The sequence below is a fragment of the Aegilops tauschii genome, chromosome 7 (genome assembly GCF_002575655.3).
Source record: "Aegilops tauschii subsp. strangulata cultivar AL8/78 chromosome 7, Aet v6.0, whole genome shotgun sequence".
Classification (NCBI taxonomy): Eukaryota; Viridiplantae; Streptophyta; class Magnoliopsida; order Poales; family Poaceae; genus Aegilops; species Aegilops tauschii.
Genome location: NC_053041.3, coordinates 552,258,288 through 552,330,376, shown reverse-complemented (window position 1 = coordinate 552,330,376; position 72,089 = coordinate 552,258,288).

Genomic DNA, 72,089 nt, shown 5'->3' with positions numbered 1-72,089 from the left:
AAATTACTTTACTTTATTGCTAAACGCGTTAGCCATAGAAGTAGAAGTAATCGTTGGCGTGACAACTTCATGAAGACACAATGATGGAGATCATGATGATGGAGATCATGGTGTCATGCCGGTGACGAAGATGATCATGGCGCCCCGAAGATGGAGATCAAAGGAGCAAAATGATAATGGCCATATCATGTCACTATTTGATTGCATGTGATGTTTATCATGTTTTGCATCTTATTTGCTTAGAACGACGGTAGTAAGTAAGATGATCCCTTATAATAATTTCAATAAAGTGTTCCCCCTAACTGTGCACCGTTGCGAAGGTTCGTTGTTTTGAAGCACCACGTGATGATCGGGTGTGATAGATTCTAACGTTCGCATACAACGGGTGTTGACGAGCCTAGCATGTACAGACATGGCCTCGGAACACGCGCAATACACTTAGGTTGACTTGACGAGCCTAGCATGTACAGACATGGCCTCGGAACACGGAAGACCAAAAGGTCGAGCATGAGTCGTATAGAAGATACGATCAACATGGAGATGTTCACCGATCTTGACTAGTCCGTCTCACGTGATGATCGGACACGGCCTAGTTAACTCGGATCATGTTTCACTTAGATGACTAGAGGGATGTCTATCTGAGTGGGAGTTCATTGAATAATTTGATTAGATGAACTTAATTATCATGAACTTAGTCTAAAATCTTTACAATATGTCTTGTAGATCAAATGGCCCACGTTGCCCTCAACTTCAACGCGTTCCTAGAGAAAACCAAACTGAAAGATGATGGCAGCAACTATACGGACTGGGTCCGGAACCTAAGGATCATCCTCATAGCTGCCAAGAAAGATTATGTCCTAGAAGCACCGCTAGGTGAAGCACCCATCCTAGAGAACCAAGACGTTATGAACGCTTGGCAATCACGTGCTGATGATTACTCCCTCGTTCAGTGCGGCATGCTTTACAGCTTAGAACCGGGGCTCCAAAAGCGTTTGAGAAACATGGAGCATATGAGATGTTCGAAGAGCTGAAAATGGTTTTCCAAGCTCATGCCCGGGTCGAGAGATATGAAGTCTCCGACAAGTTCTTCAGCTGTAAAATGGAGGAAAATAGTTCTGTTAGTGAGCACATACTCAGAATGTCTGGGTTACACAACCGCTTGTCTCAGCTGGGAGTTAATCTCCTGGATGACGCGGTCATTGATAGAATCCTTCAGTCGCTTCCACCGAGCTACAAGAGCTTTGTGATGAACTTCAATATGCAGGGGATGGAAAAGACCATTCCTGAGGTATATTCAATGCTGAAATCAGCGGAGGTGGAGATCAAAAAGGAACATCAAGTGTTGATGGTGAATAAAACCACTAAGTTCAAGAAAGGCAAGGGTAAGAAGAACTTCAAGAAGGACGGCAAGGGAGTTGCCGCGCCCGGTAAGCCAGTTGCCGGGAAGAAGCCAAGGAATGGACCCAAGCCTGAGACTGAGTGCTTTTATTGCAAGGGAAGTGGTCACTGGAAGCGGAACTGCCCCAAATACTTAGCGGACAAGAAGGCCGGCAACACCAAAGGTATATGTGATATACATGTAATTGATGTGTACCTTACCAGTACTCGTAGTAGCTCCTGGGTATTTGATACCGGTGCGGTTGCTCATATCTGTAACTCAAAACAGGAGCTGCGGAATAAGCGGAGACTGGCGAAGGACGAGGTGACGATGCGCGTCGGGAATGGTTCCAAGGTCGATGTGATCGCCGTCGGCACGCTACCTCTGCATTTACCTACGGGATTAGTTTTAAACCTCAATAATTGTTATTTAGTGCCAGCTTTGAGCATGAACATTGTATCTGGATCTCGTTAAATTCGAGATGGCTACTCATTTAAATCCGAGAATAATGGTTGTTCTATTTATATGAGAGATATGTTTTATGGTCATGCCCCGCTGGTCAATGGTTTATTCTTGATGAATATCAAACGTGATGCTACACATATTCATAGTGTGAATACCAAAAGATGTAAAGTTGATAACAATAGTCCCACATACTTGTGGCACTGCCGCCTTGGTCACATTGGTGTCAAACGCATGAAGAAGCTCCATGCAGATGGACTTTTGGAGTCTCTTGATTACGAATCATTTGACACGTGCGAACCATGCCTCATGGGTAAGATGACCAAGACACCGTTCTCCGGAACAATGGAGCGAGCAACCAACTTATTGGAAATCATACATACCGATGTGTGCGGTCCAATGAGTGTTGAGGCTCGCGGAGGATATCGTTATGTTCTCACTCTCACTGATGACTTAAGTAGATATGGGTATGTCTACCTAATGAAACACAAGTCTGAAACCTTTGAAAAGTTCAAGGAATTTCAGAGTGAGGTTGAGAATCAACGTGACGGGAAAATAAAGTTCTTACGATCAGATCGTGGTGGAGAATATTTAAGTCAGGAATTTGGTACGCACTTAAGGAAATGTGGAATCATTTCACAACTCACGCCGCCTGGAACACCTCAGCGAAACGGTGTGTCCGAACATCGTAATCGCACTCTATTGGATATGGTGCGATCTATGATGTCTTACCGATCTACCGCTCTCATTTTGGGGCTATGCTTTAGACACTGCCGCATTCACTTTAAATAGGGCTCCGTCGAAATCCGTTGAGACGACACCGTATGAATTATGGTTTGGGAAGAAACCTAAGCTGTCGTTTCTAAAAGTTTGGGGATGCGATGCTTATGTCAAGAAACTTCAACCTGAAAAGCTCGAACCCAAGTCGGAAAAATGCGTCTTCATAGGATACCCTAAGGAAACCATTGGGTATACCTTCTACCTCAGATCCGAAGGCAAGATCTTTGTTGCCAAGAACGGGTCCTTTCTAGAGAAAGAGTTTCTCTCGAAAGAATTAAGTGGGAGGAAAGTGGAACTTGATGAGGTGATAGTCACCCCTTCCGAACCGGAAAGTAGCGCAGCGCGGGAAGATGTTCCTGTGGTGCCTACACCGACTGGGGAGGAAGTTAATGATGATGATCATGAAGCTTCGGATCAAGTTACTACTGAACTTCGTAGGTCCACAAGGACACGTTCCGCACCAGAGTGGTACGGCAACCCTGTCCTGGAAATCATGTTGTTAGACAACGGTGAACCTTCGAACTATGAAGAAGCGATGGCGGGCCCGGATTCCGACAAATGGCTAGAAGCCATGAAATCCAAGATAGGATCCATGTATGAAAACGAAGTATGGACTTTGACTGACTTGCCCGATGATCGGCGAGCCATAGAAAATAAATGGATCTTTAAGAAGAAGATAGACGCGGATGGTAATGTGACCATCTATAAGGCTCGACTTGTCGCTAAGGGTTATCGACAAGTTCAAGGGGTTGACTACGATGAGACTTTCTCACCCGTAGCGAAGCTGAAGTCCGTCCGAATCATGTTAGCAATTGCCGCATTCTATGATTATGAGATATGGCAAATGGACGTCAAAACGGCATTCCTTAACGGCTTTCTTAAGGAAGAATTGTATATGATGCAGCCAGAAGGTTTTGTCGATCCTAAGAATGCTAACAAGGTATGCAAGCTCCAGCGCTCCATCTATGGGCTGGTGCAAGCATCTCGGAGTTGGAACATTCATTTCGATGAGATGATCAAAGCGTTTGGGTTTACACAGACTTATGGAGAAGCCTGTGTTTACAAGAAAGTGAGTGGGAGCTCTGTAGCATTTCTCTTATTATATGTGGATGACATACTATTGATGGGAAATGATATAGAATTCTTGGAAAGTATAAAGGCCTATTTGAATAAGTGTTTTTCAATGAAGGACCTTGGAGAAGCTGCTTATATATTAGGCATCAAGATCTATAGAGATAGATCAAGACGCCTCATTGGTCTTTCACAGAGTACGTACCTTGACAAGATATTGAAGAAGTTCAATATGGATCAGTCCAAGAAAGGGTTCTTTCCTGTATTGCAAGGTGTGCAATTGAGCACGGCTCAATGCCCGACCACGGCAGAAGATAGAGAAAAGATGAGTGTCATCCCCTATGCCTCGGCCATAGGGTCTATTATGTATGCCATGCTGTGTACCAGACCTGATGTAAACCTTGCCATAAGTTTGGTAGGAAGGTACCAAAGTAATCCCGGCATGGAACACTGGACAGCGGTCAAGAATATCCTGAAGTACCTAAAGAGGACTAAGGATATGTTTCTCGTTTATGGAGGTGACGAAGAGCTCGTCGTAAAGGGTTACGTCGACGCTAGCTTCAACACAGATCTGGATGGCTCGAAGTCACAAACCGGATACGTGTATATTTTGAATGGAGGAGCAGTAAGCTGGTGCAGTTGCAAGCAAAGCGTCGTGGCAGGATCTACATGTGAAGCGGAGTACATGGCAGCCTCGGAGGCAGCACAGGAAGCAGTCTGGATGAAGGAGTTCATTACCGACCTAGGGGTGATTCCCAATGCGTCGGGCCCGATGACTCTCTTCTGTGACAACACTGGAGCTATTGCCCTTGCGAAGGAGCCCAGGTTTCACAGGAAGACCAGGCATATCAAGCGTCGCTTCAACTCCATTCGTGAAAGTGTTCAAAATGGAGACATAGATATTTGTAAAGTACATACGGACCTGAATGTAGCAGATCCGTTGACTAAACCTCTCCCTAGAGCAAAACGTGATCAACACCAGAATTCTATGGGTGTTCGATTCATCACAATGTAACTAGATTATTGACTCTAGTGCAAGTGGAAGACTGTTGGAAATATGCCCTAGAGGCAATAATAAAATGGTTATTATTATATTTCTTTGTTCATGATAATTGTCTATTGTTCATGCTATAATTGTGTTATCCGGAAATCGTAATACATGTGTGAATACATAGACCACAACGTGTCCCTAGTAAGCCTCTAGTTGACTAGCTCGTTGATCAACAGATAGTCATGGTTTCCTGACTATGGACATTGGATGTCATTGATAACAGGATCACATCATTAGGAGAATGATGTGATGGACAAGACCCAATCCTAAGCATAGCTCAAAGATCGTGTAGTTCGTTTGCTAGAGCTTTTCCAATGTCAAGTATCTTTTCCTTAGACCATGAGGTCGTGTAACTCCTGGATGCCGTAGGAGTGCTTTGGGTGTGCCAAACGTCACAACGTAACTGGGTGACTATAAAGGTACACTACAGGTATCTCTGAAAGTTTCTGTTGGGTTGACACGGATCGAGACTGGGATTTGTCACTCCGTATGACGGAGAGGTATCTCTGGGCCACTCGGTAATGCATCATCATAATGAGCTCAATGTGACTAAGGAGTTAGTCACGGGATCATGCATTACGGTACGAGTAAAGTGACTTGCCGGTAACGAGATTGAACAAGGTATTGGGATACCGACGATCGAATCTCGGGCAAGTAACGTACCGATTGACAAAGGGAATTGTATACGGGATTGATTGAATCCTTGACATCGTGGTTCATCCGATGAGATCATCGTGGAACATGTAGGAGCCAACATGGGTATCCAGATCCCGCTGTTGGTTATTGACCGGAGAGGCATCTCGGTCATGTCTGCATGTCTCCCGAACCCGTAGGGTCTACACACTTAAGGTTCGGTGACGCTAGGGTTGTAGAGATATTAGTATGCGGAAACCCGAAAGTTGTTCAGAGTCCCGGATGAGATCCTGGACGTCACGAGGAGTTCCGGAATGGTCCGGAGGTGAAGAATTATATATAGGAAGTGTTTTGGCCACCGGGAAAGTTTCGGGGGTTATCGATATTGTACCGGGACCACCGGAAGGGTCCTGGGGGTCCACCGGGTGGGGCCACCTATCCCGGAGGGTCCCATGGGCTGAAGTGGGAGGGGAACCAGCCCCTAGTGGGCTGGTGCGCCCCCCATGGGCCTCCCCCTGCGCCTAGGGATGGAAACCCTGGGGGTGGGGGGCGCCCCACCTGGCTTGGGGGGGAAGTTTCCCCCCCTTGGCCGCCGCCCCCCTGTAGATGGGATCCCAGGGGCCGGCGCCCTCCCAGGGGGCCTATATAAAGGGGGGGGAGGGAGGGCTGCAGTACCCTAGCCCCTGGCGCCTCCCTCTCCCTCCCGTGACACCTCTCTCTCCCGTTTGTGCTTGGCGAAGCCCTGCCGGGAACCACGCTACTTCCAGCATCACGCCGTCGTGCTGCTGGATCTCCATCAACCTCTCCTTCCCCCTTGCTGGATCAAGAAGGAGGAGACGTCGCTGCTCCGTACGTGTGTTGAACGCGGAGGTGCCGTCCGTTCGGGACTCGGTCATCGGTGATTTGGATCACGGCGAGTACGACTCCATCAACCCCGTTCACTTGAACGCTTCCGCTCGCGATCTACAAGGGTATGTAGATGCACTCCTTTCCCCTCGTTGCTAGTATACTCCATAGATAGATCTTGGTGATGCGTAGAAAATTTTAAAATTCTGCTACGATCTCCAACAAATCTCACTTTGATTCAAAACCAATTCAAATTCAATTTTAAAATAAAGTCAAATAAATTATTTCTCCAAACAGTAAAGCAAAAATGTTCGCTGGGTTGCAAATATTTACTAGCTAATTATCATGTGGCAACCAACATCATTTGGCTCTCCCTTTAATCCATAGGAAAAATATAAAGTGGCCCAACAACATATTAATTGACTTATTCAATTTTCCAAAGATTGCTTGAACAATTCCTTTGGCTCTAAAACTTTTTGTGCAACACCAACATGTTGTGCATGATTTATTTGCCAAGTTTCATACATAACAAAATTCGTTTGGTGGGCCAACTAAATACAAGCGGAGTAGAAATAAAAGACAGAAATAGAAAAAAAGGAGCAAGAAACTACTGTGCACTTGGGCTCTATGGCTACATGGAGGCTCAGCCCAACTCCCCCAGCTTATCTCCTCCCCCCTGTTCATCCATGGCGCCGTGGCCGTCGCCCGTGCGTCCATGGCCGGATCGGCCACGTGCGGGCCATCCCGACCCTCCCGGCGCCTACTTGAGGCCGCACCCCCCTCTTGGTCAAACCCTAGCGTCCCAGATCCCCTTTCCCCGCTCACCTTCTTCTTCCCCGTGCATGCCCGAGCAGCCGCTGCCATGGACGACCTCCTCTGCGTGGCCACCGAGCTCTTCCTTGCCTAAGATCACACTCGGGAGCTCCGTCGTCATCGGCCACGTCGTCTACGCATGCTGGATTGGACTGAGACGCCGCATCGGTGACGCTAGCGACGATCCCCTCCATCAGCCATCGCCTCTGCTCATCATCGATTCGCTCTCCATCGACCCCTTCCGGCTTCACCGAGCACTCTGCTGCGCTCGCTGTGAGCCCCCGCTCCCTTTTCTTCCTCTTCCCCGTCGAATTTGGCCCTTAGCGCGCCTCCCACTCGTACCCGTAGCTCCATCGCCGTTAGACGTGGTCCCGGTCATCGATCCCGTGCGTCCCTGCCAGCCAGCCCACGCATCGGGCTCCCCTTGCCCGCGCCACCCGCTGTCGCTCGTGGCCGCCTCGGGAGCCGCCTTTTCCATGCCCGCGCGCTGCTCGCTGCCGCTGCCTTCTGCTCGCCGGCTGCGCTGTAGCCGCGCCCGTCAAAGCTGCCTACTGTCTGCTGCTGTTTGCCGCTCTGCCAATGCTGCTGCTCACCCCGACCCTGCCCCAGCGTGCTCGCGTGGCCACTGGCTCGCCGCTCGCGCTTCCCCCTGTTGCTGCCGGCGAGCCCGCGTCCCACCACGCCATGGCCACGCCTTGCCCCCGTGGCCCTCCCGCTTGCGAGCTGCTGCTCGCCGCCTGCGACACCCGCGTCGTGCTGTGCTACCTCTTGAGCACTGCGTTGGTTTTCCCTTGAAGAGGAAAGGGTGATGCAGCAAAGTAGCGTAAGTATTTCTCTCAGTTTTTGAGAACCAAGGTATCAATCCAGTAGGAGGCCACGCATGAGTCCCTCGCACCTACACAAACAAATAAATCCTCGCAACCAACGCGATAAGGGGTTGTCAATCCCTACACGGTCACTTACGAGAGTGAGATCTGATAGATATGATAAGATAATATTTTTGGTATTTTTGTGATAAAGATGCAAAGTAAATAAAAGCAAAATAAAAGGCAACGAAAATAGCTAAGTGTTGGAAGATTAATATGATGGAAAATAGACCCGGGGCCATAGGTTTCACTAGTGGCTTCTCTCAAGAGCATAAGTATTTTACGGTGGGTGAACAAATTACTGTTGAGCAATTGACAGAATTGAGCATAGTTATGAGAATATCTAGGTATGATCATGTATATAGGCATCACATCCGAGACAAGTAGATCGACTCCTGCCTGCATCTACTACTGTTACTCCACACATCGACCGCTATCCAGCATGCATCTAGAGTATTAAGTTCATAAGAACAGAGTAACGCTTTAAGCAAGATGACATGATGTAGAGGGATAAACTCATGCAATATGATATAAACCCCATCTTGTTATCCTCGATGGCAACAATACTGTCACTGGGAAAGGACACCGCAAGATTGAACCCAAAGCCAAGCACTTCTCCCATTGCAAGAAAGATCAATCTAGTAGGCCAAACCAAACTGATAATTCGAAGAGACTTGCAAAGATAACCAATCATACATAAAAGAATTCAGAAGATTCAAATATTGTTCATAGATAAACTTGATCATAAACCCACAATTCATCGGTCTCAACAAACACACCGCAAAAGAAGATTACATTGAATAGATCTCCACGAGAGAGGGGGAGAACATTGTATTGAGATCCAAAAAGAGAGAAGAAGCCATCTAGCTAATAACTATGGACCCGAAGGTCTGAGGTAAACTACTCACACTTCATCGGAGAGGCTATGGTGTTGATGTAGAAGCCCTCCGTGATCGATGCCCCCTCCGGCGGAGCTCCGGAATAGGCCCCAAGATGGGATCTCACGGGTACAGAAGGTTGCGGCGGTGGAATTAGGTTTTTGGCTCCGTATCTGATCGTTCGGGGGTTCGTAGGTATATATAGAAGGAAGGAGTACGTCGGTGGAGCAACATGGGGCCCACGAGGGTGGAGGGCGCGCCTGGAGGGGGTAGGCGCGCCCCCTACCTCGCGGCTTCCTGGTAGCTTTCTTGACGTAGGGTCCAAGTCCTCTGGATCATGTTCGTTCCGAAAATCACGTTCCCGAAGGTGTCATTCCGTTTGGACTCCGTTTGATATTCTTTTTCTGCGAAACTCTGAAATAGGCAAAAAAACAGCAATTCTGGGCTGGGCCTCCGGTTAATAGGTTAGTCCCAAAAATAATATAAAAGTGTATAATAAAGCCCAATAATGTCCAAAACAGAATATAATATAGCATGGAGCAATCAAAAATTATAGATACGTTGGAGACGTATCATGCTGCCGCCGCCGCCGCGCTCCGTCCATGCCGCTGATGCGCGCTTCTGCTGCACCGCCGGCCGCCGCCTGGCTGCGCCCACCCGGGGCCACGCCCTGCCGTGCCCCACCGCCGCGGCTTCCTGGCCGTGGCCATGGCCGGCGGGTGCTAACGCACGGCTGCGCGTGTGGCCAATAAGGCCACTGCCACATGGGGCCAGGCCCTTGTCTAATTAGGGACATTAGATTAGTACTAACACCCACACCCTAACAGTCACAGATAGGCGGCCCCCACTTTTAAATTACCTCTTTTAGTTAAACTCTAGCCAATGACATGTGGGCCCCATTGACTCTGTTGACCAGTCAACTATTGACTGCTGACTGGGCAGTCAACAGGGCCCCACTGTCAGCCCCACAGTGCCCACTGCTAGGTATACTTCTGGGTGTGTCTAGCCTTTTTCATTCTATATTATTTGAATTAAATATATTCCAGAAAACCTTTTAATCTTTGGAAAATCATAGAATTTAAACCGTAGCTCGGATGAAAAAGTTTTATACATGAAAGTTGCTCAGAAAAACGAGACGAATCCGAATACGCTCTCCGTTCGTCCGCCAGACGTCCCTAGCATAGCAAACGTGCAACCTTCCCCCTCTGTTTCATCTCCCGAAAACTGCAAACTTCGGGAAAACATTCCCAGATGTTTCCCCCTTCGCCGGTATCGTGTAGCACTGCGTTAGAACACCCCTAGCACTGCTTATTGCTTGTCATGTATCTTTTTGCTCTATATTTACAGTTTCTTCCCCCTCTTCTCTCCGGCAGACCCCGAGACCGATGTCGATGCCCCTGTGATCGACTACGTCACCGACGACCCCTCCTTCTCGTCTGAGCAACCAGGCAAGCCCCCCTTTGATCATCCCGATATCGCCCATTTCCTTTCTCTCATGCTTGCATTAGATTTTGCTACTGTAATTGTTTGCTCCTATTCTGATGCATAGCCTGCTTTTGTAACCTGCTTATTGTTACCTACCTGCTTATCCTAAACTGCTTAGTATAGGTTGGTTAGTGATCCATCAGTGACCCCCACCTTGTCCTTGTTGCCCCTGCTTCATCATCAAAGACCCGATCAACGGGATCGAAGACCAGGCCCCGGCACCGCACATCACTTTCCCCTTAGTTGCTCGACACTACTGGGTTACTATCGAGTACCGAGGGTGAGACCTCATCAGCACTTCTGATGTTAACCCTGTAGTGTAGCTATTTGGTCGTGGTCATCAAGGGTGATTCCGCCTTAACCACTTCCGATACGACTCTGTCGTGCAACCCCTCAAGTGTGAACCTCGAGGGTGGATCCTCTTACGTTCACCTTGATGATTACATCGAGTGGAATCCGTCAAGGGTGATTCCTCAGGTTTTCCCCTTGGTGTTAGACACACGGTTACTATGGTTACTATGACTTTACACTGAACCCTGTTACTAAAGACGGGTCGGCCCTGAGGGGTACCCGCGCGAGCATATTTGCGAGTGATGAGGAGTCGGGTTGATCTGGAGGGTGCCCGCGAGATAATTACGAGGCGTGGCCGAGCATTCTTAGCCCTTGCCGCAAGTCCTCGAGACGGGGCGACGGGGTCACATCTTTCGTGAGTCTCTGCTTGTTACCGCGCGTTCCTAATCCACTACGATTTGGATATTTGATCAGAGGGGCCTCTGGCCTGATAGCACTAACCATCACGTGGGCATAGTATGGGCGTTCTGCGTCGTATGCATCAGTCGAAGCTTAATAGACGTCAACGACTGAGCGGCGCGCGCCGGGTTGGACTGGTAAGCACCTGCCTTTTTGTAGGAGGTAGCTAGGTCTGCTCACCGGTCGCGTTCGCAACGTGCAGGAGTTCTCGGGGCGATGGCCCATGACCCCTGGGGGCATAGGTTTAGTCCGGCGTGATGACCTCTGTATTAAGCCTAGGTCGGGTTGCGGCGTATTGTTCGGCCGAGGCCGGGCATGACCCAGGAAAGTGTATCCGGCCAGAGTTAATCGAGCGTGGTGGGTAAGTTGGTGCACCCCTACAGGGAAGAAAACATCTATCGATAGCCTGTCCTACGGTAACGGACACTTGGAGTTGTATCCCGATCGATACAACTAGAACTGGATACTTGTGATGAGAATTGGATTGTGATGAGAAATGGATAGTATGGCTCTGGGATTGCTTTCTCGCAGGGAGTCGAGAAAGGATCTCTGGCCGAGGTTGATAACACTACTACTACTTTACATTATGTTGATCTATACTCTTCTAAATGCTGCAAGATGATTGAAGATGCTGAAGATGCTACGATAGGACTAGGCCTTCTCTCTATTCTGGCATTTCTGCAGCCCATTCCACATATACATCCTTCCTTTGATAATGTTGCATATATAGTGTAGATCCTTGCTTGCGAGTACTTTGGATGAGTACTCACAGTTGCTTTGCTACCCCTTTTCCCCCTTTCTTCTTCTTTCCGGTTGATGCAACCAGATGTTGGAGCCCAGGAGCCAGATGCCACCGCCGATGCCTACTACTACGTGGAGACCGCCGACGACCAGGAGTAGTTAGGAGGCTCCCAGGCAGGATTGAAAGTGCAACTATCCCTGGGTGGTTTTGGTAATTCCTAACAACATATAGCTCATTGAGCTAATGCTATTTCAAGATAAACATTTCAGGAAAGCTCAATGATTGGCATGGCATGGATGAGAAAAGTGGACCTCTCAAAATGCTAAGGACAAAGGATTGGCTCAAGCTCAAAGCTCAGGACTCTACATTTTTCATTTTAAGTGATCCAAGATCACATTGAGTCCATAGGAAAAGCCAATACTATCAAGAGGGGGTGAGGTGTTGCTTAATGAGTTTCTTGCTCAAAGTGCTTAGTGATATGCTCCAAAAACCCTCAACTACTTCCTCACATCCACATATGTCCCAAACCAAAAGTCAAACTCGGCCCCACCGAAACTTTCTATCCGGCGCCACCGAGTTCAGTTGACATAGCCACTGCTAGAAACCCTAGTCTTTTCGGTCTCACCGATAGGGATCTCGGTCTCACCGAGATGGGGTTGTAATCTCTCTGTTTCCCTTCGTAACGCTTCGGTCAAACCGAGATGAGCGATCGGTCCCACCGATATTGCAATGCAAACTCTCTGTTTCCCTTTCATAACATTTCGGTCCAACCGAGATGAGCGAATCAGTCCCACCGAGTTTGCCTGACCAACTCTCTGTTTGTCTATTACCAAAATCGGTATCACCGAGTTTGTGTAATCGGTCTCACCGAGATTACGTTATGCCCTAACCCTAACTAAATCGGTCTCACCGAGTTGACGTGTCGGTCCCACCGAAATGCCTAACGGTCACATTATGAACTAAATCGGTCTGACTGAGCTTCACGATTCGGTCTCACCGAGTTTGGTAAATTGTGTGTAACGGTTAGACTTTGTGTGGAGGCTATATATACCCATCCACCCACTCTTCATTCGTGGAGAGAGCCATCAGAACATGCCTACACTTCCAACATACATTTTCTGAGAGAGAACCACCTACACTTGTGTTGAGGTCAAGATATTCCATTCCAACCACATAAATCTTGATCTCTAGCCTTCCCCAAGTTTCTTTCCACTCAAATCATATTTCCACCAAATCCAATCCTATGAGAGAGAGTTGAGTGTTGGGGAGACTATCATTTGAAGCACAAGAGCAAGGAGTTCATCATCAACACACCATTTGTTACCTCTTGGAGAGTGGTGTCTCCTAGATTGGCTAGGTGTCACTTGGGAGCCTCCATTAAGATTGTGGAGTTGAACCAAGGAGTTTGTAAGGGCAAGGAGATCGCCTACTTCGTGAAGATCTACCCGAGTGAGGCAAGTCCTTCGTGGGCGACGGCCATGGTGGGATAGACAAGGTTGCTTCTTCGTGGACCCTTCGTGGGTGGAGCCCTCCATGGACTCGCGCAACCGTTACCCTTCGTGGGTTGAAGTCTCCATCAACGTGGATGTACGATAGCACCACCTATCGGAACCACGGATAAAAATCTCCGTGTCAACATTGCGTTTGCTCCCTCAAACTCCTCCCTTTACCTTCATATGCAATTGTTTTACATTCCACTGCTACACTCTTAGAATTGCATGTGTAAGTTTCTTGCTTGACTTGTGCTAAGTTGCTAAAATCTGCTAAGAACTAAAATTCGGAAAAGGCTAGATATTTATTTGGTCAAGTAGTCTAATCACCCGCCCTCTAGACATATTTTCGATCCTACAAGTGGTATCAGAGCTTTGGTCTCCATTTGCTTTGATTTCCATAGCCTTTGGTGGTCATAGCCTTGGTTTCACAACCTAGGAGAGTATGGCGTCTAGCGAGGGAAATTACCACCGTAGAGATCCTTACTTTGATGGTACAGAATTTGCTAGTTGGAAGCATAAGATGAAAATGCATATTGTTAGACATAACCCGGCCGTTTGGGCTATTGTGTTTATTGGCTTGCAAGGTGAATTCTTTGATGGGAGAGAACCAAACCGTGAAGCTACCGCGGAAGAGTTGAAGATGCTGCAATACAATGCTCAAGCTTGTGATATTCTCTTCAACGAATTGTGCTGTAACACCCCAAAAAAAATTTATTTGGTTTTATTAATTTCCTTTTTAGGGGAAGGAGGTTATTTTTTTTAAAACCTCTCCTTCTCAAAAACCTTTAAGACAAGTATTTTATGTGTTCTTCCCAACATTTACTTTGGTCTTGAGGGCTTTTCATTTAGTGTTGACTCAACACAAATATTTTCTTTGGGAAAGTCTTTGAAATCCTTTCTTTTAAAAATAACCATATGACTTATGAATTGATTCTTCCTCATTCAATTTTTTTTTCTTGCCATGACCTAGGTTGAAAGTTTTCTTCCAAAACCCCTCCCTCCACTTTGAGTCAAGTCAAATATCCAATCCCAGCAAGTTCAACCCATTTTGATTTTGACTATTTATTTTATTCTCAAAACTATTTCTGTCATTTATTTTGAACCTTAGTGATTTACAAAGGAACCACCAGATCCCTTTTGAGTTTTGGTTCCAAACAAACTCCTCTGACTAGTCCTTAGTACCCCCAACCTAGATCCCTCAAGATCCACTTGTCCACAATTCAAAATTTTCAAATTTTGCTTGCTGCAAGTTTGGACCAGATTTGCCATTTTGGGTGAAATTCATTATTTTTCTTCTCCAAAAATTCTGAGATAAATCAGGCAGCCCCCAGATGCATTGAGAGACCACCTCACCAAAGATCAGCTCCTGAAAAATTTTCCACATGCCAGAATCATTTCATCGAACAGTTGGCATGCACTGTTTCTGTTCAAATTCAGAAAGTTCGGAGTTTCAGTGTTGGGTTCAGTCGACAGCGTCGTTTTCTTCAGAGCCTCGGCGTCAATCTCACCAGTGCTCGCTCTGGCCTCTTTCTCACTGCTCCTTCTTCTTATCCATCGCGCCGCACGGTCGTCTGGACGGTTGCGAGCGTCGGCGGTGAGCTGGCAGAGGTACACCGCCCCCGTGAGCGGCGACAGCAACGCTCGCTGCGGCCGCCAGAGAAGCTCAGCGAGGTACGGCGCCGTCCAGCACCGCCCACACCACCAGGAGCCTCCGCGTGGCCGTCCTCTTCTCTGGACACGCTGCAGCACCGTCGTCGTGGCCTGAGATGCGCAGAGCGCGCTCTCTGCCGCCGACGAGCCCGTGAGGCCGTTCCGTCGAAGTCCTGGAGTATCGCCCAAGTTGTACCAAGATTAGCCTCTGGATGGGATCAGTAGACCAATCCGTAGCTGCCCAGTCGCCTAAAACCCCCGTTCGACCGCTGCCTCGCCGTAATCATCGCCGGAGTGATCCTGTTCTCGGCAACCACCTCGGACCGGCTATAAAATGGAGCCTCGAGCTCGCTTCGACCCAGCACCACTCCTACACCTCACCAGAGCCACGCCTAGCTACTAGGGAGACCTCGGGGAGGCCTTCTTCCCCGACTCCGGCCGCCCCGATCTGCTTTGGGCTCCGGCACGATTCCCTCTGGTGAGACCACCCCTGCCTCCCAAACCTTGCCAGCAGCCTCATGATGCACCCACTCTTCTAACCCGAGCCCCAATTTGATGGTTGCAGCCCTCCTCGGCGAGATCCAGCACCACCCGAACCACCATCCGCCAGAGTAGAGGCCGCCGTCGACGTGGTGCTCGCCGACGACCAACTCCACCACCCACAGGTGCGGAAGAGCACCGTGAGTCCGTAGGTACTAACCACTTCCCCTACCTCGCCGGGGATCGACGTCGGCGGCCATCGCGGTCCTCGGGCGCCGGTGTGCTCTGTTTGAAAATTCAAACCTGACGGGTGGGACCCCTTGTCAGCTTTTTCTCTTTTTCGAAACATTTTCTGAAAACGCCTTCGGGCAAAATACGTTTTCTAACTGAGGCGTTTTCTGTCCTTTTTATGAACTAGCCCCTGGAAAGTTTCTGTTTCATTACAGATGGGTCCCTGGACTAAAACCTTAATAACTTTTAAACAAAAGATGATTTTGAGTTGATTCTTTTTCTGTCAGCTTTATTTTTCTGTCTAGTTTTTTATCATATTTATTTGAAAAATATTTGGAACAACTTTTATGCACACTCGGTATTTACGTTAGTACGCGTTCTCTTTATACCGTAGATATCGGAGGAGGTGACGGAGCCGCAAACTTCACCGAGCTAGACACCGACTGCTCCAAACCAGGCAAGCATGTTTGAACCTTTGATATGATGAGTGTTTTGCATGTTTGCTTGAATAGTTAGTTCATGGCATGTTTATATGAGCACCAGTGAGTGTTATATTGCATGCAAGGCAACTACCAGTATGCTTTGAAACTTGATGTGATCATTTGATGGGAGATAACATGATCATGTGGTGACATGAAAGGTGGTAAGATGGTATTGTTGAAGCATGCCAGTCTTATGTCAACCGTTAAACTCCAGTGTTAACGTGGATCAAGCCACGTTACCGTCCGTCCCCTTTTCGTGCTGCCACATGTTTTCTGCAAAGAATACGGTTTAGTAAGTTGCAAACCTCTTTCCTCATACACACCAAACAGAGGGGCCGTGATGAGGGTTCCATGGCCCTGGATTAAAGCCCGTCATCCGGTCAGGGGGCATGGGTGTTTCCGGTTGGGACCGAGAGGGGGGCACCCCTTAGAGCGCGCGATATAAATTTGATCCCATGCTACTCGAGGTTGTGGACTCCCCGTCTTAAAGTTTTTCTTGAACGTTGCCTAGGGTGATCCCTGGCAGCGGAATGTGGAATGGGTGTGTACTGGTTAGATGTGTTTCTCCTAAAATACCGTAAACGGAACTAGTCCTTTGTGACTACTGAAATCCGTTGGCTGTGGTTAAAGAGTACAAACTCTGCAGAGTCAAAACCCATCCGAGTAACCGTGTCCATGGTCAAGGATCTTGGTCAACATATCCATATCAGTATCAGTATCAGTCTCAACGTCCGTCTCAGCGTCAGTCTCTGTGTCAGTCTCAGTGAAAATCCCCGGTGAATAAACATGAATGGTAAACCCGGCTGAATGTTATTCCTGTGGATGGACTAACCAGTTTATTATTACATACATGAGTATTCCCTTGAGATGATTTAAATTCATGAGCTACTTGAATTCGAATAATGAAATATAAGCCCTTTATGTGATGTCACTCAGACGTCCGACTGTGGCACTCTTGTTATTTACTTTTGATATAAGCCCTTTATGTGATGTCGCTCAGACGTCCGACTGTGGCACTCTTGTTATTTATTTTTGATATAAGCCCTTTATGTGATGTCGCTCAGACGTCCAACTGTGGCACTCTTGTTATTTACTTTTGATATAAGCCCTTTATGTGATGTCGCTCAGACGTCCGACTGTGGCACTCTTGTTATTTACTTTTGATATAAGCCCTTTATGTGATGTCGCTCAGACGTCCGACTGTGGCACTCTTGTTATTTACTTTTGATATAAGCCCTTTATGTGATGTCGCTCAGACGTCCGACTGTGGCACTCTTGTTATTTACTTTGATATAAGCCCTTTATGTGATGTTGCTCAGACGTCCGACTGTGGCATTCTTGCTATTTACTTTTGATATAAGCCCTTTTCGAGATGTCGCTTAGACGTCCGACTGTGGCACGCACTGTCGTTTATATTTCAATATGAGCCCTTTATGTGGTGTCGCTCTGATGCCCGACTGCGGCATTGTTAATTTATTTTTACCTTTCGAGGCGTCGCTTCAGACACCCGATCGGTCTTCAGCTATTTTATTGGGATTTCGGGAGGACTACCGCCTGACTTCCTTTTTATTTATCGTGCAATGCAATTTATTATCTGAGTGCGCATTACTAATCTGCTCATGTGCATCATGTTTGCATTTGTTATATCTTATGTCCAAACTGTCTTGCGAGTACATTCAAAGTACTCACCTGGCTTGTTGATTTGGCCAGATGTTGACGAAGGCGATCTTATGGATGAAGAGTTCGATAGAGAGTCCGACGCCTAGAGGAGTCCCAGTCAGTTCCGTGCGATCCTGGATTTGGTCACTTGTGTTATATACGCTTCCGCTACACCAATAAAATCATCGAGCCTCACTCCGGCGCTCGATGAGCTGTAAAATTTAGGAGTCTTGTCACCCATTTCGTTGTGACATATCCACCACCACTTTTATTACGAGTCAGTAGTTATGCCACCATACTCCTTGTGTCATATCCGCCCTTATGTATTATATCGGCGTGCTTGTAATAAATTGTTGAGCAACCTCAGCTCAACCTTGTATAATATTTAGTACTTCTGGATTTCTGTATCAAGGATTTGTCCACCAGTAAGAAGGATTCTTCTATACTGGTTTGATATAAGGGTCGGTTTCTCAATAAATGTTTTATTGGAAAACCGGCCCTGACATGTGCCCTGAAGAATTCAACAAAATCAGCCGTCTTGAGAATGCAAAGGAAATTTGGGATACTTTGATTGATATGCACGAAGGTACCGACTCCGTCAAGGAATCCAAATTGGATGTGCTTCAAAGTCAACTTGACAAGTTCAAAATGAAGGATGGTGAAGGCGTCGCTGAAATGTACTCTAGGCTTGCTCTCATCACAAATGAGATTGCTGGCTTAGGAAGTGAAGAGATGACCGATAAATTCATCATCAAGAAGATCCTAAGAGCCTTGGATGGAAAATATGATACCGTGTGCACATGATCCAAATGATGCCCAATTACAAAGATCTCAAGCCAACGGAAGTCATTGGAAGAATTGTTGCTCATAAGATGTCACTCAAGGATAAGGAAGAGCTCCACAACAAGTCAAGAGGTGCTTACAAAGCCTCATGTGAAGCTCCCACATCATCAAGTGAGAAACAAACCTTCAATGAAGAATTGAGCCTAATGGTGAAGAACTTCAACAAGTTCTACAAAAGTAGAAGCAAGGAAAGAAGTTCCAAGTCAAGATCCTACAATGACAAAAGATCTTCTAGTCGTGAGTGTAATTGCTACAATTGTGGAAGACCCGGACACTATTCCAATGAGTGTACGGCTCCCTACAAAAGAAGAGAAGATTCTCCCAAAAGAAGGAGTAGAGATGATCGTTATGAACAAAGACCCTCTCGGAGAAGCAAGGATTCAGAAAGGAAGGATAAGTCATCAAGGAGCTACACAAAAAGAAGACATCAAGCTCATGTTGGTGAATGGGTATCCGGCTCCGACTCGGATAATCACTCTGAAAGAAGTTATCACTCCGACTCCGAATATACTCAAGATGAAGGTGTTGCCGGACTAGCACTTGTGACAACCAACTCCTATGACATATTTGACTCACCAAATGAAGGAATTGGGAGATGCTTCATGGCTAAAGGTCCAAAGGTAACACCCCCCGAGTATGTTGATTTCAATAGTGATGAAGATGATTTGCTAGGAGATGATGATTTACTTGTTGACAACTCTAGTTATGAAAACTATGATGAATTTGCTATTAATCATGCTAATCAAGATAAAACGAATGACGATGATAAGAAGGAGATTGAGCGTCTAACTAAAGAACTAAACACTCTTAAGTTAGCTCATGAAACTACCTTGGAAGATCATCGAGAAGTTTTAAAGACTCGTGAGAAGCTACGCTTTGAAAAGCTCAACCTTGAGCAAGAGCATGAGTTTTTAAAGGCAATCAGTGATGATCTTCGCAAGAAAAGTTCTTCTTACATTGCCAAGCATTTACTCTTGTCTACTTACATGCCACAAGTTAAATCTAACAACAAGAACAAGAAAGATTCTTCATCTAGTAGTAACAACAATCATGCTAAATCCAATGTTGTTGCTTCTAGTAGTTCTCATGATTCCACTAATGACTCTCTTAGCCAATTTACACTTGAGCAAGAAAATAGCTTATTGAAGGGAATTATAGAGAAAGGTGTTTACAAGAGCCTTGCCGGAAGTAAGCAATTTGAGGAAATTGTACGCAAGCAAGGAAGGCACCGGAAGAATCAAGGTGTTGGTTTTGAACGAAAGTTCAATGCCAATGGAGTTGAGTGGGATGAAGATAAATACCCCAAGACGAAGTTTGTTCCTCAACAAGAGAAGTATGATCCTACTTCTTTCCAAGGAACACAAGCTCAAGATGATCTTCCACCACAAGACCACAAGCAAAAAAGGCAAGGACAAGCTTCAAGAGGAGATTGATGCATTTGAAGAAGCACCTAAGGCCTTGGTCAAGTGGGTTCCCAAGACTACATCAAGTTCTACTTCATCAAGTATGACTACAACTCCAAGAATCCCATCAAGATGGTGTGGATCCCGAAGAAGAATAACTAGAGAGTTCTTGAGGGTGACTCCGCCAACATACTTCACTCTTATCATTTTGGCGAGGACAAGTGCAAACAACTTCCATATCTTGCACTAGTCCAAGGAGTCACAAACCCTCTTGTTGGTAAGACAAGGGAAAAGGTAACCGAATGCTTTCATGGACAACATCTTGTGTATACATCACTCTATGTCTATGGATTTCCTTGCTTGTTCCTTGTGGGACTAACCCGTGTAGGTATTGAAAGTGCAACTCACTCCAATGGATTGCTCCGAATGATCTACATCAACATTGAGGATCCACATCTTCAAGACCTACATGAAGTCATCATCGATAAAACCCAAGGTTAGTTCATCCCACTTAGGGGGGATATCACATCTAGGGGGAGCTTTACTCTAAGAATTGAGCTAAAGCAACTCTAATGGTGTGAGCACAACAATGCTTTATGTAAAAGTGGTAACCCCACTTGTGCTTAAACGATGAGTATGACCTATGATCAAATGTTCTCATTTGACTCCTAAGTCAATATACTCATATATAGATGACCTAGTCATTGCCAATTGCTTGATAGATGCTAGAGTGTTTGTGCATGCTTTGTCACATACTTCATTTGCTATTTTAATTGGGTGAGCATGTTGGATGCATATTTTTCTCATTCGAGGATATCCATTTGTTGCTTTGATTGTTTGGCTTTTTCTCTTTTCCAAATGGATGGACAAGAATGCCTAAGAACTCCCTCTAGCTATCTATGCTTTCCTCGTCTCAAACTCTATTCATGCTACATCACAAAGTTTGATCAAGTCAGATTCGAATCACTCTATGTGAGGAGCACTCGGAGTCCCCGATTCGTCATAGACTTAAACTTCCAAAACCTCTTTGTGCATTTCGGTCTGATCGATTCATCCTTTTCGGTCCTACCGAGATCACTTAGTTGATCTAGGTTTTTCAATCTCGGTGCAACCGATTAGAACCTTTCGGTCACACCGAGTTGCAGTAACTGCCTGCAGTTTTGCATCTCGGTGCCACCGAGTTGTTCCACTCGGTCACACCGACAGGGTCAGGTTATATATACTGACGGGTCAAATTTTGGAAAATTTTCCGAAACCCTTCACCTGCGCGTAACCTGCTCTGCCTCTTCGGGTCTCCGGATCGTCTTCGCGCCGCCAGCGACCTCTCGCCGCTGGTCTTCGCCGCCGTCAACGGCAATCTGCTCCGCCGTTGCCGCCGTAGCGAACACTCGCCGCTTTAGGGTAAGTGTTCGACCCCTTGTGTTGTCTCTTTCACTCCGATTCCTAGCACAAGGACAATGCCGTGCTTCTTGCCATGATTGAGATTGATCCATCCAGCTAAAACTTCCTTAGGTCTAGATTGATTCGAAAATTTTAGGGTTAGCTCTCCGCAAAACTCATCTCGGACCGACCGAACTATAGAAATCGGTCTCAGCGATTCGGCCTTGGCCATTGCACATGCGCTTTTTGGTCTGACCGAAACGTGCAAATCGGTGTGACCGAGTTCAAGATCCTGTGAAACCCTAGCAATCTCGGTGCCACTGAACGGTGACTCGGCCCTACCGAGTTCACTAGTTTAGGTTCCAAGTGTTGCTTTGGTATCACTGAGTTTGTCAATTCGGTAGCTCAGAGATCACTTCTGTAGAGAACTAAAACTAAGCTTTTTGACTCAATTATTTTGCAAAACCTCTGTACTTTGTGATGCTCATCTACTCTACCTCATTTACAACCTATTCACAGGGTCTGCTGACAGTTTGCCTGAAAATGTCTGATCAAAGTGACAGTCAGAACAAGTCAGAGGAACAGGTTCAGTTGAGTGAGGGCACTAGTCCCTCCAGCAGCTATGATGTGGGCAGCAGGAGCACACCCAATAACTTGCCAAAGGCAGCTACCAGGACAAGGAAGAAGAAAACCTCAGATTCTGAAGATGAGGATTATGTGGCTGTTGAGGATGAGGCCACTTCAAGAAAGAAGGTGCTGAAGAAGGAGTACAACACTACTGCTGCAACAAAGCCTGGAATGAAAACAAAGGCTCCAGCAAGAAGAGTTCCAATGTCAAAAGCCAGAGCCTCAACTGCTGAAGCTTCCAAGCCAAAGAAAGTTGCCACAGGTGAAACTATGAAGTTCACCATTGAATCAGATGATGGTGAAGCAGTAGGTGATGGTAAACAGAAGAAGAGGGCAAGAACCACTACTGCCAAAGTTCTTGGCAAGCCATCAATGATGAGAGATTCTGAAGAAGAAGAAGAAGAAGAAGAACAAGAGGATGCTGCACCAGCACCCAAAGCTCAGAAGCTCATGGGAGATGCAATCAGATCAGGGGCTGCTCCATCTAAGCCCAAAGCTGCTCCCAAGGCTACTGCTCCAGCTCAAAGCCTAAACCCAAGAGGAACACCAGAAGTATTCCTGCTGAGGCGAAGAACAAGGCCCCAGTGCCTGAAGCTGCTGAAGAAGAGGAAGATGACTCACTTGTTTTGAGAAAGCTGAAGCCCAAGATCCCTAACCACAATGATGCACATCCTGTTGCAGAAAACATGAAAATCAGGAAGGATTCAGGACTGAGATTATGGAGACAGTCTTATCCATATGCTGTCAGGAAGAGAACTGCTGTGGATTACAGGTTTCACACTAAGGAACAACAAGACTTTTATGAGACAATTTTGCTTGACAAGAAGCCCATAGTGTGTGACATGAGATGGGTTGACTGGGAGTACATCAAGGAGAATGAAGATCACTATCCAGGTGTATATGACAGCTTCAAAGCATGTGGAGTTGATACATTTGTTGCCTAGAAGCTCACCAAGTGGAATGATGAGCTGATCATGCGGTTTTACTCCACTGCCCACTTCTACCCAGATGGGAAGATCATTTGGATGTCTGAAGGTACAAGGTACCAATCTACTATTGAAGAATGGGCTCAGTTGATCAATGCCCCGGAAGAAAATGAGGATGACTTGGATGTTTATGCTGAGAAGAAGAAAGACCATAACACTATGGCACACATGTACAGAGAGATCCCAGATGATGCTTTGGAGACTCATATGTTTGGATCTATCCACTTCTTGTTGTCTGGTCTGCCTACCATCAACTGGATCCTAAGGCACACATTGCTACCCAAGTCAGGTGATCACAAGATGATCAGAGGACATGCTATCAATTTGCTACATTTGTTTGATGTGCGTCAAAAGTTCAAAGTCATGAGTCTGATTGTGGAGACAATCAAAAGGACAACAACTGATCAGAAGAGAAGTTGTGGGTATGCCCCACAAATTCAGGAGCTCATCAACTCCAAAATGGGCACAGGAAAATATCTATTGGATAAGGAGCACCTGCCCATCTACCCTGAATTTGAAGACAACACTGTTGTCATGAATGAGAATGAACCATCATCAGCTCAAGCACATGAGAAGAGAGATAAGGCAAGGGCAGAGAAAGCTGCAAAGATGCCAACTGCTGAAGAGGCATCTCAAGTATTCTTGAAGAGCAAGCAAGACCAGCTTGCATATCTGACCCAATCCACTTTGAGGATTGAGAAGGGCTTGGCCACCCTGACTCAAAACCAAGAGAGTTTGGAGAGGATCATTGAGCAGAAATTCTATGATCTTGATGTCAAGGTAACTGAGATCCAAATTGCAGTTGAGCAGCTTCAGGAGGAAGCAGAGGAGAAGAAGGGCAAGTCTACTACAAATGCTTTTGCTAGAGTGCCCAGAGGACAGAGATCTGCTGCAGTGCCAGTCACAGATACTCGAGCTACAACATCAGCACCAGCAGCTACAGCTCCAGTGCCACCTCCAGCAGCCACTCCACCAGCTCCAGCTACATCAATAGATGCCTTCGTCCTTGGAGTTATCTCTACACCACCTCCCGAAGACCAAGCCTGAGAGTCATTTAGCACTATGCATTTTTGAACTTTTTGGTAACTTGTTGCCAAAGGGGGGAAATGTATAGATCATAGGCTTCGAGAGAGAGTGTTGCTTTTTATCTCTCTTGCTATTTTGGTTGAACTTCTTGATTGTGTGCTTGTGTGAGATACTTTATGTGCTTGTGAGATACTTGTTTGATCATGTGTTTGATCATATGCTACCCTTAATGCTTGTTGGATGATATTATCTCTTATATCCTCATATGATCATTCACTTGCTTAGTGATGAGTGCATGCTTTTAACTTCTATCATTTTAGCACTCCACCAAGATGTATGTGGCATGGAAGAGTAACCCATGATCCTAATCGATTGTGCATTTGCATTCAAAAGCAAATTTTAAATAATGCACAAATTTAGGGGGAGCTCTTGCTTATCACATACTTCTCAAAGCGACGATGTTTTTCAAATCTTATTATCATTTGTCGAAGCTTTGATCTATATGTTGTCATCAATTACCAAAAAGGGGGAGATTGAAAGTGCAACTATCCCTGGTGGTTTTGGTAATTCCTAACAACATATAGCTCATTGAGCTAATGCTATTTCAAGATAAAAATTTCAGGACAGCTCAATGATTGGCATGGCATGGATGAGAAAAGTGGACCCCTCAAAATTCTAAGGACAAAGGATTGGCTCAAGCTCAAAGCTCAGGACTCTACATTTTTCATTTTAAGTGATCCAAGATCACATTGAGTCCATAGGAAAAGCCAATACTATCAAGAGGGGGTGAGGTGTTGCTTAATGAGTTTCTTGCTCAAAGTGCTTAGTGATATGCTCCAAAAACCCTCAACTACTTTCTCACATCCACATATGTCCCAAACCAAAAGTCAAACTCGGCCCCACCGAAACTTTCTATCCGGTGCCACCGAGTTCAGTTGACATAGCCACTGCCAGAAACCCTAGTCTTTTCGGTCTCACCGATAGGGATCTCGGTCTCACCGAGATGGGGTTGTAATCTCTCTGTTTCCCTTCGCAACGCTTCGGTCAAACCGAGATGAGCGATCGGTCCCACCGATATTGCAATGAAAACTCACTGTTTCCCTTTCGTAATGTTTCGGTCCAACCGAGATGAGCGAATCGGTCCCACCGAGTTTGCCTGACCAACTCTTTGTTTCTCTATTACCAAAATCAGTCTCACCAAGTTTGTGTAATCGGTCTCACCGAGATTACGTTATGCCGTAACCCTAACTAAATCGGTCTCACCGAGTTGACGTGTCGGTCCCACCGAAATGCCTAACGGTCACATTATGAACTAAATTGGTCTGACCGAGTTTCACGATTCGGTCCCACCGAGTTTGGTAAATTGTGTGTAACGGTTAGATTTTGTGTGGAGGCTATATATACCCCTCCACCCACTCTTCATTCGTGGAGAGAGCCATCAGAACATGCCTACACTTCCAACATACATTTTTTGAGAGAGAACCACCTACACTTGTGTTGAGGTCAAGATATTCCATTCTAACCACATAAATCTTGATCTCTAGCCCTCCCCAAGTTTCTTTCCACTCAAATCATATTTCCACCAAATCCAATCCTATGAGAGAGAGTTGAGTGTTGGGGAGACTATCATTTGAAGCACAAGGGCAAGGAGTTCATCATCAAAACACCATTTGTTACCTCTTGGAGAGTGGTGTCTCCTAGATTGGCTAGGTGTCACTTGGGAGCCTCCGTGAAGATTGTGGAGTTGAACCAAGGAGTTTGTAAGGGCAAGGAGATCGCCTACTTCGTGAAGATCTACCAGAGTGAGGCAAGTCCTTCGTGGGCGACGGCCATGGTGGGATAGACAAGGTTGCTTCTTCGTGGACCCTTCATGGGTGGAGCCCTCCGTGGACTCGCGCAACCGTTACCCTTCGTGGGTTGAAGTCTCCATCAACGTGGATGTACGATAGCACCACCTATCGGAACCACGGATAAAAATCTCCGTGTCAACATTGTGTTTGCTCCCTCAAACTCCTCCCTTGACCTTCATATGCAATTGTTTTACATTCCGCTGCTACACTCTTAGAATTGCATGTGTAAGTTGATTGCTTGACTTGTGCTAAGTTGCTAAAATCCGCTAAGAACTAAAATTGGGAAAAGGCTAGATTTTTATTTGGTCAAGTAGTCTAATCACCCCCCTCTAGACATACTTTCGATCCTACAAGGAGGCCTTGCCTTTTCGATCGTAAATGCTTTTGTGCTAGCCTTCTTAAGGCAAACTTGTCTAACTTATGTCTGTACTCAGATATTGTTGCTTCCACTGACTCTTGTGTATTCGAGCCCTCCAGGACCCTGGCTTGTAATATAAAGCTTATATTATTTTAATTTGTGTCTAGAGTTGTGTTGTGATATCTTCCCGTGAGTCCTTGATCTTGATCGGACACATTTGCGTGTATGATTAGTGTACGATTGAATCGAGGGCGTCACAGGGCGCCCTCGGCCGCTCGCTTCACGCCGTTCTCCGGCACCTCGAGGGCGGCAACGACCCGCCGTTGGCGTACCCTGCCGCCCCGGCCCGAAGCGGTGGCCAATGGATGCTGAAGAGGACGGCGTCCTCTTCTTCCTCCTCCTCTCGCTCCCCCTCCTCCGGGTCGCCGGCGCTGCTCAGCGTCAAGGCCGAGCCTGCGGAGACGCCGCTTGGCCGGCGCACCAGTAGCGCCGGCATCGTCATCAACGAGGGTGGGCGCGCCTCCTCCTCGGCTCCTCCCCGCTTCGTCAAGCCGAAGACAGAGACAGGGCTCGCCGCCATCGTGAAGACGGAGCCCAGGCTCGCCTCCGTGAAGACAGAGGCAAGACTCTGATACGTCTCCAATGCATCTATAATGTATGAAGTATTCATGCCAATATATTATCATTCTTAGATGTTTTGCAATCATTTTATAGCAACTTTATAGCATTTTTTGGTTCTAACCTATTGACCCAGTGCCTAGTGCCAGTTGCTGTTTTTTGCTTGTTTTTTACATCGCAGAAAATCAATATCAAACGGAGTCCAAACACCGCGAAACTTTTTGTGGATTTTTTATGGGCCAGAAGGCTCACGATGGTCCAAAGCAGCACCTAGGGGGTGCCTCGAGGGGGGCACAACCTACCAGGGCGCGCCAGGCCCCCCTGGCGCGCCCAGGTGGGTTGTGCCCACCTCGGTGGCCTCCCGTACCCCTTCTTTGCACTATAAATTCCCAAATATTCCGAAACCCGTCGGGGTTACCCTAGATCAGAAGTTCCGCAGCCGCAAGGTCTCTGTATCCATGAAAACCAATCTAGACCCCGTCCCGGCACCCTGCCGGAGGGGGGAATCATCTCCAGTGGCCATCTTCATCATCCCGGCGGCCACCACGATGAGGAGGGAGTAATCCACCCTCGGGGCTGAGGGTTTGTACTAGTAGCTATGTGTTTAATCTCTCTGTCTCTCTCTCGTGATCTATATCATGGGCTTTGTTAATATAGATGGATCATATGCTGTTTCTCCCCTCTATACTCTTGTTGTGACGAACTGAGTCTTTGCCCTTTGAAGTTTTGTCTTGTCGGTTTGAATATTCAGAGATGAGAACACATGATGTATGTCTTGCGGTATGAATACTTGAGGTGATAATGTGGTATCATATTGATTCACTTGATGTATGTTATGGCACTCAACTTGCGGATTCCCGAGGTGACATTGGGGTAATCTATGCATAGGGGTTGATGCACGTTTTTATTATCTTTTCTCCGATAGAAACTTTGGAATCTCTTTGTAGTTCTTTGTGTGGATTGAGTATTATGCATCTGAATTTGCTTTGGTGTTATTTTAGTAGGAACTCTTGATTAGATCGATCGGAAAGAATAGCTTGCGTTATTTTAGTACGAACTCTAGGATAGATCAAACGGAAAGAATAGCTTTGAGGTGGTTTCGTACCCTACAAACAATTTCTATCTTTTGTTCTTCGCTAATAGGAACTTGGGAGTGATTCTTTATTGCACTTTGAGGGATAATCATATGATCCAACTATGTTAGCATTGCTGTGATATTGCACTAGCGAAAGTACGGACCCTGGGCCTCATTTTTAAGCATTGCAATACCGTTTTTGTGCTCGTTTACTATTTTCCACCTTGCTGTTTTTATTTATTCAGATTATAAAAATATATTTCTATCATCCATATTACACTTTTACCATCATCTCTTCGCTGAACTTGTGCACCTATACAATTTGCCATTGTATTGGGTGTGTTGGGGACACAAGAGATTTTTTGTATTTGGTTGCAGGGTCGTTTGAGAGAGACCATCTTCATCCTACACCTCTCACGGATTGATAAACCTTAGGCCATCCACTTGAGGGAAAATTGCTACTGTCCTACAAAACTCAGCGCTTGGAGGCCCAACACGTGTCTACAAGAATAAAGTTGTGTAGTAGACATCAAGCTCTTTTATGGCGCCGTTGCCGGGGAGGTGAGTGCTTGAAGGTATATCTTTAGATCTTGCAATTGAATCTTTTAGTTTCTTGTTTATTACTAGTTTGGTCTATAAAATAAAATTACATAAAAAATGGAATTTAGGTTGCATCATATTATTGATCATCTTTATAATATCTTTCTTGAAAATGATGCATCATAAAATTGTGCTCAATTGTTAGAAGAAGAAATCAATAAAATGCTTGGCACAAGATATTTGAATGATGAGCATGATTGCAATGTTGTTAGTATGAATTCTTTGAATGTCCAAAATGCTAATGATGGTTGCACAAGTCATGACAAAAATGTTTCTTATAACCATGTCACTTTTTGTGGAGTGAATTGGGAGTGCAATTGCACACCAAAAAGGGAAGATAGATTTTGTAAGAAGCATAAATATTTAGAAACAAAAAAGTTGCAAGAGAGGCTACATGATTGTGCTGAAAGATGTAATTTTTTTGCCATCCTTGTGAACTTTGCAATGAACGCAGTCATTTAATTCTCCAATGCAATTTATTTCATGATCAAATCGTGTCCAAAAATTGTGATAACTTGATTACCCTTGAGCATCATAAAGAGCTTAGTCTTGTTTTGGGGTATGAAGAAATGAAACGTATAACTAAGGGTTTTCCAAATCCCGAGAGATTTCTTGATTTTGATCTGGAAGAAATTTATATGTTTTGTACGGTAAATTGCATTGAGAATCCTTATATTTCCAACTACCTAAAGACAAGAAAACAAATGGAATATGAAGAGAGTACCAATGAAAGGGAAAATGTTTCCCGATACCCTCCTAGTGTTTATTATGATGAATCAGGTAACGAGGAGGAGCTTCCTATCCAATCAATCTCTTCAACAAGAAGCTTGAAAAAAATTAATTAAACCCACACATGATGTGGTGAAGAAGAAGAAAAGAAGAAAGAATAAAGGTAAAAAGGTATCTCTCCCAAATAATGTTGCTCCTATCACCATTGTGCCTCATGAAAGTGAATCAAATATGTTGATGGAGGATGATGATATTGAGTATGATTTTGTGATACCTACTACTTGTTGTAATGATTATGATTGGGAAGACAGAGATATCCCTTATGATCTTGAAAATCTTTTTAGCACTTGCTTGGAAAAATATGATAATAATGTTTGCTATACTATTGGTGCCATTCATGCTATTGATAAGAATGATCGTGATGATATGCAAAACCACAAGCTTGGGGATGCTATGTTTAGTGAGTATGATATGTTTGAAGATTTATTTGCTGGAAATAATGTTTGTCCTAAGCTTGGGGATGCTTTGCTTAATGAATATGATCCTTTGATTCCTTCTACTTTCGATAAGAAAATTTATTATGATGATAGCATGCCTCCTATTTATGATGATGACATTGATAAAAGTGGGTTTGAAAGAGTGTCAACTCTAGGTAGTAGTGATCCCACTATTTTGGAGGGTGTTGAATCTTATTACAATATTGATGAAAATGGATTTGTAGAGGTCATAACTTTATTTAGTGATACATCCACTATTTTGGAAGAGGTTTCAATTGACTATGGCAATAAAGTTGCTATCTATGATGATTATTATGATGACATGTATGCCATAAAGAGTGATAAATCTTCTATGCTTGTGCATCATGAAAAGAGTGTTGTATGTGATAGTTATATTGTTGAATCCATTCATGATGTTTCTGAAAATTATTATGATGAAGGAACTTATGCTCTTACATATCTCAATAATACCAAGTTTCTTCTCTATGTGTTGGTTGTTTTGAAGTTGCACATGTTTTGCCTTCCTATGCTAGTTGATTCTTGTTCCCATAAGTTGTTTGCTCACAAAATCCCTATGCATATAAAGTGGGTTAGACATAAATGTGCTAGTCATATGCTTCATGAAGCTCTCTTCCTGTTTCAATTCTTATCTTTTATGCGAGCATCATTGAAATCATCATGCCTAGCTTAAAAGGCATTAAAGAAAAGTGCTTGTTGGGAGACAACCCAACACTTTTACCTACTGTTTTTGTGTGTTAACATGATTGTGCTACTGTATTGATCATGTTTTATTGCTTTTGTTTCAATAAAGTGCCAAGTAAAGCCTTTGGGATCATGTTGGGTGATAGTCGATTTGATCGTGCTGAAAAACAGAAACTTTTGCGCTCACGAAAATAAGTCTCATTTTTAACTGAAGAGTGCTTTTGAGTTGATTCTTTTTGCAGAAGTTTAATATACAAATTTCTCACGTGGTCCTAATTGTTTCATAATTTTTGGAGTAGCAGAAGTATGGTAGTTATCCAGATCATTACAGACTGTTCTGTTTTTGGCAGATTCTGTTTTGAATGCATAGTTTGCTTGCTTTCTAGTTTCTATCGCTTATATTGCTCAATATAAATTCTTAAAATGATATGCTACAGTAGGCATTGTGTGGAAACAATTATGAATCTTGTATTTGACAGTACCAAAGTGAAATGGTTTGCTCTTTATCATACTAACCTATCTCATGAAGTTTTGTTAAGTTTTGTGTGATTGAAGTTTTCAAGTTTTGGGTGAGATATCGATATGAGGAGAATAAGGAGTGACAAGACCCTAAGCTTGGTGATTCCCAAGGCACCCCAAGTTAATATCCAAGAAATACCCAAGCAACTAAGCTTGGGGATGCCCCGGAAGGCATCCCCTCTTTCGTCTTCAACATTATCGGTAACCTCACTTGGAGCTATGTTTTCATTCATCACATGATATGAGTTTTGCTTGGAGCATCATTTTATTTTATTAGGACTTGCTTTCTGTTATTTAAAATAATGTTTTGCATCTTTTATCTCAATAAAAGTGGCATTGATAGCCTTTACTATGCTTATTTTGCAAGTATACGTGTTGCTGTTTGAAAACAAAAAGTTTACTGCTGTTGCAAAAATTCCCTAGGAAAGTCAGAATGTGATAAAATGTTGAAACTTTCTGCAAAATAAGCTCTGATAAATTTTCTACAGTGTGGTAAATTTTCATAATTTTTGGAGTTAGGGAAGTATTGATACTCTTGCATTCTTTACAGACTGTATTGTTTTGGTAGATTGCTGTTATGTTTGCATATGTTTGCTTGTTTAATGATTCTATTTGAGGATAGGAGTATTAAATATGCGGAGGCATTTAATATGCAATGTTGAATAGTAATTTTAGTGATTTTCTACAATAGGGAATGATAAGGTTTTTGCATTGGTTTATACTAACTTATCTCACGAGTTATTATTGAGTTTTGTGTGGATGAAGTTTCTGAGATTTAGGAAAACCGTGATATGAGAGGAATCAAGGAGACACAAAAGCTCAAGCTTGGGGATGCCCAATGCACCCGAAGATAATATTTCAAGAAGTCTCAAGCATCTAAGCTTGGGGATGCCCCGGTAGGCATCCCACCTTTCTTCTTCAACAATTATCGGTTAGTATCGGTTGAGCCTAAGTTTTTGCTTCTTCACATGAGTTGTGCTATCCTTGAAATGTCATTTTGTTTTGTTTTTCTTGCTGTTTTAATAAATTACTTAGATCTGAAAGTTTTTAAATAAGAGAGAGTCCTCAAATAGCTACCTATTTACTTAACTACTCGTTTGATCTTCACCTATATCTTTTTGGAGTAGTTTGTCATTTACTCTTGTGCTTTGAATGAATTGAATGTCATGAAGTTGAAATCATATCATGCCTAGTGGTAGATTGAAATTGGGTTTAGAAAGTGAAATCTTTTGAGGCTTGACAATCACAATATTGGTCATACAAGCAATTCACGAATAATTAGTATAAGAAAGAGATCTTTCACATGCAAATACACTATCGTGGAAATATTTTGTGATTGCGAGCCCCCATTAAAATATTATATGCCAAAATTGTTGACGTTGGACAAGGAAGACAACGTAATGATTTATGTTTGTTCATATTCACATAGAAGTTATATTGTCATAGATCCTTCAACATGTGGTGCTTGCCCCCCATCTTTGCTAGCCAAAAATTCCGCACCAAGTAGAGATACTACTTGTGCATCCAAAAACCCTTAAACCCAAATCCTATTTTCAAGAGTCCACCATACCTACCTAAGGATTGAGCAAGATCCTTCAAGTAAGTTGTCATCGGTGCAATAAGGCAATAAAAATTGCTTCTAAAAGTGTAAGATCATTTAGTGTAAGAGAAAATTGAGCGTTGTACGAACTTGTGATGGTAAAGTAATAAAAGTGACAGACTGCATAATAAAGGTTGCCATCACAGGGGGCAATATAACGTGACGTTCTTTTGCACTAAGGGATTGAGCATACAAACAAATAAGCGCATGGCAACCTCTGCTTCCCTCTGCGAAGGGCCTATCTTTTACTTTTATGTATTTACTTTCATGCAAGAGTCAAAGTTTTTCTCTCTATTCCATTTTTTGTTTTTCTATTTTGGTAAGCATCATGTGGTGAGGAAAGATCTAGGCACATATGTCCAGTTGAATATGGGTAGCATGAGTTATTATTGTTGACATCACCCTTGAGGTGAATACATTGGGAGGCAAAACAATAAGCCCCTATCTTTCTATGTGTCCGGTTGAAACGTTTTGCTCATGTGTATGCGGTGAGTGTTAGCAATCATAGAATGCTATATGATGGTTGAGTATGTGGAGCTCTTACTTAGACTCTGTTGATTAATTTGAATTGCAATTGCTTGGTGAGTAAGAACATAGGTTCTTGGGTTTCAAGAGAATTCATTGTTTGAACCTTAACATGTGATCGAATTGGTTGCCACTATAACATGAGAAATTTTATGAGAAAGAAATGCTGTTATGATGCTAGGAAAAGTGATTGAAATTTTCATTGATCAAACTTATGCACTTTGCTAGCATTCACAGTTCATAAATTATTTCTTTTATCATTTACCTACTCGAGGACGAGTAGGAATTAAGCTTGGGGATGCTGATATGTCTCCAACGTATCTATAATTTATGAAGTATTCATGCCAATATATTATCATTCTTGGATGTTTTACAATAATTTTACAGCAACTTTATAGCATTTTTTGGGACTAACCTATTGACCCAGTGCCCAGTGTCAGTTGCTGTTTTTTGCTTGTTTTTTACATCGCAGAAAATCAATATCAAACGGAGTCCAAACACCGCGAAACTTTTTATGGATTTTTTATGGGCCAGAAGACTCCTGATGGGCCAAAGCAGCACCTGGAGGGTGCCCCGAGGGGGGCACAACCCACCAGGGCGCGCCAGGCCCCCCTGGCGCGCCCAGGTGGGTTGTGCCCACCTCGGTGGCCTCCCGTACCCCTTCTTTGCACTATAAATTCTCAAATATTCTAAAACCCTTCGGGGTTACCCTAGATCAGAAGTTCCGCCGCCGCAAGGTCTCTGTATCCATGAAAACCAATCTAGACCCCGTTCTGGCACCCTGCCGGAGGGGGAATCATCTCCGGTGGCCATCTTCATCATCCCGGCGGCCACCACGATGAGGAGGGAGTAGTCCACCCTCGGGGCTGAGGGTTTGTACCAGTAGCTATGTGTTTAATCTCTCTCTCACATGATCTGTATCATGGGCTTTGTTAACATAGATGGATCATATGATGTTTCTCCCCTCTATACTCTTGTTGTGATGAATTTAGTCTTTACCCTTTGAAGGTTTGTCTTGTTGGATTGAGTATTCCGAGATGAGAACACATGATGTATGTCTTGTGGTATGAATACTTGAGGTGACAATGGGGTATCATATTGATTCACTTGATGTATGTTATGGCACTCAACTTGCGGATTCCCGAGGTGACGTTGGGGTAATCTATGCATAGGGGTTGATGCACGTTTTTATTATCTTTTCTCCGATAGAAACTTTGGGGTCTCTTTGTAGTTCTTTGTATGGATTGAGTATTATGAATATGAATTTGCTTTGGTGTTATTTTAGTACGAAGTCTTGATTAGATCGATCGGAAAGAATAGCTTGCGTTATTTTAGTACGAACTCTAGGATAGATCGAACGGAAAGAATAGCTTTGAGGTGGTTTCGTACCCTACAAATAATTTTCTATCTTTTGTTCTCTGCTAATAGGAACTCGGGAGTGATTCTATATTGCACTTTGAGGGATAATCATATGATCCAACTATGTTAGCATTGTTGAGAGATTGCACTAGCGAAAGTACGGACCCTAGGCCTCATTTTTAAGCATTGCAATACCGTTTTTGTGCTCGTTACTATTTGCTACCTTGCTGCTAGCCTTGCCGCCGTGAAGACGGAGCCCGGGCTCTCCGACGAGGCGACCTTGAAGTGGGCGCGGACAGAGCTAGAGCGCCAGTGTCGCGCCCTAGAGCAGTTCGCCGCTCGGCTCCGTGGCCGTGACGAGGGAGGCGTCGTCGTTCTCAACGATGACTGCGACGATGACGCGCCGGCACCGGTCCACCAGGGCGACCCCGGGCAGGAGTCCAGCAGGGCGGCCGCGTCAAGGAGGAGAAGGACGACGAGGACAACGGCGATGGCGGCGACGGCGACGCGCTCAGCGTGTTCTTCGGCCTGTAGTTGCGGCCCTTTTTTTAAAGTACTTCACTTTGCTATGTAGAAAATCATTTAGGTCGCCTAAGTAATGTCAGGTTCGCCGAATTTTAGCCGAATGTTTGTCCCGTTTGCCGAATTTTAGCCGAATTCCTTTTTTTTTAAAAAAAACGCCTTCTGGAGACGACCCTGGGGCCAGCGGCTGGAAATCCGAAAGCCCCCACGCCGATTTTAGCACCGGTTCGCCCCTACACGGCGATTTTAGGCGCCCCCTGGGGGGCCAACCGCTGGAGATGCTCTAAGAATCAAACGCACACCCACCATTCATCAACCCCCGCTACGGCCAGTCCGCTGCCATCCAGCAAGCCCACTTGTCAGGCAAAAAGAATACACGCGTACCTACCTAGTCAGCTGAGTGAAACTCATCGCCAGCAAATCCACGCACCAACACGAGGACCCACACGTCGGTGACCGCGAACCTCCTGATAGCGTGAGCGTTGGCTTGCCTAGCCACGCATAAATTTGAAGGAAATCTACAGCGGGGTGGATTGCAAGAGGTCGTCCCTCCCACTGTCTCAACCCTGATCACTTGGTGCCATATGACATTAAGCGTGATGCATGAGGACAGAGAAAAATATCGAATTCCATGACTATTTTAATCTAGTGGAGCATATGGAAAGAAAGGAACGATAGGTTTTTCGACAATATGATCAATCGAATGCACCTTATATTTTGATCAGATACAGGGTGATACTAACTTATGGGCGATGGCTAGCTTGGGTTGTTTTACCCATGTAACCCCTCTTTCTATAGTTGGGGTTTTCAGCTGCCGTAGTTTTTTTTTTACTTTTGGCTTGACCGCTTGGGTGAGCTGTTGTACGTTTCAGTTGCCTGTGCTATATTAACCTCTTTAGTTGTTGTTGGTCCTTCTTTTCAAGTTCTTTCTAGATAGTTTTGTGGTTCCGCAAGGTCGTTCTAAACTGTACTGTAAATTTTCTGAACCGGATTAGATTGTATTTTTTTCCTTTTTCAGGCAAGGGGTGCATGTTCACCTCTTACATTGGTCTTGTAACTATTTGAATCTTATTTCATTTTCCCCAACTTAATATATGAGCAGCAAACCTGCCAGTTCCTCAATATTTGCACTATAGGTTTTTTTTCGCTTAGTAATACAACACGTGCACTTCTCCTGCATGGTTCACAAAAAATACCAGTCCACACACACACAAAAAAAAAACTTGCAAGTCTTTTAAGCGAATGGTGACGCTGGCCCATTTAAACTATGGGCCCAAGAACCATCAGTCCAGTCACACTGACACACAGAAACATTTGTCTAACAAAAGACTAAAAAATTGCCTTGAAAAAAGACGGACAGGCACAAGCATGCCAACCTTTTCTTCGTTGCGACTTGCGACACCACAGCAGCAGCACGTACGGGCGATCGCCAAGGACGCATTTGAGTAAAATGCATAAAATCACCACTTTAGCTTCATAGCTTTCGGAAAACCACAATTTACAAAACATGACACGTTGCACCGCAACGAAAATTTGACAGTCGCAAAAAACACTGAAATTTCAAAAATAACTAAAATAGTTTTGACTACTATAATCTAAAAATGTTCGTCACTATTTACAAGAAATAAAAATTAAGAAAATAAAAAAGACTAAAAATATATTATTAAAATGTCACCATTTCCAATTATAGTATTCTAAATTTAATAAAAATACACTACAATATATATACAAATCTTCACCACTTACAAAAAAATGAAAAGGTAATAAAATTAAAGTCTCAATATATTGGCTAAAATATTCTAAAAATACTTTAAAACATTTTAATCAATTAAGAATAAATAATTACAAATAAAAGTAATTCCTAAAAATAGACACCACATCATATAGTGTTGTCGTAAGTCGTAACCACACATGACACGCCACAAGTAAACATAATAGTGCTGACGTTTCAATGTTAGGCCACATCACCAGTATAAGTCTTGTATCAACTATGAGCCCCACTTACAAGTGGCATTTAACTATTTTCCGATGCCAACACTATGGTCTTAGTGATGTCGCACTAAATATGCCAACACCACCACTATTTAGAAAATATAGTGGTGGCGTTGATTGAAATGGACGCCACCAACTAAAGTTGTGGCCAGCCATTCCTCTACTAGTGCTTGGCGTGTACTCCAAGACCTAGAGGTTGTCGTCATCATGATTACCCTTAGATGTAACCGGCCTATGTAAACCATATGCACCCATCGTATCTATATAAGCCGATGGGTGAGGCTTGTAGACGACAATTTTCATACACATACGATCTCATGCTAGATCAACCTGTAATTTGTAATCCCTCCAAATTAATACAATTAAGCAGGACATAGGGTATTATCTATTTAAGAGAGCCCGAACCTGGACAAATCATGCATCCATGTTACCATCATGCCAAGGCTACCAGTTCGGGACCCCCTATCTGAGATCTGCTAGATTTGACTCCATCATCGATACCTATAGAAATTGGAGAGCTAGCTTCGCCGTTTATTACTTTTTGAATTGAACATGTAAACAGGCCAATGTGCTAAGCATGCTTGCTCGTTGATGGTCACCAAAAGTTGGACTGATACTAGTGTTGATAGTCAAATTTAGCAGATTAGAAATATGTATCATGAATCAAAGCCTTAGCTCCAATGATGTTGATCTGCTAATGTGCTAAGCTGAAGATTGCTTTTTAACTGAAGATGTCCAAACGCTGAAGGAGTTGGAAGGTAAGTCAGTACAGGAAGTTGAAGATTCAGACTCCACTTTTGTTCACGTACAACAACCATCAGGTATAAGATAAAGATGGGATACGGTTGAGATATGCCTGATTATTTTGGAGCACAGAGAGGAGCGGACGTCGCTGGTCGTGCTGTTTTATTTATCAAGGAAACCAGGTTTCTGTTCAGATTTTGAATGCACAGATAAAGACCAAATCATGTAAAAGAGAGTTGTAGCCAGATCAGTCTCCTGATCGTTCAAAGGATCGAAGTCCAGATCGCCCTATATATATACGTAGGGCAGAGGCCGGTGGAGGGGACACCCAACATCGACAAAACCATATCTACTTTATTTCCACGCACAACTTTTCTTTTTCGTTTGTTTTTCCCCATCGATTCCTCTGTTTTTGCCTGCAAATTCGGAGATCGCCGTGGCGGTAGGCCAACCCTACGCCGCTGCACCCGGAAAACTGGACCTAGACGTCGCTTAGGTTCCGTTTGCCATTGATCCATTGAAGATTCATCTAGAAGAATCAAAAAGTTTTCTTTGAGATCAGCAAGAAGAAGGCTGTTCTGTTCCTCATACAGCAAAAGACAGCAACAGAAAAGACCGGCTAGATTATTGATCTGTTGTGTTGCCGTGCAAACGATTTTGCCATCAACACAATTTGGCCACTCCGATGGGGAATCGAGTCAATCGGCTATCATGTCTGACGACAAGGCCAAACTCAACTCCGGCAACATCATCAAACCCACATTAGATGAGTTGTCAGAAGAATATCGTCAGAAGTATGAGCAACGTTTGCAAGAATTTGAAGACGCTTAGCACCGGCGCAAGCAAGAGTTTGAAGATGCAATGCTTTCCTGCTTCCAGAAGACTCGCCAAGGTGTCATCATGAAGGGACCTGATCTGCCATCTGTCACCGAAGCATCGAAGGTAGGACCGGTAAGCGAAATTACACATGGTCTTAAGGAAGAGATGGCTATTATGATTGATCAATCAGTAGGTGCATTTGTTCATAATACGCATGAAAATTATGTTAGATATCTAGACATCATGATCGCTGGTCATGTTAAAAATCTGTTTGAAAAGATGCAAGTTAGTAACTCTATGCTGCCATCAGTGCCGTATTCTGACAGAGAAAGAGATAGGCAACCCTTAGCAACCGATGCTTCAACTCCAAATAATAATGTTGTTAATATGCAGCACGGGGCTATACCTTTCGATTCATCGGCACTCTTCACACCCCCTGGAGTACCACAATATGGTTTACCGATGAATTTGTATGCTAACCACAATAGTAGTGGTCCGGCTGTTAGTGTTCTACCAAGTGTTGCTAGATCAGGGCATGCATATGCACCTCCTGCATTTTCTTCGTCAGGTCCTACAACTAGCCCTTACAACTCGGTTCCATCTACGATCAATAATCAAAGCCGAGTAGATATTATTCCAGCAAGCATTCCTGTGTCTTCATACCAGCCTATGATACATTATATGTCCACCATGCCACCTCTGAATTTAACCAATACACATGGTCAATTACCATCTAGTAATTTTAATAGTTCTTTCAGACATTTGTCATCTGCACAGCTGAACCAAGCACTGCAGCATGACCATAATATTCCACAACCTAGTATTGTAGAGCAACAACTGCAGATGGCACGAGATCGGCCTATGGCCGAGCTTCACACAGGGGCTGATAATCTTAAGGAACAGTTGGCTACTGTCTTGAAGGATTCATTTGGGCTGGAACCAAAGGGGAATGCACGAGCTTATAGAAAGCCGTACCCTGATTATTATGATACTTTTCAGTATCCTAGGGGGTTCAAGTTACCGGGGTTTGTTAAATTTACAGGAGAAGATGGTAGAACAACACTGGAGCATATTGCTCAATTTATTGTACTGTGCGGCGAGGCTAGTGCTAGTGAAGTGTTAAAGCTGAGATTATTTCCGTTGTCCTTATCTGGCACAACTTTTTCTTGGTTTTCTTCGCTTGCACCCAATTCTATTCATACATGGTCTCAGTTGGAACAGAAGTTTCATGAATATTTTTATACTGGAGATAATGAACTCAGATTGTCACATTTAACATCGGTTAAACAAAAGCATACAGAATCTGCTGCTGAATATATTAGAAGGTTTAGAGATACACGAAACCGATGTTTTAATTTGTTAATTTCTGATAGGGATCTCGCTGATCTAGCTTATTCAGGTTTGCTTTTACATCTTAAAGAAAAGCTAGAAGGACATGATTTTCTGGATGTTAGTCAAGTTTTGCAAAAGGCTCTGGCTCAAGAAAGCCGGGCAAAAGAATCTAGAAATTTTCATAGGTCTAGTGATAAAACTAGCAAAAATGATCGGCCTGGTATGAACATGGTTGGGTATGATTCTCAGTCATTAGATGATGAGGGTACAGATATGTGTGTGGCTGAATGGGATTGGGCTTCTAAGTCTAAACCATTTGTTTGCTCTGCACTAAAGCTGATTTCACATAAGAGGGAAGAAATAAAATATACATTTGATGTTTCCAAGTGTGATAAGATCTTTGATTATTTGTAACAATGGAAGCAAATTAAACTGAATAATGGCCATGTTATACCATCACCAGAAGAACTAAAAAGGTGTGCTTATTGCAAATGGCATAATTCTTATTCTCATGCTACTAATGAATGTAATGTTTTCCGTCGACAGGTTCAATCAGCCATTAATGAAGGACGTTTGAAGTTTGATGAGCGGATGCAATTAGATGCTAATCCTTTCCCTGTCAACACGATTGATTTTGAGAATAAGAAAGTTCTTGTTCGGCCATCTCAGGTCGAATCAGCAAGAGGAAAAAATATGGTGGTGGCTGAGAGTAGCTCAAAGTCTCTGGAAGAGACTAGGGAAGTGGCCAGAAAAGTGCAGATTGAGAAAAATTCTCGGGGTGGTGAATCAATTAAAATTACGGTGCCAGCATTAGGCTCTGATGCTATGCAAAGTGCCAGGCCAAGAATTATCAAACCAAAGAGCCCCGAAGTTGACCGTTGCAAAATTAATGAGAGAAAGAGTAAGGCTATAAAAAAGATAGAAAAGCCGAAGGTCACTTTTGATAAGCTTCTAGCTAAGTATGAACATGGCAAGGCCGGTCAAAAATATTTTGATCGGCCGAGAAACTTTAAGCGGCCGAGATCACCAGAACAGGGATTTACTGGGCCAGAATATCGATGTGGAGATTCTCATGCAGCAGACCCATATCCATTTAACAGGCCGCCAATGCCTATGCCATGGGGATTCGATTTTGCTCCTTGTCCTCCATGGGGTTGGTGCGGACCATGGATGTCGCCTCCTCCGGTAATGGCTTTTGGACAGTTTCATCCAGGTTGGGCTCCTCACAGAAGGCCGGTCTTTGATTGATTGTCACATCCAAATCATAACCGTTATGGTTGAAGGGATTGGTCTTATGGTAGAGGTGAGCTTAATTGAAAAGTATACCGTGTGAAGGAGACTAAGCATGTGAATGAGGAACCAGGCTCAATTACAGGTGAGAGACAACCAGGTTGCAAATTTGCAGGTGCCAACAATGGAGTACAGGGTACAACAACAACACATGAGAAGGATGAGGCTACAGGAACAACAAACAGTGAGGAAGCCACAATACCATCCATGAATAGTGATTCTGCTACAGTAAAAACTGGTTTGATTACCTCCTATGTTGATTCTAGAGCACCGAAAATATCAAATTGTGCCAACCTGAGCAAGGGTTCAGAAATACAGAAAGTTGATAGGAATGTGCCTTTGCTGCCTGGGACAACGCCGCAACCACGTTGGTGCCCAAAGGGTCTTTCCAATTCACAAAAACGACGATTACAGAGGCTACGCATGGAGAAATTGAGGGAGGAGGAAGCCAAAAAATTGAGGGACAAGTTGTTCAATGAGTGGAAGCCTATGGTTCCTGTCCGAAAGGAGTGGAGAGTTAAACAAGTCAATGTACCCGATCCAATGCCTAGTGACGATGAAGATGATCTGCTGGATGATGAAGGATCTCCAATGATTAAAAATGGCTCTCCAACTTGCGATGGTATGGATATTAATATGGTATTTGTATTGCCTTCAGAATTTCGGGCTGTGGAAGAAAATGAAGTGGCACAGTTGTGTCTTGGTCCCAAGGAGGCTATATTACCGTCATTTGAGGTTGTTGTATGTTAAGGGGCATATTAATGGGAAACCAATATCTCGAATGTTAGTTGATGGCGGAGCTGCTGTGAACTTTATGCCATACTCACTGTTTAAGAAATTGGGGCGAGAAGACAGTGAGCTTCTGAAGACCAATTTGACACTTAATGGATTTGGGGGAGAGCCTACAGAAGAAAAAGGAGTTATCTCCATGGAACTTACTATTGGAAGTAATACCATACCTACGGCTTTCTTCGTCGCTGATAAGCAATGTAATTATAGTGTCTTATTGGGTCGTGATTGGATACACGCAAACCGGTGTGTTCCTTCTACTTTGCATCAGTTTTTGATACAGAGGGTCGATGATGATGTGGAGATTGTTCATGCGGATACATCGACCTATATTGCTATGGCTGATGCTTTAGCTAATTGGCAACATGGTGATGCCCAATGTTTGTCAGGGCTGGATCTTACAGATTTTGATTTTCTTAGTGTAACTAAAGATGGGTTTGTACCCGTAACTGTAAAGCCGGCTGTGGCAACTCGGCTCGAGAATATGATGTTATAAATGAGTAAAACATATAATTTGGATTGGTTACAAAAACGTGTGGAACAATATCGGTCTGATAAGAACGATATTTGTGAGGCTATTAATGATTTTGATGAAGTGCAAAAGTTAGGACAAGGTTTTTCGTCGGCTGATCCATTAGAAGAGATTTATATAGGTGATGGTACTATTCCTAGGCCGACTTTTATTAATAGGAGTATGACAGCCGACTACAAGGTAAAAGTGATCGAGTTACTTAAACAATATGTTGATTGCTTCGCTTGGGAGTATCATGAAATGCTGGGTCTTAGCCGAGAGCTACTGGAGCATCAGTTGCCTATTAAATCTGGATTTAGGCCTCACAAACAGCCACCTAGAAAGTTTAATCCTAGTATGATGGGATTAAAGAGGAAATAGGGCGATTATTTAAAACTGGTTTCATAAGGCCATGTAGGTATGCTTAATGGATTTCTAACATTGTCCCGGTTGAGAAGAAAAATACTGGTAAGTTGAGAATATGTATCGACTTCAGAGATTTAAATAGGGCTACACCTAAAGATGAATATCCTATGCCTATAGCCGACATGTTAATTAATGATGCCTCAGGACATAGAGTTATTAGTTTCTTAGATGGTAATGCTAGTTACAATCAAATTTTCATGGCCGAAGAGGATACTAAAACGACCTTTAGGTGTCCTGGTTTTGTTGGTTTATTCGAATGGGTTGTTATGACATTTGGTCTAAAGAATGTCGGCGCGACTTATCAAAGAGCTATGAACCTAATCTTTCATGATTTACTTGGTGTAGTAGTAGAAATATATATTGATGATATAGTTGTCAAATCCGATAGTGTGGATCATCATTTAGCCGATTTACACTTAGTCTTTGAAAGAATGCGTCGGTATGGTTTAAAGATGAACCCACTCAAATGTGCTTTTGGTGTGTCGGCTAGTAAGTTTCTAGGATTTATTGTACATGAGAGAGGCATTGAGATAGATCCTAGTAAAATAGAAGCTGTTAAGAAAATAGAGGCACCGCAATGTAAGAGGGACATGCAGAAATTTTTAGGCAAAGTTAATTATTTGAGAAGGTTCATATCTAATTTGTCTGGGAAGGTTAGTGCATTTACACCCATACTTCGGTTGAAGAGGGAAAATGAATTTACTTGGGGGGCAGAGCAACAACATGCATTTGATGAGATCAAAAAATATTTGTCTACGCCTCCTGTGTTGAGGGCACCTAAAGCCGGAACACCGTTTCGGATGTATGTTGCTGCTGAAGACAATGTTATTGGTGCTGTCCTAACACAAGAAATGATGAAAAGGAGTATGTGATCACATATTTGAGCCGACGTCTATTGGAAACTGAACAAAGGTATGTGTTTATTGAGAAGTTATGTTTATCCTTATATCATGCTTGCACAAGATTGAGACACTATTTGCAATCTAGTACTTGTGAAATAGCATGCCAGACCGATGTTATCAAATATATGCTACAAAAACCAATTTTGAGTGGCAGATCGGTAAGTGGGCTTATGCATTGATAGAATATGATTTGGGTTATAAATCTTTAAAATCCATGAAAGGCCAAAGTGTAGCTAACTTTATTGTTGATCATCGGGTTAGTGATGAAAATGATATAGAGCTTGGCTATATTGAGATATGTCCATGGGAGTTATATTTTGATGGTTCGGCTTGTAGAGAAGGACAAGGTGTTGGTATTGTTTTAGTCTCACCAAGGGGTGTTGTTTTTGAAACATCAGTACGCTTAGAATATTTGTTAACCAATAACCAGGCCGAGTATGAAGCTCTTTTGCTGGGTTTGAAAATTTTAGAATCCATGGGTGTGAGGAGTGTACGAGCTTTTGGTGATTCACTATTAGTTGTACAGCAAATTCGTGGGAATTATCAATGCTTTGATGGGTCACTAAATAACTATTTGGAGAGGTGTTTGGAAATCATAGCAGCGCTGGATGATTTTGCCATTAGCCATATATCTAGAGAAGAGAATGTTAAAGCTAATGATCTAGCACATCAAGCATCAGGTTATCAAGTGAGTAGAGGAAAATTATATGTCCTGAGACAGCCGGTGCTACAGTGTGCTGAAATTTCTATGGTTGAACCTGATGATTGGAGAAGACCCATAATTAGATATTTGGAAGATCCTAGCCAATCAGTAGATAGAAAGGTTCGACGCCAAGCATTGAAATATACATTATTAGATGGTGAATTATATCGTTGAACACCAGAGGGATTGCTTTTAAAATGTCTAGGTTCAGACCAATCCAAAGTTGCTATGGGTGAAGTACATGAGGGTATGTGTGGTACACATCAGTCGGCTCATAAGATGAAGTGGTTATTAAGAAGAGCTGGGGTTTATTGGCCGCCTATGTTAGAAGATAGTTTTAAATACTATAAAGGGTGTGATTCATGCCAAAAATTCGGGGATATACAGTTAGCACCTGCTTCTATGTTGCATCCTATAATTAAGCCATGGCCGTTTCGTGGATGGGGTTCAGATTTTTGTTGGGGAACATAGTATTTCAAAAAAATTCCTACGATCACGCAAGATCTATCTAGGAGAAGCATAGCAACGAGCGGGGAGAGTGTGTCCGCGTACCCTCGTAGACTGAAAGCGGAAGCGTTTAGTAACGCGGTTGATGTAGTCGAACGTCTTCGCGATCAACCGATCCAAGTACCGAACGCACGACACCTCCGCGATCTGCACACGTTCAGCTCGGTGACGTCCCTCGAACTCTTGATCCAGTTGAGGGCGAGGGAGAGTTCCGTCAGCACGACGGCGTGGTGACGGTGATGATGAAGTTACCGGCACAGGGCTTCGCCTAAGCACTACGACGATATGACTGAGGTGCGTAACTGTGGAGGGGGGCACCGCACACGGCTAGAAGATCAACTTGTGCGTTCTAGGGTGCCCCTGCCCCCGTGTATAAAGGAGGGAAGGGGAGGCCGGCCGGCCCTAGCTAGGCGCGCCGTGAGAAGGGGAATCCTACTAGGACTCCAAGTCCTAGTAGGTTTCCACCTAAAAGAGAAGGGGAAAGGAAGGGAGAGGGGGGCCGCTCCCCCAACCCCTTGTCCAATTCGGACTGGGCTTGGGGGCACCACCTCCTGGCCGCTGCCTCTTCTTCCCACTAAGGCCCATCAACTCCCCGTGGGCTTCCGGTAACCTCCTAGTACTCCGGAAAATACCCGAACTACTCCGGAACCATTCCGATGTCCGAATATAGCCTTCCAATATATCAATCTTTATGTCTCGACCATTTCGAGACTCCACGTCATGTCCGTGATCTCATCTGGGACTCCGAAAAAACTTTGGTTAATCAAATCACATAAATCATAATTCAAATCGTCATCGAACGTTAAGCGTGCGGACCCTACGGGTTCGAGAACTATGTAGACATGACCGAGACACATCTCCAGTTAATAACCAATAGCGGAACCTGGATGCTCATATTGGCTCCTACATATTCTACGAAGATCTTTATCGGTCAAACCGCATAACAACATACGTTGTTCCCTTTGTCATCGGTATGTTACTTGCCCAAGATTTGATCGTCGGTATCATCATACCTAGTTCAATCTCGTTACCGGCAAGTCTCTTTACTCGTTCCGTAATGCATCATTCCGCAACTTACTCATTAGTCACATTGCTTGTAAGGCTTATAGTGATGTGCATTACCGAGAGGGCCCAGAGATACCTCTCCGACAATCGGAGTGACAAATCCTAATCTCGATCTATGCCAACTCAACAAACACCATCAGAGACACCTGTAGAGCATCTTTATAATCACCCAGTTATGTTGTGACGTTTGATAGCACACTAAGTGTTCCTCCGGTATTCGGGAGTTGCATAATCTCATAGTCATAGGAACATGTATAAGTCATGAAGAAAGCAATAGCAATAAACTAAACGATCATAGTGCTAAGCTAACGGATGGGTCTTGTCCATCACATCATTCTCTAATTATGTGATCCCATTCATCAAATGATAACACATGTCTATGGCTAGGAAACTTAACCATCTTTGATTAAGGAGCTAGTCTAGTAGAGGTATACTAGGGGCACTCTGTTTGTCTATGTATTCACACATGTACTAAGTTTCCGGTTAATACAATTCTAGCATGAATAATAAACATTTATCATGATATAAGGAAATATAAATAACAACTTTATTATTGCCTCTAGGGCATATTTCCTTCAGTCTCCCATTTGCACTAGAGTCAATAATCTAGATTACATAGTAATGATTCTAATACCCATGGAGTCTTGGTGTTGATCATGTTTTGCTCGTGAGAGAGGCTTAGTCAATGGGTCTGCAACATTCAGATCCGTATGTATTTTGCAAACTTCTATGTCACCCTCCTTGACTAGATCGCGGATGGAATTGAAGCGTCTCTTGATGTGCTTGGTTCTCTTGTGAAATCTGGATTCCTTCGCCAAGGCAATTGCTCCAGTATTGTCACAAAAGATTTTCATTGGACCCGATGCACTAGGTATGACACCTAGATCGGATATGAACTCCTTCATCTAGACTCCTTCATTTGCTGCTTCCGAAGCAGCTATGTACTCCGCTTGACACGTAGATCCCGCCACGACGCTCTGTTTGGAACTGGACCAACTGAGAGCTCCACCATTCAATGTAAATACATATCCGGTTTGTGATTTAGAGTCATCCGGATCAGTGTCAAAGCTTGCATCGACGTAACCATTTATGACGAGCTCTTTGTCACCTCCATAAATGAGAAACATATCCTTAGTCCTTTTCAGGTATTTCAGGATGTTCTTGACCGCTGTCCAGTGATCCACTCCTGGATTACTTTGCTACCTCCCTACTATACTTATAGCAAGGCACACATCAGGTCTGGTACACAGCATTGCATACATGACAGAACCTATGGCTGAGGCATAGGGAATGACTTTCATTTTCTCTCTATCTTCTGCAGTGGTCGGGCATTGAGTCTCACTCAACTTCACACCTTGTAACACAGGCAAGAACCCTTTCTTTGACTGATCCATTTTGAACTTCTTCAAAATCTTATCAAGGTATGTGCTTTGTGAAAGTCCAATTAAGCATCTTGATCTATCTCTATAGATCTTGATGCCCAATATGTAAGCAGCTTCACCGAGGTCTTTCATAGAAAAATTCTTATTCAAGTATCCTTTTATGCTATCCAAAAATTCTCTATCATTTCCAATCAACGATATGTCATCCACATATAATATTAGAAATGCTACAGAGCTCCCACTCACTTTCTTGTAAATACATGCTTCTCCAAAAGTCTGTATAAAACCATATGCTTTGATCACACTATCAAAACGTTTATTCCAACTCCGAGAGGCTTGCACCAGTCCATAAATGGATCGCTGGAGCTTGCACACTTTGTTAGCACCCTTTGGATCGACAAAACCTTCTGGTTGCATCATATACAACTCTTCTTCTAGAAATCCATTCAGGAATGCAGTTTTGACGTCCATTTGCCAAATTTCATGATCATAAAATGCACAATTGCTAACATGATTCGAACATTCTTAAGCATTGCTACAGGTGAGAAAGTCTCATCGTAGTCAATTCCTTGAACTTGTTGAAAACCTTTTGCAACAAGTCGAGCTTTGTAGACAGTAACATTACCGTCAGCGTCGGTCTTCTTCTTGAAGATCCATTTATTTTCTATGGCTTGACGATCATCAGGCAAGTCAACCAAAGTCCACACTTTGCTCTCATACATGGATCCCATCTCAGATTTCTTGGCCTCAAGCCATTTCGTGGAATCTGGGCTCATCATTGCTTCCTCATAGTTCGTAGGTTCGCCATGGTCAAGTAACATGACGTCCAGAACAGGATTACCGTACCACCGTGTGCGGATCTTACTCTGGTTGACCTACGAGGTTCGGTAGTAACTTGATCAGAAGCTTCATGATCATCATCATTAACTTCCTCACCAATTGGTGTAGGAATCACTGGAACTGATTTCTGTGATGAAATACTTTCCAATAATGGAGCAGGTACAATTACCTCATCAAGTTCTACTTTCCTCCCACTCACTTCTTTCGAGAGAAACTCCTTCTCTAGAAAGGATCCATTCTTAGCAACAAATATTTTGCCTTCGGATCTGTGATAGAAGGTGTACCCAACAGTCTCCTTTGGGTATCATATGGAGACACGTTTCTCCGATTTGGGTTCGAGATTATCAGGTTGAAGCTTTTTCACATAAGCATCGCAGCCCCAAACTTTAAGAAACGACAACTTCGGTTTCTTGCCAAACCACAGTTCATATGGTGTCGTCTCAACGGATTTAGATGGTGCCCTATTTAACGTAAATGCAGCCGTCTATAAAGCATAACCCCAAAATGATAGCGGTAAATCAGTAAGAGACATCATAGACCGCACCATATCTAATAAAGTGTGGTTATGACGTTCGGACACACCATTACGCTGTGGTGTTCCGGGTGGCGTGAGTTGCAAAACTATTCCGCATTGTTTCAAATGAAGACCAAACTCGTTACTCAAATATTCACCTCCACGATCAGATCGTAGAAACTTTATTTTCTTGTTACAATGATTTTCCATTTCACTCTGAAATTCTTTGAACTTTTCAAATGTTTCAGACTTATGTTTCATCAAGTAGATATACCAATATCTGCTCAAATCATCTATGAAGGTCAAAAAATAACGATACCCGCCGCGAGCCTCAACACTCATCGGACCGCATACATCAGTATGTATTATTTCCAATAAGTCTGTTGCTCCACTACAAAAAAAATACACTTCCGTGATGATACGTGTTTGTCACAGTAGGTCACGTTTTCTGTCATGCATGTACATCCATGACAATTTTATGACAGAATCAAGATAGTCATACCTGTGCTGTCGTAGAAGTGTTCCATGACATTACCAAAATTATCATCATGGAAGTGTCCACTTCCATGACGATAAATCGCGCGTCACAGAAGTGCTTTCGTCAAGGGTGACCGACACGTGGCATCCACCTAATGGAATGCAGTTAATCTATCGGGTCCGGTTTTGGATCCGATAACCCGTTAACAGCCCGGACCAATGGGGATTTTCCACGTGTAAAATTCTGATTGGCTAACACAAACACGTGCCAGCTCTGCGTTGGCACAGGTGTCACTCATCCAATGGGCGAGATGCGCCTATGATATGTTGACTCGTGGACCGGCCAAAAGTGGCCCATAAAGTTTAAATGGGCCGGCCCAACTAAAGGCCCGCAAGATTTTGCGCACCATAATGGGTCGGCCGAGCTAAAGGCCCACAAGATTTTGTGGACCATAATGAGCTGGCCCAGCTAAAGGCCCACAAGATTTTGCGGGCCATAATGGGCCGTCCCAGGTAAAGGCCCACAAGATTTTTGCGAGCCATAATGGGCCGGCCCAGGTGAAGGCCCACAAGATTTTTGTGGACCATAATGGGCCGGCCCAGCTAAAGGCCCACGAGATTTCGCCGACATTAATGGGCCGGCCCAGCTGTAGGCCCACAAGATTTTGAGGACCCTAGTAGGCTGGCCCATTAACTGGCTGCCATGTTTTGGGCCAAATGCCGGCCCATATTTGATCCGGTGCATTAATGGCCTGCCACGTTTTGGGCCTAACAATGGCCCATATGAGATCTGGCCCGTTAAAAGCCTACCACATTCTGGGTCAAATTACGGCCCAGATTAGGTCCGGCCCTTTAAGAGGCTTTGGGCTAAATTATGGCCCATATCAGATTCGGCCCGTCAACTGGACGCTATGCTTTTGGGCCCACTTGCTAAAGGCCCATTTAATAATTCAGCCTGATATTAGTTTCGGCCTGTTAAGGGCCCGTTTAACATTTTGGCCCTATATTAATTTTGGCCTGTTAAAAGCCCGTCATATAGTTGGGCCTAACTACGGCCCGGTTTGCATCCGGCCTGCTCGCAGCCGATAATCTGATTGGGCCAAACAAGGACCGATACAATTTTGGCCTGTTAAAAGCCCGTGATTTGATTGGCACAATCATGGGCCGGGGTCCATTTCGGGCTTCTGCCGGCCCGTGAGCTATTCCGCACGTTTCAGGCCCAACCTACTTCTCAGCCTCCTAAAAGCCCACTGAGTTTTCTTGCGAAAAGAGGGCCGGCGGTTTACTCGGCCTATTAAAGGCCCGAATCTACTAGTGGGTCAGTTTACATTTAGGCCTTCTAACGGACCAAGATGACGGGGCCCATGATGCGGATCATACATCGTGATTGCATGACGGCCCGATTATGTACCGTAATTTTACGGTTTGGCCGGTTTACTGCGAAGACAAGATATATATATACATATATATATATATATATATATATATATATATATATATATATATATATACAGTAAAATAACTGCAGCATCGTGAATAAGAAAAAACCTAGACTATACAATAAAGAAATTACGGCATATTACATCCACTAGGCATCAAAGTTCGCCACTATGATAATAAAGCACAAGCAGACAGCAGATTACATATACGGGGCATCAAAGATCGCCACCGGTGCAACTGAACACGCCGACAAAATAGTATACAAAACCGGCATCACTTCAATAGAGTTCAAGAAAGGTTAGCCCTACTGGGGAGCTGCAGCGCAAGCAGCTGAGCAAGCTGATGAGACTGCGCTTATTTAACACTTATATCCTCCTCACTCTTAAAGATAAACAAGCAGACAGATGACAGGTTTTGCACATAAAAGTATCAGTGCTGACAATTCATCACATTTCTTACTGACGAATAAAGTGACACAGTTTAAAATTGCATTAACACAATATGGTATTGTTCAGGTCAAGACATGGCAGGAAATGACATTGTGAAGGAGTTGGCAGCTTCACGACACCACTCGATTATAGATCAAGAACTCATAAGTATCAATGGTTAGTGTGCTATCAATTTATCCCATTTTAGATTGGCAAATAAAGAGACGGTTAAAATAATAGTAGAATGATATGACATTGTTCATAGTTAAGACATTGCAAAATATGACATTGTGCTGTAGTGGGTAGGTTCACCACACCACTGGATTACGGATCAAGAACAGAAGCATACATGCAGTGCAAAAGAAGATCACTTGCTCTGTATAGTTTAATTTACATGGTATGAAGAAGGAACTTGGTTCTACAACTGAAAACTTAAATTGAGAAGGACAAACTTTTGTTTATGAACTACATAATAAACTTTGAACATGCAATTTAATGCAAACACTAAAAATAACCAGCTGTTGCAGTCATGCCTAACCAAATATACACAACAAAGTTTGAAGGCTTGAGAAGGACAAACTTACATTATTGGTGAAGGCAGGCTCTATAAAGCCCTTGTCCATGCTGACAGGGGGGGGCAATTCAAGAAGTTTACCACAGAATCTTCTTCATAACCATGGCCTTTATTCTACATTTTGTTAAGAGTAAATATAGATGTGACAATATAAGAAAAAATGGATTATATTTAAGATAAGATGAAGAGTGATGCTACATAACCAAGAAGCTATAAATGTAAGTACAGCGATACAGGCAAAAGGTACAGCCAAGGGCAATGCAGTGCTAAACTTCTTCAGTACCATCGGTGTTATCCAACCTTATGGTAAGAGTAAATATAGATCTTATGTGTAGAAAATGGAGGGCAAAGGAAAATAAGCTGCAGAGTGATGGTAGATGAACAACTACCTGTCAATATAAGTACACTAATAAAGGACAACAGGTACTTACAAGAACAATGCAGAGCTAAAAAATTTCATTGGCATTGGATATATTCTACACTAATGTAACCATTCATACAGATTACATAATTTGGAGCGAACAATTGATAAGCAAGCTATCATGCATACTGCTGTCACATAATGAACCAGGTATGTATGCAAGTACAGTGATACAGGACAACAGGTACTAACAAGAGCAAAGCAGCGGGCAACATATTTGCGATATCTTGTCGTTCTTTTCAAACCGGAATTCTTTTTCGAGCAGATTTCCTGCAAAACAGATCCGTAAGGCACATGCAGAAAAGTAGAAGTTCAAATTGTCATGTGATATCATAGACAGTACCTCATCCTCGGAACGAGACCAGTGCATAACAAGGTTTTTCCATCCAATGTCTTCTAAATTTAGCACAGGAGACTTCACCAGAAATTCATTTATAGACTTGCGATCAAAGTGTGATTTCCTCAGGTAACACCAATACTGCTGCAATGCTTCCTTGAAAAGCGCAAGCAAGCTTTGCTCGTCATGACTATCCAGATTGAGCCTCGCCTACTTACAACAATGTAATGTAAATCATTGATGTGTTCAATCAACAGAAAACAGGAAAATAATCACCATGAATAATAGCACTTACACGTAAGTGGGATAGGAAGATGTGAAAATGGTGTTTGTCTTCACTATAATCTTCCCATGATGGGAACATATGCACGTAGTCCCTAAGAACATTGAAAGCATTGTCTTTTAAACTGGGAATAACTGGAATGGGGTTCCAATCTGCAGGAATTGGCCATCTCTGTAGTTGGGATAGGTCTTCGGCCGGTGGACTTGCTGTACTTTTTGCTGGAGTGGGATTTTTCTGTGGTACGGCTGGTGCTATGGCAACTGAAATCGGCATACCTTTTGCTGGAGTGCAGGTCATGTGTGGTGCGGCTAGTGGTGTGGCCAGTGAAGTATGGGTGCAGTCTGCTGGAGTCGGTCCTACGTTTTGTGTCACTGCTACCTCTTGAGACTGCGTTGGTTTTCCCTTGAAGAGGAAAGGGTGATGCAGCAAAGTAGCATAAGTATTTCCCTCAGTTTTTGAGAACCAAGGTATCAATCCAGTAGGAGGCCACGCCCAAGTCCCTCGCACCTACACAAACAAATAAAAACCTCGCAACCAATGCAATAAAGGGGTTGTCAATCCCTTCACGGTCACTTACGAAAGTGAGATCTGATAGATGTGATAAGATAACATTTTTGGTATTTTTATAATGAAGATGCAAAGTAAAATAAAAGGCAATAGAAATAGCGAAGTGTTGGAAGATTAATATGATGGAAAATAGACCCAGGGGCCATAGGTTTCACTGGTGGCTTCTCTCAAGAGCATAAGTATTACGGTGGGTGAACAAATTACTGTTGAGCAATTGATAGAATTGAGCATAGTTATGAGAATATCTAGGTATGATCATGTATATAGGCATCACGTCCGTGACAAGTAGACCGACTCCTGCCTGCATCTACTACTATTACTCCACACATCGACCGCTATCCAGCATGCATCTAGAGTATTAGCTTCATAAGAATAGAGTAACGCTTTAAGTAAGATGACATGATGTAGAGGGATAAACTCATGCAATATGATATAAACCCCATCTAGTTATCCTCCATGGCAACAATACAATACGTGCCTTGCTGCCCCTGCTGTCACTGGGAAAGGACACCGCAAGATTGAACCCAAAGCTAAGCACTTCTCCCATTGCAAGAAAGATCAATCTAGTAGGCCAAACCAAACTGATAATTCGAAGAGACTTGCAAAGATAACCAATCATACATAAAAGAATTCAGAGACGATTCAAATATTGTTCATAGATAAACTTGATCATAAACCCACAATTCATCGGTCTCAACAAACACACCGCAAAAGAAGATTACATCGAATAGATCTCCACGAGAATCGTGGAGAACTTTGTATTGAGATCCAAAGAGAGAGAAGAAGCCATCTAGCTTATAACTATGGACCCGAAGGTCTGAGGTAAACTACTCACACATCATCGGAGGGGCTATGGTATTGATGTAGAAGCCCTCCGTGATCAATGCCCCCTCCGGCAGGACGCCGGAAAAGGCCCCAAGATGGGATCTCACGGGTACAGAAGGTTGCCGGGGTGGAATTAGGTTTTCGTAGATGCCTCTGTTGGTTTGGGGGTACGTAGGTATATATAGGAGGAAGAAGTACGTCGGTGGAGCAACGTGGGCCCCACGAGGGTGGAGGGCGCGCCCCTTACCTCGCGCCCTCCTGGTTGCTTTCTTGATGCAGGGTCCAAGTCCTCTAGATCACGTTCGTTCCAAAAATCACGTTCCCGAAGGTTTCATTCCGTTTGGACTCCGTTTGATATTCTTTTTCTGCGAAACTCTGAAATAGGCAAAAAGACAGCAATTTGGGCTGGGCCTCGGGTTAATAGGTTAGTCCCAAAAATAATATAAAAGTGTATAATAAATCCCTTAAACATCCATAACAGAATATAATATAGCATGGAACAATAAAAATAATAGATACGTTGAAGACGTATCAGTCACTGGTTGTACATCCAATATAAGTGGGGTGTTGTCTGATTTCTCCGGCACAACCACGTTTTTAAGGACTTTGCTGGTGCTCCTTCAGGTTCGGCAATCACCCTCGTCCTTTTTGATGTCTGATACACAAGAACATCATTTGAGTGAAAAAACATGGTATGATGACAGATGGAATATGTATTGATAATGGATGGGCATGGCATCTCGACATATATGATGAGTAAACTAAGCAGATGGCGGTGCAACAAAGTAGAAGAAATGCAAGACAACATATGCAAGATACGCGCAATCAATAAAACCTTGCCAAATTAGAACAGGCACCTTGATGGGTGAACAGGACAGACCATCTACCTTTGACTCCTCGAGGTTAGAATAGTCATTAGGATCATATTCTGAACAAGAATCAACAGGTGGGGAGCGTATGAGTTTCATTGCATCTAGAATGGCACTCAATGCATTGGTGCCAATTTTGTAAGTCATTGCGGTGTTTAGCTTCAAGAGTGGACTGCTGCTAGTGCGACATAAAGCAGCTACACAGATCATAGTGTAGATATAACGGGAAAACTGTAAGCATCAGAGTAAAATCAGCAAAGTGGAACTTGCTGGAATATATGTGCTAGTATTGCCGGTATGGCTAGAAAGGCTTCGGATACCAGCTCTCTTCAACTGAAGGTGCGGTACTGTTAATATTAGTGTAACTCTCAAAGGCGTCACAGCTCCCCGCATTTCCTTGCTATTCTTATAGGATTCAAGTGGGCAGGCCACTTCAAATCCTATTCCCATGTTTACAAAATCGTACGAATCAAAGAGGCCCGAAGAGTTCAAAGTGTCCATACCAACCGACTGTATAGACCTCTACACTGCAAATGTCCCTGCTCATCTTGACTACAAGGAACATACTGTACTACTATCATACTCCCTCCGTTCCAAAATGTAAGTCTTGGTAGAGATTTCCACTATGGATCACATACAGATGTATCCAGATACATTTTAGAGTGTAGATTCACTCATTTTGCTCCGTATGTAGTCCATGATGGAATCTATACAAAGACTTGTATTTAGGAACAGAGAGAGTACTTATTAAAGAAGAACGGAAGAGGAACATTCTAAAGAAGAGCAAGCAGATTTTGGATAATAAAATGTTCGTTGCGCAGTGCCCACACATGATGAACCAGAGCGCATTAAGAAAGCAACTCCCCGCTGTCTCTCTATATGTGGTGCACATGCTTTTTCGAAAGTAAAATAGGAACATTAGCTGACCAATTAAATGTTATCTGTTTTAGTAATATCAGCATCATATTAGATTCGTACTTGAGCAACAAGTTTGGAATTATGAGTGGCACGTTGTTTAGCTTGATGGATTCAGGAGCAGTGCTAAGCAGGTACGATGATGGTACTGAATATAAAGGCATGTCTGCATGCAAGTCGCGTGACTTTCGTCATTTGGGTCAGTCGACCATTTCAGGCGGTTGGATGAAGATCCTACGTCTCCTAACCCTTCTTCTTCCTGGTCTCTGATTCTTCCCATACAGAACACCGCAGGGGCCGCCGGCCGGACCACCGCCCCCCACCGCCTGTGTTCCTCCGCCACCCCCACCCCCACCCCCGCCCCCACCCGCGTCGAGTTTTGTTCGTTCGGCGAGGCCCCAGCCCCCCACAACCAAAGTCCCCACCCGAGCCCCTTCGTTTGCACCGGCGAACTCCGCGCGAGCTCTGAAAAATCGACGGACCCAATTTTTAAATTTAGTCTACTGTGATTTAACTAGTGTGGAATATAAAAGGCGAAAACCATAAGCATTGGGAGTATAGTTTTGAGCGTGCCATGGCAGATCTGAAGGTGCAAACCGGAGAAAGGCAACTTCGCAACCAATGTTTGCTTTCAACTAGCAAGTAAGTGATGGACAAGAAATTAGAGTAAAGCAGTGGCGATCTATTTTCTTGCTGCGATAAATAAGTTGAGCAGATACGAAAGAGTACCGCCTATGGTGCGGCGCCGTGTATGCATCTGCTGAGAATTTGATGGTGCTGCAGTAGCGATGGATGTCGGCGCCGCGGAAGCAGATCTAGGAGGGTAGATGGTGGCGGAGGGGCACGGTTGACGAGACGGTCGTAGGAGCGGCGCCGGCAAGGTGGACGACGGCGGGGATGAAGCGAGAGGACGGGATGCAAGGATCCCGGTCCGAAGCCGTGGATGAGAGAGATCGATCTCTTGTAATGGACGACGACATTGGGGTATCAACTCCGGCTTGGTGGAGGAGGACGGTGGTGGATGGGGTGGTAGACGGAGGAGGCTGGGGTGGAGAGGGTGTTTTGGCGCCCACGGAGTACGAATGGGGAAATGGAGGTGGAGAGGATGGGGGGAACCATGTCTTCAGGCCGCTCTTGTCTCAAATGCGAGGAAATTTACAAACTTAGCCCCCGTTTCAAATTTCCTACATCACAGCAATATTAGTCGGTTGGGGAGAGGATGGTAATCTCGCATACACCGAATATTTGCCGACGAGAGTTTATTTTTGACGCCCACCGTGTATGAATCGGGGAGGGAGTCGATTTCGGCCGAGGACACACTGTGTTTTGGCGCCCACCGTGTATGAATCCGGGTGAGAGGCGGTTATGTCACGTTTGAGTGAAATTACAAACCTACCCCTATCGAAACCTATAGAAATCGAGCAGATAGGCTTTGCGTGGCAGGGATAGGCAGTAGTAATTTCCATCTCGCAGATTTTGGTTTCGGGCGGTTACTGCGACTTTCCCTGCTTCATTCAAATTTTGCAGAGTGCACGTTTACCATGCCAACTCAATTCGAATCCCGTTTGTATTCTATTTTTTTCGGGCGGGATCCATTTTCGATTGGAATAAAATTCTATATACATCATTTATATATATTTACTTTCAAAAGTACAACAAAGAATTCTGCTCCTTTATATGTATAATATGATTTACAAATACAATGATCTCAAAATCATAAGGTTGGGTTCAAAAAATTAAACCAAATTATGTTCTACTAAAATGTATGGATCAGTAATATCTACATATTAAATAACATAGATGCGCGTGAATTCATATGAGTATGCATGTTTGATAGATCAATTTTGGTTCGAGTATGGATTACATGTATCATCATCTCGAATTCAAATATTTGAATCCCTTTTATGTTCACTCCTTTCATGCCCATCTCTCTCGCATGCATGCTCCTTCATGTAGCTATCACTCTCTTTTCTCCAGCTCACCCGCACGCTCACTTCATGTTTCTCCTATCCTCGCAAACATGGTCTCTCGACGTCTCCCTTGAGAAGTGTCACACTCTCCCTATCATTATACATAACACAGTTTTCATTATCTCTCACGTCTCTACCGTTCTCTCGTATCACTAGGTACCTAAGCTTTGTTTTTCACCACCACACACACAGTCTCCACTCGTCTTTCACTTTGTCTTTCTCTCTATGGGATTCTCTCACACACCCTATATGTCTCTAGATATGAATCATACCACTAAAATTACTCTCTCTCTCCTATAGACACAACATTTGTTGCGGTCCCCTTTTCGTCTCCATCCCGGAAAGACATTATTCATTTGCTTACCGATCAGACAAACTCCCTCCTCTCTCTCACACACACACAACTCCTGCTTCCACTCCCTTCCCAACTACCGTCTCTCTCTCTCGCACACAAAACTCTCGCTTTCGCACCCCCGACTCGTATTTCTCTCACAAACATTTATCGACTAGCCTCTAAATAGGTTTATACACCCGCACACTCATGCTTCCACTATCACATACATGTCTCTCTCCCGCTCCTTGTATCTATGTAGATTTTTCTTCCCTTCTTGAGACACGCCCTCTCAGATTGTGCACACACACACTATCGCCTCATTTTAAGCTGATACCTCTCGCACACACTCTTTGTGTCTTTGTCACACATGCACTCCGTCCTCCTCCTCTCTCCCTCTCTCTCTCACACACATGGGCTTTTTGCAACAACTAGCAAGATGCCCATGAGTTGCACGGAACATCAAGATGCATTTGTATGAGTAGTTTATCTTGTGGGAGAAAAGGATGAACAAGGGAAGGCCTTATTTGCAAGTGTGGAGAGGGGTGTCGGTATCTTTTTGCAAAATTACCATAATTTCCTTCCTATTCGTCAGATATAGATTGGATGGCCTATATTGCAGGATGGCAGGCACATGATCATCACCTACTATGCTTTTTATAAGAGTAGGGATAAAAAACAGAGTTGGTGATGATGGTGGGCCTGCCATCCTACAATATAGGCCGTCCGATTTATATCTGACGAATAGGAACGAAACTATGGCAATCTACCCGCACTCCTCTCCACATTTGCAGATAAGGCTTTCCCTCGTTCATCCTTTTCTCCCACAAGATCTTGATGTTCCGTGCAATACACGGGCATCTTGCTAGTAAGAGTAGACATTAGACATATACCACTTCTCGAATCTTGAAACCAACAACATTCCTCCCTTATCTCATCAAAACCGCCAAAGTAATATATTTTGAGTGAAACATAACATTTTTAGTGATATACGTATTTCAAAACTAGACTTTTTTTCTATCAAATCGGTGAATATGTATTAATCTACTCTGATCGTGTGGCAACGCATTGGCACATTGCTAGTAGTTATTATAATTTTTTGGACACCAGACAAACGGTTGAGTACATATACGAAGAGAAGAGGCGCACGCACGCAGTCGGTCTCTCGCTGTCTCGCACACATGAGTGTTACGTAAAGGCAACATTAACAAATAAACCCTAAAACCCTAGGTGCACGATTGCTGCATTCGCGGGTACCGGGTACGTGGTGGAGCGCACCTTTGTAGGAATAGTTAGCTCGCGTGATAATTTGATCCGTAGGAGTTGATGGTCGGGACCACAGGTGAATGACTTGGAGGCGGTGGCTCGCCAGTTGCCACAGATTGAGTAGCCACATTTAAAATATCATTCTTTTAGCGGGGTTAAGAGTTCCGATTTTCAATGGCGCGTTATAAGTACTAAGTAGTTTTTAGAACGATTGGTATGGAGCGAAATGGAATTCATAGTACTAGGTACCTCCTTGGTGTATGGTTGTATGGGTTTATGTTGCGAGATGTTGAACCTGGTAGTTCTAGGGCAAATACTATGTTTAGATTTAGATGTTGGTTTTCAGTAATGAAAATCGGAAGGGGAAAACCCTTCTTTGATTAAAAAAACTACTACCTCTGTTCTGGTTTACTAGTCCTCATTGTATTTTGGGTCAAAGTTTGTCCACGAATTTTACTTGTAAAATGTGAATGGAAAACGAGATTTTGTTATACGCAAACAAAAAAGGACCGGAGGGCGTGATTGCTCTGACACGGACGTGACCTCTCATAGCGCAGGCATTGAACCGGCGCGCCGGCCAAGAGGGCCCCACTCGCTGCAGGCTCGGCTGAACACGCCTCCTCGCCACATGCAACCGGCTTCAGACTGCCCCGCTTGCCTTCATTTAATCCGCGCATGTGCCGGCAACACGTCCTTCCGCGAGCCGGCTGACATTTTAGAACACACAAAATGACCAAAATATAATTAATTACGCATGGTCTTGACTTGTTGTGCTCGCACTGGTAGCAGGAACTAGAGGTTTTTCTTTATTCATAACTCTCCTCAATTTTTTTTGGCTTTGAAGTGAATCATGGTTGTGGACATTATGTATGAATGTGGAGATATCTGTGAACATGAGTTTGATGTGGAAGTTGAACTTGGAATGTCGGGCTTGCGCGTGAACTATACCATGTCCAATGCTTCGTCTGTTATTGTTTGGAAAGTAATTGCTGTTATTACATGACCCAAAAAAATATATTTTGTGCCACATCAGTAGATGCACGGACATCACAATAGGCATGCTGACTGGATAAACATTTGAACCTAGCTACTATGAAGGAAATTTTGTATTGACAACAGTTTTAGATAGCAGGAGACGCCTAGCCTGCTCTGCCTTTGCTAGCTTATTTCTCGCTTCTTCCATCTCTTCTTTGGCATGGGTGAAGAGAGCATCTGATTGCTCTTTTTGCTTCTTCAGGAACTCAGCTACATTCTCAAGGGCTGCTGCACGCTTTCTTTCAGCCTTTACTAGAGCCACGAGGACACAAACAGCTGACGTCTCCACCTGGATTGTGTGTAATCCAGCATCATCTGGGAATTTGCACCTTGTGTCTAATCCAGCATCATTAGGGAACTGGCACCTTGTGTGTAATCCAGCCTCATTCTGGAAACATAATCTCGAGGTTGACCATACTTCCCTCCTCGCAGGAATTGCATCCTGACATGAAGTTACTTCTTTTTTAGATCAATACTCAGAGCAACCCAGATCCATTTAGTAGAAGCCAGATAAACAGAACTGGGAGAAGTGAATTCAAAAGGAAAAAAATAATATAAAAACAGACTACAAGGTGAGAACACCCACTTCCTACATCAAGCTAAAAACGAAAGCATTAGGACGATTAAGACTCTTCTTATGACACATCGAAGAACACGAGGCTTAAGAGAAACAAAAACTACAACATATACACATCGAAGAACACGAGGCTAAACGAAAGTAATTGAAAGGGTGTTACTTACCAAAGCTCGTTTTACAGGTTCGGTGTAGCTCCTCTTTAACTTGCCACGCTCCTTGAAGATGTCCCCAATATCCCGTGTTTGGTCTTCATTGCTCCTCTGCATGTTCGCACTCGTGGTTTTAAAATCTAAACATGGCAAGAAAAATATACTACTAGTAATACTCACACATCTCGTGGGCAACATTAAAGCACTCGTCTGCCATGTTAGAGCATCTCCAACAGAATCGCAACGCGCGGCGCTTTAAAAAAGCGTTTATAGTGCTGAGATCGAGAAGTAGAGATAGAGAGTAGAGAGTAGAGGATAGTTCTCAGCATAGATAGATAAAAAATAGATTATTCAACTACTCCTCGTCATCCGACTCCTCCTCGGTGATGTCCTCCTCCGACGTCTGACTGTAGGCGTGAAGATACTGATCATCGTCGGATTCCCAGGGCGACGCTGCTCCTAGCCTCATGTTGAATTGAGCGTCCGCTTTTTGCCTACGCTTGTCACTACAAAAAAAAGACACATCCGTGACATTTTGGGCCGAACGAATTTTTTTTCTGTCATACATATGACACTTCTATGACGATAATTGTGACAAAACCCGGTATCATCATAGATGTGGTGGGCTCCTACTTCTATGACAAAAAATCATGACAGAAAATGGGCTTTTCGTCCTGGGCGGGCCGGAGACGCAGCTGCATGACATTCTTTGGGCCGTCCATGACGGAAAAAACCGTGGTAGAAGCGAGGGGGAGGAAAATTTTGGGGAGTTCCCGGTTACGGTGGGAGGTCGGGGGCCGAGCGATGCACGTTTCTCTCGTACACGTACGCGCGTGTGTGCGAGGCGTTGGCTCTAACTGAACCCGAGCGAGGCGTTGGGCTCTAACTAAACCCGAGCAATTGCACTGCAGGCTACGCGTTACTGAACCCGAGCGATCGATCGATGGCTGTTAACTGAACCCGATCGAGCAATTCCTTCGCTACTGCTGCTAACTGAAGCCGATCGATTGGATGAACAGTGAGCGTTGCGGGGGGGGGGGGGTTGGATGAACAGTGAGCGGTGGCGTTGCCTCTAGATGAACAGGACCCCGTGGTGTGGAGGGCTGGATGAACAGTAGACGGTGGAGGGGTGGTTGAACAGGACCCCGTGGTGTGGAGGGCTGGATTAACAGTAGACGGTGGAGAGGTGCCCGTGGAGGGGTGGTTGAACAGTAGCCGGTGGAGTAGTGCGCGGTGGAGGCTGGATAACAGGTGCCCGTGGAGGCTGGAGGAGGTCGACGGTAGCCCGTGGAGGCTGGAGGAGGTCGACGGTGGAGACGAACAGTATCTCGTGGAGTCCCGTTTTGCGGTACGCCACACCCCTCCCGATGAACAGGACCCCCGTTTCGACCGTAGGAGGTCCGTTTCGTCCGTTTTGCGGTACGCCACACCCCTCCGGATCAACAGGACCCCCGTTTCGACCGTAGGAGGTCCGTTTCGTCCGTTTTGCGGTACGCCACACCCCTCCCGATCAACAGGACCCCCGTTTCGACCATAGGAGGTCCGTTTCCTCCGTTTTGCGGTACGCCACACCCCTCCCGATCAACAGGACCCCCGTTTCGACCGTAGGAGGTCCGTTTCCTCCGTTTTGCAGTACGCCACACCCCTCCCGATCAACAGGACCCCGTTCCGAATGTAGGAGGTCCGTTTCCTCCGTTTTGCGGTACGCCAGGCCTCGTTTCCATCGCCTGTTCCGTCCAAGCCCTCCCGATGAACACGACCACGCATTCCGTTCCGACCCAGCCGGTTGGCTCCCACGTGTTCCGTTGCCTCTCGATGAACACGACGCATTCCGTTGCCTCCCCATGAACACGACGCATTCCGTCGCCTCCCCATGAACACGACGCATTCCGTTGCCTCCCCATGAACACGACGACGACGCTGTTTCTTCGTTCCGACCCAGCCATGTACACGAGCCCTGGCCGTATGTATGCGCGAGTAGGCGTTCGAGGCCCTGCCCGTATGTACACATACGTGGCTGTATTTTCTTTCTTGCACCCTGGCCGCTGTACGTACGTGTACATGCTATGTGCGCGCCTCTACTACGACACGTGCGCGCCTCTACATCGACCAGTATGTACGTACACGTGCGCGACCAGAATGACAACGCTACGTACGCTTCGACCAGGTGGGTCCCGACTGTCAGGCACTTCCTTGCCCGCGAAGATGTAGCTGGCGGATCCCAGCAGTCAGGGGGGCAAATCGTTTTTTTTGCCCGGACGCACTTCCTTGCGTGCGGAGATGTAGCCGGTGGGTCCCAGCAGTCAGGGGGGCGAATCGTTTTTTTGCCCGGACGCACTTCCTTGCGTGCGAAGGTGTAGCTGGTGGGTCCTAGCAGTCAGGGGGGCGAATCATTTTTTTGCCCGGACGCACTTTCTTGCATGCGAAGATGAAGCTAGTGGCTCCCAGCAGTCAGGGGGAAACGTTTTTTCCGCAAAATACAGTGGCCCGTCCGGTGGGTCCCAGCTGTCAGGTGGAGGAATCATTATTTTCCGCGTAATAAGGAGGCACTTCCTTGCTGCGGCCATGCACCCAGCTGTCAGCCTCTCGACGTACAGCCCATGTCCGATGGAAGTCGTTCCTTGACCACATTGACCAGGCCGCGCCGAGAGCACCAGGGCGGTGGACGACGGCGAGGCCTAGGAAGGGGACGGCGCGGAGCCGAGGAAGACGCGGCAGTGGAAGCCTGCGCGAAGAGGAGTACGAGGGTTCACTGGTTCGGCTGCGGTGTGAGGCTGCCGTGGCCGCAGGGCCTGGCCAGCGGTGGGAATAGTAGGGGGCGGTGAGGCCTCCGCGGCAGCACAGCCGGCCTCGGGAGGCAGGAGCATGCGGCACGACCGGCGCTGCTTTGGGCGGCTGGAGCAAGAAGACCAGAGGTTGAAAAAGCACTACGGCCGTTGGATGGACATCGTACGGTCACTGGAGCTAGAATCGTTCGTATTGACTAAGTTGACAAAGCCCTCCGTCCCCGTCAACTTAGTTGGCCCACAAGTCATCCTCCCACTATGGTGGGTCCCAGCTAGCAGGGGGTATTCATTTTTTGTGCGTAATAAGGAAGCACTTCCTTGCGTGCGAAGATATAGCTGGTGGGTCCGACATGTCAGCGGGGGGAACGTTTTTTTCACGAAATACAGAGGCCCTTCCGGTGGGTCCCAGCGGTCAGGTGGAGGAATCATTATTTTGCGCGTACAGTCCACGGCCGATGGATGTCGTTCGTTGACCACGTTGACCAGGCCGCGCCGAGAGCACCATGGCGGTGGACGACGGCGAGGCCTAGGAAGGGAACGACACGGAGCCGGGGAAGACTCGGCAATGGTTTCCCACGCGGTGGGGAGTACGAGGGTTTACTGGTCCGGCTGCCATCGCCGGAAAATAACGGGAGGTGTGGGTGAGTAGAGGAATGGCCTGGCCAGCAATGAAGTAGGGTGGGGTGGTGCGGCCTGTGCGGCAGCACAGCCGGCCACGGGAGGCGGGAGCAGGCAGTCCCACCGGAGCTGGTTTGGGCGGCTGGAGCAAGAAGATCAGATATTGAAGAAGCAGCACGGCCGTTGGATTAACATCGAACGGTCACTGCTGCTAGAATCATTTGTGGACTAAGTTGACAAAGCCAAAGTACACGTCAACCTAGTAGACCCACAAGTCAGCCTCCAAATCTGTCCCAAACAGCATACAGCCCGAAATTTCTAGCCAGATTCAAATTAATTTTAAATCTAAATATACCTTAATTTAAATTCAATGAAATTTTACCCGCACAAAAACAATGAAATTTAAAATATCGAAATCCGAAAGAAAACAGTATTTTGGAACTAATTGCCTGTTTGCTGTATTTTTTCATTTTACAGCCCATTTATTATTACTTATAGCCCATTTCTTATTCCTTATAGCCCATTTTCTGGGCAAAATGCATCCCTCCTCGTCTTGAAAGATTTCCGGCCCAGCAGGGCGTAGAAAAGCAAGTAGGCCTACATTGGTTATTATGCAAAAAACAAAATAGCTGGCTAGCCATTTTCAGAAAGGAAAAAAACAAACTGGGCTGGTCATGTGCTAAACATATGAAATAAAAGCCTGGGCTAGACGGGCCACGGGTCCCGCACAACCCAGTTGATACCCTTCTCCGTCCCGAAAAAACAAAATTACTGCGCGCGCTGCTGGGTCCCTACTGTCATCCTCACCATGTACAGTCATCTCCTTATTCCTCTCGGTTGTTTACCATGTTGACAACACCGGAGGGCGGCACCGCGGCGAGCGAACCAAGGCGGAGCACGATGGTGAGGCCTCGGACGGGAACGCACAGGAGCCGGGGAAGATCACAGCCAGCCGTGGGAGGCGGGAGCAGGCGGTCCCGCCGGCTCTGGTTTGGCTTTGGCGGCTCGAGGAAGAAGAGACTTAAGAAACGCGACAGACGTTGAATGTCAATCCAACGGTCAAGGTTAGCACAATCGTTTGTTGACTAAGCGGACACCAAGTAGCATACTTTTTATATATAGGAAGAAAACTGCGAGGAAAATGCGTTCATCTGCCGTCCTCCTCACAGGGAACGTTCGCCACATAAGTGACTAGCACCCTTGGTTTTCAACCGAGAGGTCTTGGGTTCGAGTCCCAGGAACTCTCAATTTTGTCCTCCTTCCTTCCTCGCAAAAAAGGGAAAGAAAATCAAAGATTTGGGAAGGCGTACAGAACATGCTAGTGTACCAGTAAAGAGACGTTGCCGAGTTTTAGAAAAAAGAAAGACGTGCTCCTGTAGCTGGTTCGAATCCAAACCTAGACTATGACTATATATGGTGCTATGCTACTCTGCAAGTAATGAAACTGACATATCCAACGTTCGCTTCTCCTCTTCTCTACTTACTCTGCCTAGCATCAGAAGCTCTGGCCGCAGCAACCATGTCCGCTGGCTGCTCGTCCACCTGCTCTTCAGCAGGCAACAACCAGATATGCGCCAAGTCGCCACCCGTACCATCGCCTGTGGGTCTCATCACACCCCCGTCGGCACACGCACCACAGCCGATTGCTCATCGCAACCCGCTGCCGTTGGTGTGGTGCCACTGCTGCAAATCACGCAGAGTCATCCGTCGCATCTCAACCACAATCCGGAACCCTGGCCGAGTCTTCTACAAATGCCCGAATCATGGGGTAATAATATATTTAAGTGTTGTTCTGCTGCTTTCAGTTGCTGATTTTTTTAATAGTTTGGTTGATGATCTTCCAATTTGATTCATGCAGAAAAGGGAAGATTCGTGTGATTTGTATTTCTGGGAAGTTGTTGATGTGGGGGAATGCAACTACACCGATTATTTGGTTAGCCGAGGAATCCCAATACCAGCAGGTTGGGGTGTTGGACAAGTAACTGAAGGAACGACAGAAGAGGAAGATGCAGAGCAGAAGGTTAAAGATGCAGTTCCTCTGATCATGGCCAAGCAACAGCTGCTGAACGGCCTTGACAGCAATGAGGAGATGAAAGAGCTTGTGAAGATAATGGGCAAAATCGATGTGCTCTGTAGGATGATTGTCTCTTTATTTGCAGTGTATGTAGCACTCGTGATGTATTCAGTGGCTACGACATGAGCACTTTGCTGAAATTAGTAATGAATGAAACCTGTGTAGCAGGCTGGGCGTAGTGTTGTGAACATCTAATGATTTCTATTAACGGAAATCAGGGGGTATCCCCTTTTGCTCATATAAATAAATAAATAGCAGAGGCCCTGTCGGGTCAGCTTTGTTCTCATTCAAAGACGTCGAGCAAATTGCAGTCCAACAGCAAACTATGTCATCAAATTCAAGTTTCACAGCCAAATATGAGTACAACTAAACAACAATGTCATCATGTTTTAGTTGTCATACAATCACCAAACACAAATCAGCATACATAACAAGTGATGTTCTCACAGCAAAATACTAAACAACATGATCATCAGGTTTCAGTTGTCATAGCAAACACAATTTCACATAGTAGATAAAAAAACGTCTTCTGACAGGCAAATACGACAAAAGCAATGTAATCATCATCCGCAGTAGCAGCGTCAACATCTTCGCCATGTGTATCAGTCTGAATCGTAATTCCCCATGGTGTCATCTCCTTCTTCGTCCTCATTGTCCTCAAACGTTGGCTTCTTCTTGATCAACTCTTGTATGTCCACAGCACGAAAGGCAATCTTTTCGCCGGCATCATTGACGTGATGGTTCTCAAAGATATTAGGAACATCTGTGTTATCTTGTACATCAGGAGCAGTGTAAGCATCATCTTGTTGTGCAACTTCATTAAACGAATTCCTCTGCTCAAACCTTTGCAATACTCTCCAGTCATCGCTACGTGCAAATGTGTCTTCCAAGAAAAATATCTGTGTTGCTTGATTTGCCAAAATAAAAGGCTCGTTGGTCTGGTACGCCGCCTTGACATTGATGGATTTGAAATAATCATCAGCTCTGGGTTTTGCGATCCTGGAAAACAGGTTATACCAACGACAGCACAACAGAACCACACACCGATGATCCTCGAAACTGGAGATATACTGCAACTGAACAATGTCTGTTATGTTAGCATACATTTCAGTTGTCTCTTTGTCATACGTATCCGTGCTCATGATGGCACTGTTTTGTGTCTTCCTGCCTTCGTCTCGTGCAACGGTGTTGTAGCGCACATCTCCAACAACGCAAGATTCATAATGTCTTACCCGAGTATCAGGACCCATTGCTAGTGAGTAAAGGGCATCATCAACTGCCTGCCCATCCTCCCGCATCTTCTTAACCTATGGTTAGAAAATAGACAAGATGATCATCTTATGTACTCAATATATTAAAAAAACTAACAGTGCACTTGAAAAGCTAACATGGTTCTTGAACCATTTCGCAAATCCTGCCATAACTAGTTTGTCAATGTTTCTTGGATTTTACGGCAGTAACTCCTCTTTGTAGATGCTGCACAACATAGTGATCGCGTCAAACATCTAAATATATAAGAATGTGCTGCAAGTTTAGTAGATTACGATGTATAAGCTGCAGTACTGCACTTACTTGATATAAGGTAGTATCTTAGGACAGTTATTCAACACATACCAAACCATTTTGTCCAAATCTTTAGGTTTGTCCTCTTGTCGACTCTTCCCTATAAGTCGAACAGAATAATCGAAAACATTGAGCCCGGGATTGTCTTCACCCACCTCTTTGCTAAGCTGACCAGCTGTTTCAATGTATTTTGAGCAGAATGTCAACGCTTCTGTAGCAATGTAGGCCTCTACAATGGAACCCTCGGGTCTAGATCCGTTCCTAACATAGCCCTTGAAAGTGCCTAGCCGCCTTTCAATAGGGTACATCCAGCCATACTGTACTGGACCTCTAAGTAGTGCCTCATCAGGTAGATGAACAGCCAAATGCACCATCACATCAAAGAAGGCTGGAGGATATATCTTCTCAAGGTTGCATAGGATAGTTGGTATCTTGTCTCTAAGATGCTCCAAAGCATCTATCCTGATATTCCTACTGCAGAGTTCCCTGAAGAATTGTCCCAACTCTACAACTGCTCTGTATAAGTCAGGGTGGCCCAATCCTCTAAGGATAACAGGTAAACCCTTTGAAGTAGGATGTGGTAGTCATGAGTTTTCAACCCTTGTACCTTGTTTCCATCTGCACTGACTCTCCTTTCAGGGTTGGAAGCAAATCCATGTGGGAATCTCACACGTGACAGGACCTCGCAGAATTCTATTCTTTTTACCTTGTCCAAGACGTACACAACTGGTGCCATATCCCGTGGTTTACCTTCATCTTGCACCTGCAAATCCTTTCTGATACCCAGGTGTGTCAAATCAATCCTAGATTTTAAGGTATCTTTCGTCTTGCCTTCAATATTAAGAAGTGTGCCGATAATGCTGTCACATATATTTTTCTCGATGTGCATCACATCAAGATTATGCCGCAGATACAAATCTTTCCAATACTCCAAGTCCCATAAAGTGGACCTGCGGGTAAACAATAATCTCTCTTCTACCCTGCCACGCTTCCTTTTCCCGCTACCATTACCAGGATGGTTTCCTGGTGTAGTATGCCTGACCTTCTCTAATTCCACTTGCAACTCATCGGCGGTGAGCCTCTTTGGCGCATCACGGTTCTCATGTTTTGCATTGAACACATGTCTTCGGTATTTTCTAGGATGTAGCTTGTCCTTGGCAAGGAAACAGCAGTGTCCAATGTAACAGATCTTGCTAAGTATTGCGTATGACAGCGGATTCCTGTCACAGCGAACACATGCATTGTAACCATGTGTCGTTCGCCCTGACATAGTGCCGAAAGCCGGATAATCATGGATGCACCAAATTATAACAGCACGCAGAAAGAAATCAGCTGGTGGGCTGCTATATAGGTCTCGAGTGAGAACACCCTTCCATAGCTGTTGAAGTTCCTCCACAAGAGGCTCCATGAACAAATCAAAATCCTTTTCAGGACTTTTTGGACCTGGGATGAGCAAGGCCATCATGTAGTTTGATTCTTTGGTGCAGACATTTGGAGGCATGTTTTAAGGGATAACAAGCACTGGCCACATGCTATATGTGGCGCTCTGGTGGCCAAATGGGTTAAATCCATCTGAAGCTAAGCCAAGTCTAATGTTTCTCGGGTCAGCAGCAAACTCTTTGTGTTTATCATTGAAGCTTTTCCACTCACTACCATGAGATGGATGGCTCATTACATTCTGATCTCTGTACTCCTGGTTCCTAGAATGCCACAGTACATCGTCTCTTGTTTCAGCATCATGAAACAACCTCTGCAATCTTGGTGTAATTGGAAAATGTCTCAGAACATTATGAGGAATCCTCTTCACAGCATCGCCATCTTTCCATCTTGATGATTTGCATTTCGGGCATTCACTTAAGTTGGCATAATCCTTCCGGAATAGAACACAATTATTCTTACAAACATGGATCATATCATATCCAATTCCAACTGCACGAAGGAAATTCTTCATTTTACTGTAGGTGTGTGGCAGCTCAGACGCATCTGGGAAAGATTCACGGAAAGCAGCCAATATCGCATCGAATTATTTGTTGGTCATCCGCTCAGATGTCTTCACCTGAAGAAAGGTGACCATAGCTGAGAATACTGACAGCTTATTTCCTGGGGTGACAGCAACGTTGCATTTTTCCAACATGCGGGCCCACCGTTTTTCTTCTGTAGGTGAAAGTTCACGGAATGCACGAGCATTTCGTAGCATTGTTTCAATGTTGGTCAAACTCACTGGCTCCGCCACCACCACCTCCACCTCCTCTTCCACCTGAGCATCAGGCAGATCAAGATGGTGATCTACTGCTTCCACGTAGTCAATAACATTGACGTTCACAGCTTCACCATGATGAACCCACCTAGTATATGTGACCGACATCCCATACAAGTGTAGATGATTTTGCACAGTTGACTGGGGTCTTGTAACTGAATTCATACAACTGCTACACGGGCAGAGCACATCTGATTTCGGACCACCGTACTCAGCTCTGATAAAGTTCATGAAGTTTTCAAACCCCTCGACATATGAAGCGGAGAATCTTCGAGCAGAAGTTATCCAAGTCCTGTCCATCTGTTAGACATACAAATTAGTTCTTCTACTAGATATTACAAGATAAACATATATGCTTTTTTATGAAGTCTAGAAAAAAATACCTAGGTCGATGTCTAAAGCTATGGCAGGATATTTGGACGAGCAGATCTAAGTAATGAAATATATGTAAAGCTAATTCAGCAAACAGATTTGAGTGCCAAATTATGGCAGGCTATTTCAGCAGTCAATGAGGCCGAGCACACAGCCATCAAACTATCGAAGGCCATCGCAGCAACAAAGATTGAGTATAAAACGGTGTAGAGCTATTTCACCTAACAGATTGGCTACTAGACCATGGCAATCTACGTCACAATAAATATATGGCAGGATATTTTAGCAACTAATCGGCCTTGGCATGCCATCTCAGCTAAGCAGATTGAGTGCAGAACAGGGCAAGGAAGCTTCTTAAGCAGAGCATATTGACAGTAAACTTCTTCGGCAAATAGTGAGATTAACAGCGTCTATCAGCTAACATTCAGCGCTAGACCGACATGAACGGGGCCTTAGTCTAGAATGCGCGTATCGTGGGAGAAGCTGACCGCTGTGCGTCTCCACACGAACGTCGCCCGCGGTGGCGGCGCTGACCGCCGTGCGCCTCCACAAGAACGTAGCCAGAGGTGGCGGCGCGGCTAGAGGACGGCAGTCTACGAGAGCGTACTGTGGGAGCGAGTGGATCGCCGAACTGCGGCGCCGACGTATCGGCGCGGCAGGGAGGGCGGCTTTGGCGGAGCGAATGGAGTGGGGTGGGACATGGGGGGAGGGGGGTTTGGGGAATATTATTGGCTAGTTGGCCGAAGGGTGGTTGAATCGGATTTGGGGGGGAATTTTTGGGTGTGGGGGGGAGGATTTTCGCGCGGTGGGCGGGGGGAGTTTGGCGCATGGTCGGTTTCTCCAAGTGCAGTCCCACGTGTCAGTGAAGAGGCAAGCCGAAGCGCGTTCCGTTTGCGTGAGCCGTGTGCAGGACCGAACGTGTGTGGGGTGCAATGCGACCGCGACAGGAGTGATGTGAGTGTACCGCCTTTTTTCCTTTTAAACTAGGTGCTTCGCCCCCTCAAAAAAAATTGTTGCTTCACACGATCCATCGATACTACTACTAGTAATCCGGTAATCCCGACTAAAACGGCGCGGCCAGGTCTTTTCCCGCGCGATATGCTGGGAGGTTGGCTTAGTTGGGTTTTTAGGACGAGTAATGCTAGACCTACGTAATCCCAGTTACGTAAT